This window comes from Neolamprologus multifasciatus, chromosome 11 (assembly GCF_963576455.1).
Source record: "Neolamprologus multifasciatus chromosome 11, fNeoMul1.2, whole genome shotgun sequence".
NCBI lineage: Eukaryota > Metazoa > Chordata > Actinopteri > Cichliformes > Cichlidae > Neolamprologus > Neolamprologus multifasciatus.
In genome coordinates, this window is record NC_140449.1 from 3,179,118 (window position 1) to 3,249,693 (window position 70,576).

General features: G+C 42.9%; 5 protein-coding genes across 7 annotated transcripts; 2 read left to right on the forward strand and 3 right to left on the reverse strand.

Annotated features, from left to right (window-relative positions):
* Window positions 1-367: 367 nt before the first annotated feature.
* cnih4 (cornichon family member 4) lies at window positions 368-4,435 on the reverse strand. The gene is made up of 5 exons (XM_085176771.1): window positions 4,302-4,435; window positions 3,734-3,802; window positions 3,438-3,550; window positions 1,378-1,518; window positions 368-1,298 (listed from the first exon to the last, which is right to left on the reverse strand). The coding sequence occupies exons 1-5, from the start codon at window positions 4,368-4,370 to the stop codon at window positions 1,271-1,273; spliced, it is 420 nt and encodes a 139-aa protein (XP_085032897.1). The 5' UTR covers window positions 4,371-4,435; the 3' UTR covers window positions 368-1,270.
* A 5,222-nt stretch (window positions 4,436-9,657) lies between these two features.
* On the reverse strand, window positions 9,658-22,746 carry kpna5 (karyopherin alpha 5 (importin alpha 6)). 3 transcript variants are annotated; one of them, XM_085176715.1, is made up of 14 exons: window positions 22,632-22,746; window positions 17,628-17,761; window positions 17,087-17,188; window positions 16,907-17,006; window positions 16,420-16,514; window positions 15,656-15,787; window positions 15,343-15,431; window positions 15,175-15,274; window positions 14,883-15,046; window positions 13,107-13,185; window positions 12,895-13,020; window positions 12,680-12,807; window positions 12,103-12,281; window positions 9,658-11,275 (listed from the first exon to the last, which is right to left on the reverse strand). In XM_085176715.1, exons 2-14 carry the CDS (start codon window positions 17,754-17,756, stop codon window positions 11,088-11,090), a joined length of 1,611 nt encoding a protein of 536 aa, XP_085032841.1. In that variant the 5' UTR covers window positions 17,757-17,761; window positions 22,632-22,746; the 3' UTR covers window positions 9,658-11,087. The 3 variants fall into 3 exon arrangements, with proteins under 3 accessions (XP_085032841.1, XP_085032839.1, XP_085032840.1); XM_085176713.1 differs by having other exon boundaries at window positions 22,585-22,719; XM_085176714.1 differs by having other exon boundaries at window positions 22,406-22,693.
* A 3,625-nt stretch (window positions 22,747-26,371) lies between these two features.
* On the reverse strand, window positions 26,372-31,794 carry rwdd1 (RWD domain containing 1). The gene is made up of 7 exons (XM_085176750.1): window positions 31,585-31,794; window positions 30,709-30,774; window positions 29,943-30,073; window positions 28,753-28,896; window positions 28,540-28,672; window positions 28,393-28,455; window positions 26,372-26,802 (listed from the first exon to the last, which is right to left on the reverse strand). Exons 1-7 carry the CDS (start codon window positions 31,655-31,657, stop codon window positions 26,690-26,692), a joined length of 723 nt encoding a protein of 240 aa, XP_085032876.1. The 5' UTR covers window positions 31,658-31,794; the 3' UTR covers window positions 26,372-26,689.
* A 1,069-nt stretch (window positions 31,795-32,863) lies between these two features.
* Window positions 32,864-44,684, forward strand: rrp15 (ribosomal RNA processing 15 homolog). The gene is made up of 5 exons (XM_085176764.1): window positions 32,864-33,168; window positions 38,754-38,998; window positions 39,278-39,375; window positions 39,450-39,639; window positions 39,718-44,684. Exons 1-5 carry the CDS (start codon window positions 33,135-33,137, stop codon window positions 39,853-39,855), a joined length of 705 nt encoding a protein of 234 aa, XP_085032890.1. The 5' UTR covers window positions 32,864-33,134; the 3' UTR covers window positions 39,856-44,684.
* Window positions 44,685-61,010: 16,326 nt separating this feature from the next.
* LOC146507613 (uncharacterized) lies at window positions 61,011-63,259 on the forward strand. The gene is made up of 4 exons (XM_085178179.1): window positions 61,011-61,572; window positions 61,714-61,965; window positions 62,542-62,631; window positions 62,802-63,259. The coding sequence occupies exons 1-4, from the start codon at window positions 61,443-61,445 to the stop codon at window positions 63,059-63,061; spliced, it is 732 nt and encodes a 243-aa protein (XP_085034305.1). The 5' UTR covers window positions 61,011-61,442; the 3' UTR covers window positions 63,062-63,259.
* Window positions 63,260-70,576: the final 7,317 nt, after the last annotated feature.

Below are 70,576 nucleotides of genomic sequence, written 5' to 3' on the forward strand. Positions count from 1 at the left end.
AGTGTAACGGAACGAAAACATTTATTCAGGTTCCTGTTGGTACAGCACACGACTGCAACGGGTGAAGAGACTGTGTGTGTGTGTGTGTGTGTGTGTGGTTGGTCCTGTATGCAGAATAAGTCTCAGAGCTGGATCAGTTATCTCAACTGCACCTCAGTGCGATCACACAGCTGAGGTCAACGTTGGAAAACTGTCAGTAAATCTGTTTGTTGGAAAGTGTTGAAATCAAAGAGCAGCAGCTGAGTGCACGTACGCAAACTACACAATAAAATACACAACGTCAGCCACTTTCATTGATCTCTATTGGTGCAGACAATAAGAGAAACTCTGAGTTACAAAACACTGACAAAAACCTCTGAACCTGACGGAGAGTTTGAGATATTTATTGGGTTGATTTGACAGACGTAGTTCAATGTTTACTTTAAAAAAAGGATTATGTTGACACAACAAGAACTTTCAAACATTTCCCCGAAGAATAAAACTTTGCCAATCAAAGAATCAGAATCCCGACTGCCTCTTAACTCAGTGCACTCACGACGCTGCTGAGGATCGACTGCAGCAACAGCATCACAGAAACATCTTATTAGTTGTTGGAGGTCACCAAGCACAGCATGCACCATAAAGGACCACGTTAACTGTGAACCTGATTGAATCACCAGCTGGGAAAAAGTCATTACGTGTGGCACAAACAGTACAATTTGTTAGTGTTATAGTTATTACAGGGGTCGCATCACATCGGTGCACAAGAGCGACCAGCGAGGAGAGAAGAAGAATGCCCGAGCACACTGGAAGGAGCCATAACTGAGGCTGCTACAGCATCCTCGCAGGGCCTGCGCTGTCAGCTTGATTTAACTCTTCTCCCAACCTTTGACCCAAGGTCCTTACAGCAACCTTCAATACTTTGTGTAAAGCACCAGAATAATAAGCACTCGTGATGAGGCTGAAAGTAGTGATTACTAGGAGGGATTGGGCTCATCGTGATTGGTAAAGAAACACTGCAGATGTCTAACAGCTGTTGAGGTTGTAATGACTTCGTGTTAAACAGAGAGGTTCAAAAATAAATGTGATTGTTTTTCACAGCAGAGACGAGCTTTCTGTTGGAGACTATGAAGGTGTCTTGTTGAGAGGTTAAATATTAACCATATCGATGTGGCAAAGTCAAACTCTGGAATTCAATACAAAAAAAGTAATCGTTGTTCTGAGACATGCATACAGTACAGGAGCACAGGATGTGAGGGGACGCAGCTGAAGTCCGCGGCCTGCTCCGCGCTCAGTCGTTGATCAAAGCCAGGATCATGCTGGAAAACAAAAGTGGGATATGTGAGTGCAAACAGCTGAGCCGGCCCTGGACGTGTGAGCAAAGTGTGCTTGTGTCACCTGTACAGATAGATGAAGAAGCAGAGCAGGTGGTAGCCCAGTTTAATCATGGCCTCCTTCATGTGAGACTTGAGCAGACCTCGGTTGTGGATCTCTGTTGGGTCAAACACTCCCATGTTCCCCATCGGAACCTTCAAGTACCTGCAGGGTGAAATGGATCAAGATGATTCACCCGGCAGACTCTGAGCACCAGTACGACTGCTCCAGCTGATCGTTTGTGACTGAAAGGTTAGTCGCTGGTTATGTTAAGGTGTCAGGATAACTCTGCTCTCTGATAGAACATGAGAAGCAAGAGCGTCTGCCGCTCGCTGGATGAAACGATTCATTTGTCGCTCTTTGTGTAAAAGTTTAAATAACGGTGCAGTACATTCTCTCCAAACCTTTATTTTGGTAACCAACTGCAGCTCCTCAGCTTTCTAGATGTTCAAAGTCCACGAGAGTCTGAGAGCAAAGTGCTCGGATGGTCATTAAGATAAGATTCAACACATTGTACACTGCAGCACAGTACCTGTAATACCTACAGCATGTTCTAATCGCTCTAATAGGATATTATGGTCGACAGTATCAAACGCTGCACTGAGGTCAAGAAGGACAAGCACAGAGATGAGTCCACTGTCAGAGGCCATAAGAAGATCATTTGTAACCTTCACTAAAGCTGTTTCTGTGCTGTGATGAACTCTGAAACCTGACTGAAACTCTTCAAATAAACCATTCCTCTGCAGATGATCTGTTAGCTGTTTGACAACTACTCTTTCAAGGATGTTTGATATGAAAGGAAGGTTGGAGATTGGCCTATAATTAGCTAAGACTGCTGGGTCTAGAGATGGCTTTTTGAGTAAAGGTTTAACTGCAGCCAGCTTGAAGGCCTGTGGTACATAGCCGATTATTAGAGATAGGTTGATCATTAACGGCAGGACTTCTTTGCTCTGACTTTTGTCAGGTCTGTGTAGGTTCTCAGGTCATGCCAGTCTTAAGCTTGGAAAGCTCGACTCCTTTAAGAAACAAGTGCTTAAAGTTTTACATGTTTTGTGCCAGTACAGAACATGACATCATCTGATTGGTTAGTTGCTGCTAATGGACTTGCATTAGTTTATTCGCCAACTAGTGACAGAACCAACAACGAGGAGTTTAATGTTAACAAATATAAGGATGTTCTGTCCACTTTCACTCTGTGTTCAGCAGGAAGTGCTTCAGGAAACATCCACCTGTTAGCTGTAATGTTCGGTTTTATACCGTGGGGTTAAATGAGAGGTGTGTAGAGGAGCCTGTTTGAGTCTGGATGTAGCGAGCGGTGCAGTCATGTGATCAGCTCTATTTCAATCGCCTCCCAAGCAAAGCAGTAAAACAACAGGTTCCTACGTGCACACCACAAACACAAGTATGTATCTTGTTGAAGCACAGGAAGAGACACTTTCTGAGACTGTATGAAATGACAACGATTGCATTGCTTCGCCTGGAGCTCATACGGCTTGGTGCATCAGCCTAGCGAGGAACATACCAGTGTCACAGTGCAGCTGGTTGGTCTGGTGACTCAAACAGGCTCTCCTCCACACAGGTCTCATTTATAAAGTGCTTTACAGAACTGGACATTACAGCTAACACTTCCTGTTTCAGTGCACACTGCTGTACCTAGGGACAATACAACAGTGATGCCCACAGACTCATTTTGAGTTTTGGTGTCCTTCTGTTCCCCTCAGCTGTTGTTTTGGTCACTAGTTTGCTAACAAATGAATGTTAGCAGCATTAGCACCAACCAGCCAACCTGGTGACATCATGTTCTGTACCGACACTAGATGGCACTAAACATGTTTTAAAGCACTTATTTCTTAAATCCAGCTACACAGACAGTCATGTTAGCCTGTATACATGTAGTGTTTCAGGTCCACTTTAAATATTGGGATTTTTACCTTCAGAACCCAAGAAGCCTCTTGGATGAGGGCCCTATCATTGCTGTTTTATTTTTCCAACCACGTGACATAAAAGGAACAACTACAAAAGAGAAAGGATCGCCCACATGCACGTGTGGTGGACCAACAGATGCTGAGACTGGATGGGCATACCTGTAAATGTTCCAGGCTGCTACAGGCAGGTTGAGGAGGAGGATGAACCAGTGCATCGAGACCAGCATGAGCATGGTGGAGAGACACTGGGCAACCATCTCTGGAATCACCCACTAAACATCAAACAAACACCAAACAAACATTTGAATGACAGATTAGAAATCTGAGTGTGAAAATGATCTCTTTACTGTCGGTTACAAAAAGAAAAGGAGCCATGATTATTTCATAAACGATGGTAAAAGATCAACTGCATCATCAACCATATCTATGAAATCAATAAGACAAAGGAGACTTACTTTGTTTAGCTTGGAACAGCAGGCTCGAGCATTGATGTAGTCACATTCTAGGTCAGACAAGGTTATAATCTATATTTCAAGTTAAGGTACAACGTGCTGTGTTGCATTCAGGGCCTCGACCGTGGCTCCTTCGATTATCCTTTAAAATATATACATACATATTAAGGATGTGCTGGACTGGCTTAATTTTTCATCGCCGATCGGTCCAGCAACAGTAGACCCACGCACCGCACCGCTGCGTGGCGTTGCGGTGCGCTGCGTGGGTCACCCAGCGCTGCGTGGGACTGAAATATAAAAGCCGACAGTGTGAAATTAAACTATCAGTACAGAGATATTTGGAGATAGCGGCTCTTCGTGACTCCTAACTCAAAACACTCTACAAACTTTCAAACACTTATTCCGTCACACTAGCCCGACTACAACGCTCAAAACAAGGCGGCTAACAAGCTAGCTGGCTGCTATTAAATTAGCTTTTTATACAGAGAAGACTTCAGCAAAGCTCTCGGACAGAAAACCGCTTTGACGCAGACGATCACCGTTGTCCGACTCACTGAATCGAAAAGGATACGAAGTAAACGGAGAGGAAAATCAGCGCACAACAATCCACAAGAGACAAAATAAACACTGCCGCTTCCATGTTCCCTTTTCCGCAAGTACAGTTTTTGTTTCCGGACAGTTGACGCGTTTGTGCTGCCCGGAGTTGTGGCAGTGTTAATGCAGCGCTGCCACCTAGCGGCCTGGAGTGGACATGGTTGACTCAACACAACCATGGATCCAGACAAACTGTAACAGTGGGTTTTTCTGTCAAGACTGACTTAAAATAACGACGTAACATAACATAAAAACCAAAAAACGAACCTTTAGGAACTCCTGGCTGGCTCTGTATTTAACAAGACACAGTAAACAAATAGCAAAAATATTCTAAGGCAGCTTCAGCAGAACAGATGCTCGGTGTGCTGTTGGTTATGGGGAAATAGAGGCTGCAGGGGGAATACGAGAATGCTAAAGCCTGGAGGCAGAAGCAAGAGGGAATTTTCTTTTATCCTAATCCAAAGGGAGTTTGGATTAGGATAAAATAACCTTTATTTGAAGAGTTTCAGTCAGGTTTCAGAGCTCATCACAGCACAGAAACAGCTTTAGTGAAGGTTACAAATGATCTTCTTATGGCCTCTGACAGTGGACTCATCTCTGTGCTTGTCCTGCTAGACCTTAGTGCAGCATTCGATACTGTTGACCATAATATCCTGTTAGAGCGATTAGAACATGCTGTAGGTATTACAGGTACTGTGCTGCAGTGGTTTGTATCATATCTATCTAATAGACTCCAATTTGTGCATGTAAATGGAGAGTCCTCTTCACACACTGAGGTTGATTGTGGAGTTCCACAGGGTTCAGTGCTAGGACCAATTCTGTTTACATTATACATGCTTCCCTTAGGCAGCATCATTAGAAGACATAGCATACATTTACACTGCTATGCAGATGACACCCAGCTCTATCTGTCCATGAAGCCAGATAACACACACCAATTAGTTAAACTGCAGGAATGTCTTAAAGACATAAAGACTTGGATGGCCACTAACTTTCTGCTTCTTAACTCAGATAAAACTGAGGTCATTGTACTCGGCGCTGAAAAGCTTAGAAATATGGTATCTAACCAGATTCTTACTCTGGATGGCATTACCTTGGCCTCCAGTAACACTGTGAGGAACCTTGGAGTCATTTTTGACCAGGATATGTCCTTCAACGCACATATTAAACAAATATGTAAGACTGCGTTCTTCCATTTGCGCAACATCTCTAAAATTAGAAATATCCTGTCTCAGAGTGACGCTGAAAAACTAGTTCATGCATTTATTACTTCCAGGCTGGACGACTGCAATTCATTATTATCAGGATGTCCAAAAAACTCACTGAAAAGCCTTCAGCTAATCCAAAATGCTGCAGCAAGAGTACTGACAGGGACTAGAAAGAGAGAGCATATTTCTCCTGTTTTGGCTTCCCTTCATTGGCTTCCTGTTAAATCCAGAATTGAATTCAAAATCCTGCTCCTCACATACAAGGTCTTAAATAATCAGGCCCCATCTTATCTTAATGACCTTGTAGTACCATATCACCCTATTAGAGCACTTCGCTCTCACTCTGCAGGCCTACTTGTTGTTCCTAGAGTATTTAAAAGTAGAATGGGAGGCAGAGCCTTCAGTTTTCAGGCCCCTCTTCTGTGGAACCAGCTTCCAGTTTGGATTCAGGAGACAGACACTATCTCTACTTTCAAGATTAGGCTTAAAACTTTCCTTTTTGCTAAAGCATATAGTTAGGGCTGGACCAGGTGACCCTGAATCCTCCCTTAGTTATGCTGCAATAGATGCATTGAGTTTTTCCTTTCCAGTCACCTTTCTCGCTCACTATGTATTAACAGACCTCTCTGTATTGAATCATACCTGTTATTAACCTCTGTCTCTCTTCCACAGCATGTCTTTATCCTGTCTTCCTTCTCTCACCCCAACCAATCACAGCAGATGGCCCCGCCCCTCCCTGAGCCTGGTTCTGCCGGAGGTTTCTTCCTGTTTTTCCTTCCCACTGTCGCCAAAGTGCTGCTCATAGGGGGTCATATGATTGTTGGGTTTTTCTCTGTATCTATGAAGCACCTTGAGGCGACTTTTGTTGTGATTTGGCGCTATATAAATAAAACTGAATTGAATTGAATTGTATTAGTCCCACACGTGGGAAATTTGTTTTGACACAGCAGGAAGTGGACAGTGCAAAAGTTATACAGCAAAATTAGAATACAATAAGAATAAAATACTGTACACAACTGTACAGAATAGAATAAAATACTATATACAGTAGAATAAAATAGAATAAAATATACAATAGGATAAAAATAGAATACAAATTTTATATACAACTGAGTAAAAATACAACTTTGTCAGAAAAGAGTTTTGATCTTCAGTGGAAGAAGGAAAAACTTTTTAAGAGCCAATAACGAGGAAACACCCTCAGGACAGTGTGATGGTCAGGACTCTTACATGCTATTGGTGTTTTATATTTTTTGTTATTAGCCTGCAAAGTGGACATGCTACTGGAATGGATACCAGGAAACCAGGAGTTCCAGTTCCAGGAGATATTTTGTTTGGAGGAATTTTTCCCATTGACAAAGACGTGGATACAAAGAACAAAACCTTTGCTCGACACCTGCAGTCTTCTGTCAGGTAAGGTCTTAGTGTCAAGATGTTTCTCATCAGCTTCACAATTCTCGACTGCGTTGAGCTTCCACTGAGCGGTAATTTGCCTCCTAAATGTTAGTTTCACTATCTTCTAAGCCCATAACAGAATTCCATAATTAATATAATTCCTGTACAAAAAATAAATGGTACAGAAAAATATATACCAATGCATACTGTGTCCAAGCACAAAAGCTGGATCTTGGGACGTTTATACATTTTGACGGACATGAAATCTTATGATCGAAATGTGAAGTTAACAAAAGCATCAGAGGGTCAAATCTAGAAACACAGAAAACAGCAGCAAGTCTCAGTTCATTCAGACCTTTATGCTACAAACTGTGAGCCACCTCTGCTGGCACCTTATGATTCAGACTAACACACTGCAGATGCTACATCCATTAGTCCATCGATCTCCTGCTCCTTCCTTCCCTCACCCGTGGGAAAGGCCTGGGAACATGCTAACTGTCATTGCAGCCACAATATTTGGTCGTAAACCACCTTTGCATGAGCTCAATGAAGCCAAAATCATCAACTGCATCATCTAAAAACAGAAGAGCTGCGATCTTCAGACCACAGGATTTGATTATTGTCCTCTCTATGACTTCAAAGTCCATCACCTATGAACAACAACAGAGATACACCGACCCCGAGGACACCTGAGGCTTTGAACATGTGAACATGATGATATGTCTATTTTAATAAAATCATTTTCGATTAATAAACCTTTCTTGTTTAAACACATGACATCACATTGTTGATACTAATAACCCCCCATTATATATAACAATGTACAGCACAGTCTTACAGTAGGGCAGTGGTTCCCAAACTTTTTTGCTGGGCCACTGCACGGGTATTTTTGAACATGCAGCTGTTTCGTCCACGTAAACGTTGTTTCAAATCACCGAAAACTGAGATGTTTTTAAAACTCATTTTTTGCGTTTACGTGTGGACGAGGAATACAGAGTTTATCACACAGCGTCAAAGGTATGTGTCTTTTTTCACGTCACGCCTCGTTATTGTTTACATGAGATGAATTGCAGAATGGCAGATAGAGACAAAATACTGTTAATCTGACTGTCTGCAGGTTTTACACGCAGTTACTGTCCCTCCATTTACAAAGGCAGAGGCGTCATGGTGTGATTATTTTACTGTAGTTGTTTTTCCTGTGTAATAATGTTCAACATTGCTGTCAACACATTTTTCAAAAAATGTCTCTCTGTGCAAAATGGGTTTAAAAACATAAACAGCTGTGGGATCCTGTTTGTCTGTGATTTAAACAGCCCAGCGCTGCTCCTGACGCAGGGAAACCAACCCTGCAGGGAGACCTACCTCTGCACTTGTGCAGGTGAAACCAAAGGGAAGATTTGCTTCACCATATTTTCTAGTCTTTGTTTTAGAATGAAGTTGGTTTGGAAACATATTCAGCGATGCTTCATCTCCTGCTTTGCGGTTCTGTAGGTGCCCGTGCTAGCAGTGTCCAAGCGTTTTGTTTTTTTTCCCGCTTTTCATCCCGTGACCCCCTGCCATGGCTCTGCTCCCCCCCTAGGGGGCGGGCCCCACACTTTGTGAAGGTCTGTCATAGAGAAACATTAGAGCTGAGTGCAAGTCAAAAAGCACCCGACTAGCTAACGAGTATTAGCTTAGCATGCTAACTAAAAATGCTACTCGTGAATAAAGTTACTACCCATGCATCAAAATGCCTGTAACTTTCAGGATACATGCTAGTACTGCTAACAATCAAAATACATGTTAGCAATTACCACTGTAAGAGTGTTTTTATTAATACACATACAGAATTGACAACAGCATCGCCCACAAGCACCTACCACCAGCTTGGGAGTATTTTCCTTTGCTGAGGCATGGTTGTGCAGCAATTTGGAACCTTAACCTTTGCGTTTGTGTGGGCGCCCCATCGAAAAACCTGTCCATGATGTTAGCAGTGTCCAAGCATTTGTCCCCCCCTGAAATGGCTCTGCACCCCCCTAGGGGGCAGGCCCCACACTTTGGGAACCTCTGTAGTAGGTGAGGTCCTGCCTCCACCTGATTATGTAATTTACCAGAGGACAGATGCTTTTATATAAACTATAACTTCTATAATTGCAGTGTTTGTGTTTAGAGCTGGGAGCAGAACTGCTGATGATTTATTATCAGCAGTTACACCCAGTCACACCCATTCTCACAAGCACTTTATCTATACTTAGTGCTTTTTCTAACTACATTCACGCACATTCACACTCCGATGGATGCATCGGAGAGCAACTTGGGGTGAGTATCTTGCCCAAGGATACTTGGCATGCAGACTGGCATGCAGACTGGAGGAGCCTGGGATCGAACCTCCAACCTTCCGATCAGTAGGTGACCTGCTCTACCTCCTGAGCTACAGCCACCCTAAACCACCCAAACACAGCACACGTCCTGCCAGTGGTTCAGCTCCTTATAAAACACTGAATAAGGTGCTGAAGCAGTGACGAAGCTTCGGACGTCCTCGATCACGTGACTGCTCAGCCCACGCCTCGGCCCAGTGTTTCTGAAGCTGTGCGACTCTTTGATGCGTGCCGGAGCTTCAGCTTCAAACAAGCCGTCACAGGTCAGAGGTCACAGCGAGGCTTTGAAACAATCTGACTCCATCTCCACAGGAACACCTGCTGTTTGTCAAACAGGAGAACTTTCCTCCAGAAAACTCACAGCTCACATCGTTTTTATCCAATGGATACATTTAATTATTATTTTTTTTACATCATATAGCTGCAGCCTCACACATGATCAGTGACTACAACAGCCTCCACCATCAGGTGTGTGTCAGGAACCACACAGGCTGCATATTATAGCATCACACTGTTGTACATCGGCTGTTGACAATTAAATACATGAACACGAGCGACGAGAACACAGCAAATTAACTTCCAAACAGGAAACAAACCCAAAAACTACAAAAAGAAAAACAGAGAAAGCAGAAATATTAGAAAACTATATGATTGAATGTGCTTGATGTAAATTCTGCATTACAAATAGTTTTACTTCACATAAATATAGACTGATTCTGCGTCCAGTTGATGTCACTGCACTCAAATCGACACGTATCAAAAGTGTTCGGGGGCGGAGCTCGAAGAAGGAGAGAAGCCGCCGCTTCCTCCTTAAGACCTCGACCACAACAAAACATGAAAAAATAAAGTGGAAATATTCAAAGTTCAAAATGAAACTGTCAAAACTGCATATCAAGCAGAAAAAATATTGCATATAACCTATTCCCACAGCCACTTAAATATCGTCTTTGCACTTTCTTACATGTATATATAATATACAAACCCTCCAGGTCGCTCAGGAAATCCCATCACAGCAGGCAGAAATAATTTAGACAGAAAACCGGAAAACTGAACAACCTCACGGGAAGAGTTTTGCACACAGCATCGTGTCACAGACATTACTGCCACGTCCTGATAACTTGCGGATCAACTGAAAGAACATTTGAAATTAGCAGCAATGAAAAGCGAACACTGTCACAGATCCAGGAAGCTGCTGTCAGTGAGGAAAGAAGCTCCGACTCTTCTGTTTCTAACGTGCTCAGCAGCCCTCTGTTCTTCAAGTCCTTTAGAAAGCAAAGGTGGATGTGGTGCTGCTGCAGACGGCAGCGCTGGGACATACAGTAGTGTTGTTCTACGGGTGAATCTGAACATCTCGGATCCGGATTTCCTTTCAGATTTCCACACCGATGGAAAAATGAAGCAAAGCTCGGTGTTCTTTCCTCTCTTCTTTCTGGAGACTGAAGAGGTAGTTTCACATTCACAAAGGGATATGGATGATGGCTTGGAGACATAAATATCAACACTTCGAATGATTAAAAAAACACCACTGAAAGCTCAACGTTGTGATTTTGCACTAAATTTGAAAACAAGGTTTCAAAACCTTTTAACTTGAGTCGGCTCTCGATGGCAGAGACGTTTTATCGACGGTACGGACACAGGTAAAGCTCAGCTCTCTATTTAGGTCTCCAGAGCAGCCGAACGTTTGATCTCTATTTTCACAATCAGGCGTAGTACACGTGAAGATGCTGCACAGCAGAGAAGAGACGGGTCTGCTGCAGAGACGCTCCAAGTCCAACAGGACCGAACTGAGGAAGTGCAGTGGGATTAAAGCTGGAAACCCTCCATGGGTCCTTCCTGTTGCTGGAAGACAAACTGGCCTTGATTCTGATCCACCTGTGGAGCCAGACTGGCGTCCTCCTCCTCCACACCGAAGTAGTGTTCGATCAGGTCAAAGGCCTTCTGGTAGATCTCCTGGTTCTCGTGGCTCTGCAAGAACTCAATCTTGTCCAATCCTGAAAGAAGGGAAGCAAACGCACAAATCTCACATTTCTGACACACGACAGAAGTTTCAACACTGAGTGACAGAAAACTCCTGTGAACATGTTACAGCAAGCATTTCTAATCAAAGTGTTTCCATCCCTGTCTCTGTGCCAAAGTACGGCAGGCCAGATACTGAGTTCCTCTCCACTGCATCCAGCAGTGTGTGTGCGTGTGGCAAAGTGCTTCTACGCAGTGTACCAGGGGCACGGAGAAAAGTTGTCGTACCATAGGCACCAGGAGTATGTGTGTGTGTGTGTGTGTGTAGTAAAAAACCTTGGGGGTCCGCAAGCAGATTAGAAACACGCTACACAAGAAGCAGTCCGTTTATCTTCTTCATTCATTTTAATCATCGATGCAGAAATGCTGCTAATTTAAATTTCTTGTAAGTGATCAGAAATGATTTCACTCCAGAGATGTGGACAGAGGCGGGACAGAGGGTCTGACCTCCAACCTTTGATGTTAAAAATGACCTGAGACTGTAGTCAGGGAGGATGGAGGCTGTGTGTGTGTGAGACAAAAACACCAACATGCTAAAAAAGCTTGTGATACTTAAAACGTCCAAGCGTTGCCTTCTCCCCTCACACACATACTTCCTAAACAAAGCTTTCACTTTTATTTGACACTTTTTTAAAACTTGGACGTTCTTGGAAACACAAAGAGGCGCCATGAAAGAAACAACCACCGAGCTGCAGTGAACACACGGTGGGTGTGGAACCAAACGCGAGACAAAAGGACGTTTCCACTTTTCTGAGAGTGAAAAAAGCTCATGACTGTTGTGTTGGTGGTTTCCCAGCATTACCGTAAGCTTCCTCAATCAGAGCGCAGTACGGATTGATGCCGGTTCCGTTCTGTTTGGCTTCCTGTTCTCCCAGTCTGAGGATGTTCTCCAAACCGTTCAGGGACACCTGAACAATCTTAGAGTCCATCACCGTCAGCAGGTCGCACATAGGTTTGATGGCATTCAGGGACACCAGATACCTGTCACAGAGAGCACAGACGTCAGTCCTCAGCAGGATTTCACTTTGTTTAGAAAGTACGACTGAGTTTTGGATTTCCACCAATTCCTGTTGTGCAAATGTGCAGAGAATTCCCAGCACAGTGAAATCTGACAGAAACCAAATATATGAACATGTGAAATATTTCAGATCAGTTTGAATGAGTCACATTAACATCCGTGTGGTGTTTGTAGGAAAGCTCAGAGTGGTGCATCTGAAGCAGCGCTCAGCTAACATTGGTGGAGTTTAATGACTCATCACATGGTGAAACTACTCGCACTGAACTGTGACTCAAGCTTTGTATTTGTGGGAAACCAGAACTACGTAAGGAGGAATCGTCACATCTGTGTTTTTAAGACGAGGCACGTCTGGTAAACACACTTTATCTGTGAGGGCGTGCCCCCGGAGGTGGCGTTTGTGATCGCCCACGCAGCCTCCTTTCTTGTGCGGAACTCGGCCTTCTGAAGGATCTCGATCAGTACTGGAAAGATGTTGGCGTCAATGACGTTCTGACAAAAACAGAAAAATGTGGTCAGCAGCAAAGAACGGCAGCTCTTCATCTCGCCACGACAAACGCAGACGACGCAGCAGAATACCTGAATCTGAGCTCTGTTTCCTGCTGTGATGTTGGACACGGTCCAGCACGCCTCCTTCTTGATGGACTCCTTAGGGCTGCTGAGAAGGTGGAGCAAACACGGCAGCGCTGAACAGTTCAAGATTACCTGAGACGAAAGCAGAGGAGCCAAAGATCTTAATGAGTCAGCGAGAAAAGGCCGAGCAGCACCGATGAAAGAAGCAGAGGCTGTACCTGAGTCTGGATGTCATCTCCTGTTACGATGTTTCCCACTGCACGCAAGGCGGGAGAAACAACCTTGTAGTCACTGTGCCTGGAAACAGGAGGCACACGGTGAGACGTGCAGAGCGTGGACGGGTCAGAAACGACAGATTCTCTGTGCAACAATGTTACGCCATAAAATAAAAGTTTGATGCTTCAAATGGTCCAGGGAACGAAATCAGAGAAAGCTGATCGTGTTCTACTGGACGCTGCGTCTCCCAAAGGAAACAGATGAACAGAACCGACGCTCTCAGACAACAAAACATCAGAAAAGAATCTATGACTCTGGAAGTCTCATACCACCAATGAAAGCTGGAGCTTAGATACTGTGCATGAATAGGCTCATTGCAGGGCAAACTAATACCGTCGACTGTTAATCCAACATTTCTGTTCAACCCTGAAAGCCTCACATGCTGAGCCCTTCTTTTTAAATCCAACATCAGTTTTTATTCACCAGAGCACTTTGTTTATTAATGTTTCAGTTTTCTTCTTTTGGCTGCCTTTAACCCTTTAAGACCTACCATAGAACCAAGTCCGCCAGAGCTTATATTATATTCTTACATGCTGTGGAGCCATTTTTGGGAGCATTTCAAGCTGCTATACATCAATACAACCATTACAGCCCAGATTTTAATAATATGTCTGCATTAAGTGCATAGTAATTACATAAATTGCAAAAAAGTGCAATAAACTACAAAAAAATTGAAAATCGTTTTTGTTTTTTAACATATATTTATAGTTAGAGAAATTTAAGAGGCTTATCCCTCAAAACTGTAAATACAAAAAAGTTGCACAAAATAGTTTCCCACCACAGGAAATTTATTTTGAGCGTCTTCATAGTTTTATTTTTGAAATACACAAATTTTTATACACTGCAGGAAAAACGAAAATAAATATTATAATGCAGATTTGCAAAAAAGCAGTGCTTTTTATGCAGTTTTTGCAAAGCTATATGTGGAAGGAAACTGTGACCGAGGACAAGCTGATGGCATAAGATGTAAGTACAACTCCTCCGGTTTCATATGCAAAAAAATTATTGCGCTAGCTCACGTGGTTGCAGAGCTACTGGGATTTAAAAATAGTTACACAAAACGGAGCGTGCTGCTCTGACCGGCTTTAAAGGGTTAAGTGTCACCACCCTCGATCTGACCTGATCTCAGTCTAAGCCGATACCGTTCAACATGCCCCCTTTACTATATAAAGGAATATTCCTCTCAGGCTACACCGACCTGGATAAACTTGAAAACAGCGTTTTGGTCTCCACGTCCACACTGTTGTTTTCATCCACACTGAAAACGCTCATGCTCGCGTGCTGATCATTCAGTCTGCGTCATTTTCGTCTGCCGTTTATTTACTTTGTGGCACTTCAGTGTGTTGATTGGGTAATACAGTATCAGTAATGAAAATGAACGAATGGGCTGGTGTGGAGCGTCCCTTCAATTAACCCAACTGGGCAGATGGCCAGTGTTCTCCATGACTGACGGAAGAATGATTTCAGCTGTCTCCCAGAAAATTGTGAAGGACCATGTCCAGCCAGTTCGTAACTCCGCTACACTCATGACATTTAAATCCACTCCAACGTTATGTTTTGGCTCAACAGCCGTTCAATTCTGCAAAGAACAGAGGGCTGAAACTGCTTCACAGCTACGTGGGACACTCAAAGCTTGTCACAGCACAATCAGCTCTTACATTTAAGGAGCAATTTTCATTTAAAAACAACAAGAACCAAAGAGTATGTCAGTGTCGTACATGAGCAGCTCGACGAGCCTGCGGCAGACCCCGGAGTCGATGACCGTCTGGATCTTTTCATTGGGGCCGTCAGACAGGTAGGAGAGAGCCCAGCACGCATCGGCCAGCACATCTGGATCACTGCTGAACAGCAGCCTGGACAAAACGTTGAGACAAGGAGACACCTGACAAATAACACAGACAAGGGGACGATTTAATATTGGAGCCAGATGATCAGGACAGGAAATCTGACTTTAAGGAGGAGGAAGGCAAATGAGCTCCAGTATTCAGTGACTCAATAACAGTGACTGACCTTTGCAAAGTCTGGTGGTGGGTTCTTCCCCCTGCACAGGTTGGACAGAGCCCACACTGCGTTGCGGGTTGTTGTGAGACGGTTGGATTTAGCGAGCAGCCTGCACAGAGCAGAGCAGCTGTTAGCGCAGCTCTGACAGACAAACGCAGACAGACAATAAACACTTACTGCTGTAAAGATGGGAGGATGCCACAGTTGAGGACGTAGTCTCTGCACTCAGCATTGTCGCCCGCTATGTTCCCCAGAGCCCACACTGCCTGAAACACAGCCGACATGCTTCAACTACGTTACAGCCCAACAGACACGAAAACACTGACAGCAGTTTACACACATTCAGGTTTGTGCCTCTCAAAAGTCCTGAAACTGTTAGAAAAACTCAACATCCACGATACAGACGGCAACTCCCTGGATGCTCTTCTATTTCAGGCTAGTTACCTGCAGATTACCTGTAACTAAGCAGGTGTTATCGTGTGACTCTCACCTGTTCCTGCACATCCTCGTACTCCGAGTTCAGCAGTTCAATGAAAATGGGAACAGCTCCTGTTTCAATCACAACCTTGGTGTGCAGGAAGGTCCCAGAGGCGATGTTGGTCAGTGCCCAGGCTGCTTCGAACTGTTACGAGCACACCGCGTACAATAAGACGACAACAACAACAGTTTTACCCAATACAACTGCAAGTTCAATGCTCACACTAGCTGTGTAACTCCGACCAGTCATTTCAACATTCTAGCTCAGGGGTGGGCAATCTCAGTCCACGAGAGCCGGTGTCCTGCAGGGTTTAGAGCTCACCTTGGGTCAACACACCTGAATCACATGATTAGTTCGTTACCAGCCCTCTGGAGAACTTCAGGACATGTTGAGGAGCTAATTTAGCCGTTTAAATCTGCTGTGTTGATTCAAGGACACATCTAAAACCTGCAGGGACACCGGCCCTCGTGGACTGAGATTGCCCACCCCTGTTCTAGCTGTTATTATTATTAAATACATATAAATATGATTCATAATAAAGCAACATGTAAATTGCTGCCCTGTGAAACACCATGTCTCGCTTTGAGATTAATAACAAATTCATCAAAGGACAAAGTTAAACAATAAATGAAATACAAGCAATAATCTGACTGCAGAAGTCTGCTGAGGTTTGGAGACGTCGTGGTGAACACGTGACACAGGAACACGTCTGTTATCTGACAGCGAGACATTCAGATGTCCTGATGCTCTCAGGTTGATGTGCACAGGTCTCTGACCTGCAGTGTGCAGTTTTCACTCCGCTGCAGAAAATCCACAAACCGAGTCACAACACCAGGAGTAGAAATGACTTCATCTATGGGGGGGCTGGGCTCTGTGCAAAAGACACAAGTGAACACTGAGCACAAACCTGCTAAAGGCTTAAAGGCATTTCACAGACAGAACAACAGGCTCAGAAAACCTATTAAATTTGTGTTCTGCAGAAAAACACGTCAAAGAACGAGATTTCTTTTTCAGGTCATTGTGTTTCTCTCTTGGTTTAATCTCTGTTGTGTAAGCAGTACAGGTGTGGTGCAACACTGATAATGATTACTTTAGTATTTGGATACTGAGGCAGCGCTGCGCCTGTAGAAACGAGGCGTTACAGACGCTGCACACAGAGCCAGGTGAGAGCAGAATAAAATAACTTTGCAGCTTCTCTGTTATTTCTCTTTTAGTAACCGGCTACAGAAACATGAATCTTCATTAAACGTCACAGAGACACACCTTTGGAAAGCAACTTTCTGAATTTCTGTGTAGCAATTAGTTGATGGTCGGGGTCTTCAGAAAAGATCATCTGAATCATATCTGCTGTTATGACTCCATCCTGCACAAACGCATCAGACAGAGTTCATGTTTAGTTCAGACAACAGCACAGCAAACCTACAGGGAGAGGCGGTTACTTACACCTGTGATGGGTACTGTGGAGCTGATGTCCGGATCCTGGATCGGACATTCCTGCATGGAGTCATCAGCTGAAGGTATGCAGACATTTCTTCTCTTGAACAGCTGCAGTCATACAGACAAAGTCAAACGACACATTAAATAAATGCACAGACGCACAAATGCACGGCTGCAGGAGACAGTGGTGATCAGAGCAGAGCAGCCTGAATATTGTAAAGAAGTCCAGACTGACAATGGAGACGAGAAGAATCAGGAGCAAAGAGAGAAACACAAACCAGTCAAAAAACAAAAGCTCAGCAAAATCAATGTTCAGCAAACACACAGACAGAGTGAGTAAGAAGCCACATGGACACAACTCTTTAATGGGAGCTTGAGCCCCAGTTGCTGAGTGCAGTTAGCTGGTAGCAAAGGCAGAGGAGAGCAGAACTCACACCCTGATAGGAAAAACACAGCAGGTCCTAACAGGACCACAACAGTCCCACACACGTGCTGAACTCTGTTAAGCTTAATTCTATTTTATACACTAAACGTTAGCAAAGATCACCTGCTCCTCTCTTTTTTGTTTGCGTAGCTGAATTCCTTCCTCTTCTCTCCTTCGACGCATTTCCTGAGGATTCAGCGCTTTGTTCTTATAGCTCTTCATCCTGTAGTTGTCTTTCCCTGGACTCGCCATTGTGTCTGAGGATTTAAGCAGATTGATGCAGTCACCACCACGCTGAAGCCTCAGTACATTTTAGTTTACAACATACGAAATGACATCAACCAGCAGAGTGTACGCGGGAGAAATAGAATGGGGAACGGTACGTAAGAAAACTTGTTGCAGCTTGAAGCTCCCAGTTAGCACACTGGCCTCCATGGAAGACGTTTGGAACCACCTGGACTCTTCCTAGAGGTGGCCGCCCTGCCAATCTGAGCAGTCACGGTACAAGGGCCTTAGTCAGGCAGGGGACAGAGACCTGATGGTCACGCTGACAGAGCTCCAGCAGAACCTTGCAAAGGAGGTTTCTGCAGCACTACAAGAATTAGGCCTGCATGGTAAAGTCACCCGACAGAAGTGACTCTTACTTTCAGTAAGACGTGAAAGTCACCTGGAGTTTGCCAAAAAAGCACCTGAAGGACTTGAGAAAATTCTCTGGTCTGATCAAACAAAGACTGAACTTGAATGTCAAACCAGGAACCAGCTAAGCACAGAGTGGCTGTGGGACCATCTGTGGTTGTCCAGGCTGCTAACAACACACCTGGAATACTTTCCCAGTGCACTACATTCTCTTATGTCCATTCAATCATTTCAGCAATCGGCCTTCACAAATCTGCTGACATTTGTGAGTCCTTATAGTAATGCTATGATTATTATTTCTATATACAGAGTCAATGATTGTTATTCTCTCTCTCAATACATTCAAAGGTGCTTGAAAAAAAAGGAGCTGGTAAAGCACAGCAGGAGTTGATGGCACTGACAGATTATGCTTCACTAGTTTGTTAAACGGGCAATTCACCGCCTTGAAGGGACGACTGATGGGACAAGTGAGTGAGTTTGTGTCTGTAAACCTTTAAAAGACCAAGCGTGTCTGCAATGAAGGAAAGCAAACATATTAGCATTCTCAGGTTTGCCCTGTGCTTTGATGCAACACTTTTGTGCTGCTGAAAACAAGACGTGATGGTGTAGATGGTAATTATTATTATTAATAATATCAATAATTCAGCGTCCAACCTAACAACCCTCGGGTAGGGGCGGGCGATATATCGAATATACTCGATTATGGCTGCCACAAATTTTATTATTAGATTATTTTGATAGTCGACTAATCAGATCATCATCCATTGGACGTAAAATGTACAGCTTATTGCATCAGCATGCATCTGCTCACCTTACAGCTTTAAGCTTTAAAAATAAAGACAAGGTGATAGTTTATTAAATTTTAATGAAATTTGCAGATTGTTTCAGTGAAGTTTAATAAACTCCTTGCTATCTAAAATATAACAGGACACCGGAGTAAATTCTCAAGCATCTCACACTTCTGATAATCAGCTGTCTGCTTGACGTTTATTCAGCTGTGTAAAAACTATAACTTTAATCTCAGCCAAACCGATTTACTCAGGAACAAATAAAGTATTAAAAAAAAAGCCAAACAATAACATGTTTAAGTTATCTAAGTGACTTATATATCATGTTTAACCTGAGTAGCGAAAGACGGCGGTGGGTTTGTAAACGATTAGCCGGGAGTCCGGTGTTCTCAGCGGCTCTAGTTAGCCTAGCCCCCGGCTAGCTATCGAGCTAGTGGCTAACAGACGTCTCCGAAAACGTCGGAGCGCTTTTGAAAATATGTGGTGTCTTGATAAACTGAGCAGATATTTGAGGTTTACACAGCTACATTCTCGCCTGAAAATATGTTAAACGTTTATTTTGTGACCCAGAAAGAATAATAAGAGTAATATTAAAACTAACTAGCTGCCGCCATTGTTGGAAACTGAGCTGGGCTGCGCCATGAATTGACTATGTGCACGTTAGCATATGCTACTTCTGGTGCGGAAACTCCTGTGGGGAGCTTTGTTTCCGGTGTCCTATTCGCGCCCTGTTTACGGTCCAAAACAAGTTAAGCAAATAAATAAATAAAGCGGCGATTTACATTTCTATAGATGTCTCGGGCATTTACCCAATATATCTGTAAATGATGTTCATCGACTTGTCAATATTTTTCCCCCACGCCTCAGGGGAAAAGAGAAAATGGATTCAAATGTTATATTTCTCAGCTGTCCCTCGTTTATCGCGGGTGTTATGTTCTAAAAATAACCAGCGATAGGTGAAATCAAGTAGCCAATTTTATTTTTTGACGGTGCAAAACGTTTCGTGGACATCGTGGACATACAGCACTGCACTTCAGAGTCACACTGCTAGCGATAGATGCAGCGATTCTGTATTGTACAGGAGAGACGGAGGAGATCGTCTGCAGCGATCAGGACGCAGGACGTAAAAAAGCATGCAAACTTGCACTAAAAAATCTGCGAAACAGCGAGGTGAAAGGTGAACCGCGTTATAGCGAGGGACCGCTGTAATTTTGAAGGTAAGTCACAACATACCCTTCGTAAATACTAATGTATAGAAACCGTTACCAGCAATCATTAATTTTTTGTGTGGCTTTTTTCACGGTTTGTTAACATGCTGTGTAGGTGTGTACTTGACTAGCTGATATCGACATAACGGGAAACATCTGGTTTGACTATTGTTCACCTGTAGTTTGAATGCTGAACATTTGCCTGTTTAAATCATGAGACCAGTCACTATACAGAGATGTGCTTCTGAATGTGGACGATGTGTCTTCTGCTGCAGTTCTGCTTGTGTTTAGTGATGTAAACAACTGATCGATCTAAACTCTTTAAACATCAAAATTGATCATTAGATTTTTATGACACAACAGTGGTGAGTGTTCCCACCTTCTGCTCTTTGTAACTTAACGCGATCGTTCCGTTTTCGAGTTTTGGACATCAATTTTGGAGTATATCTTCGCAGTAGCGATTGACCGCAAAGTAAAGCTACCGGAAATGTACAACCCCACATCCGGTCTCAAACCAGGAAGTTAGCATTTTCTCGTGCACAGGGTCAATTCTGGGACACAGCTTCTTCTTCTTCTTCAGGGTTTAACGGCAGCTGGCATCCTTGTACATGCAGTGCTGCCATCTTCTGTTTCAGTCCGTCATTACACTCTTAAATCCTACTACTTATTCCTGCGTCTTTTGTGATCTTACAAAGCTTCAAACGACACGTCGACTATTAAATCAGTCGTAATCGTGACTAGTCGACTAATCGTGGCAGCCCTATACTCGATGTATCCTGAGTTTTTCCATGTTAAATGGTTGCATCGTAAAAGCTGCCTGCATGTAATTCACTGTGAGGTTGTTTTCCTACCACAGGCTGCAAATGCATCATTTATTCACACCTGCCAACTGGAAACATTTCTACCGGCTGGAATGCACCGAGCAGGCGTGTTTCTATACTACCGGACAGGGACAATTACCACGACAGCAGAAGTCTCAGATGAGCGAAGGAATGAGACTCGCTGTCGTTTGGATGTCGAACAAAATGCAGTATTTTTCAAAACATGCCATAAAACTATGCCACAAAAGGTAGCAGTACCACAAAAGTCAAAATGAAGACTGTGGTAAGCTCCCCGCACACCAAAGAACACGTTAAACACACCAGCTGTGATACCTGTGACTGCTCTCGGTCGGTGGCTTTTATGGTCACTATCTAGACTTTTGTCTCTGTGGGCTGGACATCATCATCTAAAGGTCGAAGGTCACTCTTTCAAGGATGCCAATGTTCACATTTTGGACAGAGAACACAGATGATTGGAAAGAGGAGTGAAAGAAGCATCGGTGTCCACTGTGAACGGCCATCTTTGAACAGAGGGCGGGGCTTACGACACCAACTGTCCGAAAACAAGCTTTTATTTTAATATGTTTAAATATTAACCCAATGCCACTTTCAATCTGAAAAAATGTTACGAAAGCCTCGGAATGAATGCCGCCCTTTAGACTCAAACCCCCCGTTTGCTGCAGGTATCGCTTCCGTCCGAGCTGTGTAACTTAAGTTAACATTTCATCAGCATAATTCAGAGCCATGCATTCAACGAAGTTGAGTCAATTTTATAATCAATTCATCAATTAATCGTTGCAGTACTACTTTCAACCCTTTATTATTTAACTTAATTTCAAAATTAGAGCGCACTATTTTTTTTTATTATTGTAGCCACAGAAAATAGTACAATAGAAGCAATTCAACAGCAATTAAAGAACAATAGTCCAAGTCTCCCACAGAATGTGCTAGAAACGGTACATCACTGCAACACAACGAACCACACCTCCAAAGTAAAGCTGTTTAGAACAATAGCTTCACCTTCGGAACCTCGTTTCCATCTAAATCGACACCAAGTTTGAATCGTTTCAGGAATATTCAGCAAGTCGGAGAAGACATGCAGCACAACCTGGAAAACCGTGGAGTATTTAAGGTCACAGCAATCTCCACCTCCAAGTGAGTTCTCCTACCCGAGATCTTACGAGGACCTCCACAGATGATGAGCGCTAACGTTCACCTTCTTCTAAACTGAAGCGTTGTAAAGCGATAACCGCTCCTAAACTAGGATATTTCTTTATCAAGGAAGTGGACACGACCCGCTTTCCCGGTCACGAAGGAGGTCATGCCTAACTGCTTAAATCCCTCCACTCCTGAGAGTACAGGCACACATTTAGCAGAAAACATGACCACTGAATACCCACGTTATCCGATTTCGTAACACGTCGTCTTACTAGCTTGCAGGAACTAACCTCACTCCGTGAAACAGAACAAAACGGATTTTGGCCAACTTATTCCTGGTTAGACCCTAAATTAGCTTCCCGGATAACTCGATAGCTAATGCTAACTTGTGGTCAACATCTCTGCTGTAAATTTAATGCAGCGGTTTTACTAACTCTACCCTTATTACATAACCTTCCCCGATTCTTACCCAGTAAAGATCTGATGTAGCTGAAAACACGTACGGCTGTGAAATACCTGCAACTTCGACTACTCCCTCGGCTTCTTAATCCAAAATGGCGTCAAACTAAAACTTTCCCAGCAAACCCCGCGCGTCAACAACACCTCCGTTTCCGTCCACCGGTATAGTACGGAAAGCCGAAAGAGCCAAATCCGCCCCCTTTTCCCCATGGACGACCTAGCGCTCCACAAACATGAAGCCAAAACGTCTCTTTCGCCCCCTGGTGTCTGATGCGGTCATAGATCGCCGGATGGGACAAGAGAGTTCTTCTCATTTTTCCCAAATATGCTTTTCTGCCATTATTAGTCATTCTCATCACGCTGATTTGTGTTCAGGGGTCTTCTTCCCATTCGCTTTGATTCTGATTGTTAACTTGATACTATAAGAATCAGAGTACTGTTAAAGAATTACCTGGAAATTAAACGTTGTACTTGAGACAAGACTGAGGATGATATAAAACTGAAGATTTAAACCGTTTTAGATCCATGAGCACTCTACAGCTCATTAGATTTAGAAACACAGCAGCAGCAGGTTTCATACGAGTGTAATTTGTTCTCTTCATTTGATAACAGGATCAAAATTTCACATTAGAATCGTTATACTTTATTAATCCCCAAGGAAATGATGTGGTTACAGCTGCGCCAAGACAACAAGAACAGCAACGGACTGAACTAAATCAAATAATACATTATGTAACAACATTACAAAATAGAAGAAATAGCTCAAATATAAATACCCAGAATATTACCGAGATTAAATACATATGATGATATTATTATCATCAACATTCACCCTGGAAAAGCACTAATGAGAAGACCATCAGGACCAAGCTGCATCTCCTGGATGCATCATCACAGCGCAGGGATCAAGCAGGACTCGTAGTCTTCACCAGCACCTCCTTCAGTCCTATAGAAAGCTATACAGTAAAAATGTATATACATTACAATGTCATTACTCAGATGTGACTGACTCTGAATTACTTTATGGTAAATAACACTATTGACAAGACCCAGTGTGAAAGAATTCCTTGCTAAAGTGTTTATATCATCATCAAGTGACGACCTTTGACCTTACATCAGGTGGTATTGAATGCTGTCAGAGAAAATCTGATGTCCTCTTTCTGCAGCTGACTACAGTGTTTCAAACAGAAGCTGTGCAGATCTGAGTCTATGTGACAGCATGGGTGACCGATCATTTTGACTTTTTGTCTTTAACTTTAGTATAACCAGGACGATCACCTCACCTCGTCACCAGCTGATGATCCCAACATGGTTTCTCTGTAGTCTTTAATAGATCCACACCCAAAGACCTGGGAAAGCACTGCAGACACCCATCTGACTGAACTGAGAGGGACAGCTACATCAAATGGTAAACATTATGAACATGTACTGAGAGAAGCAATGAGAAAAATGAAGAAATTGGTTACTGAGAACAGTCGTCTTCATCTTTCAGCTGCTCCTTTAAGGGGTTGCCATACTGGATCACCTGCCTCCATCATTAGCATCATCTTCCGTCACATATGTCCTCTGTTTGTCCCCTTACATTCAAAAACTCTTCCTCTTTTCCTTCCACCTGGTAGCGTCAGCTTCAACATCCTCTGTGTAATATGTCCACTTGTAGACTTTCCTTGTTGCCATCCTTCTGTCACCAAAAAACACTCATCTCCATACAAACTGTATGCCAAAGTATCCATAGGCAAGAGACTAAACCCCGTGCTCCCAATGCATTCATTGTAGTGTGAATGTGTAAGTAAATGCTGTGAATGAGACCTAGAATAAAATACTTGGGGTCAAGTACACCAGAAACGTACTATATAGGAACCTTGTCATACAGCACACAGTGCAGCACCTTCAGTCTTCATCAACACTGTCAAAGGAAACATCACATATGGAGGGAAACCATGTTGCTGCTCACTGATCACCTCTGTGTTTGATAACTTAACAACCAAAGAGTCCAAATTCTGATCCATCAGTCCATAAGACCTTCTTCCAGTCTGCAGTAGTCCAGTGGTGGAGTTTATGGCCCAGACAAGCCTCTTTGTCTTACTGTGATGTTGCTGCAGCTCGTCCTGTCAAACCTGCAGCAGGAAGTCTTCTCTTCTTACTACGACCACGATTAAGCTGCTTGAAGCTGTTGTCCTGTGAGCCGCCATCACACTGTAAGAGATTCAGTCGTGTCTTTGGGTCTGCAGACCTCTTCCTGTCACAGTTGTTTCTGAGCCTTTGGATGATGAAGGAAACTGGACTCACTGACACCTTGACTTTCTTTGCAGTTTCTCTGTAGGACAGACCTACATTTATGTTTATGGTCTGTCTCTCTTCCATTGTTAATCGCCTTGTTCTCACCATTTCTGTACCAACACACTACTGTCTGCAGTACAATAATGTTCAACTGATGCTCACGAGGGTCTGGTACCACAGTGTGCCCAACACACAGAGGGGCTGTACCTGCAGGAGTTAGTAGCACTAACTTGAGTCTCAATTGCAGCAGAGCAGCTTTAAATTGTTAACCCATGTTGTCCCTGAAAAATACCTTTTTGTTTAATTCTGAAATGTACATTATTTTTCACTTTTGGGTAACCATCTTTTATTTTAACTTGTTTGTTCTATTTCAAGATATTTAGTGGACTTAAACTTGAATTGCAATAAATAACTGGAAAAATTGGGCTGTTCCAAACCTTTTGATCGGTAGTGTGTGTGTGTGTGTATATATATATATATGCATGCAGAAAGGCTCCGTCCCAGGACCTTATCCATTGAAGCAACAATGCTAACCACTGCTACACATCTTAGACTCACTTCTAAATTTAATTATTTGAAGGAAAACTGATGTAACAAAGGCTACGTTCACGCTGCAGGCGAAAGCGCATCAAATCCGATTTTTTTGACCCTCTGCGACCATCTATCCAATCATGGTGTGACAGTGTGAACGGCACAAATCCGATATTTTCAAATCCGATCTGGGTCACTTTCATATGTGGTGCTGACTCCGATACATATCAGATGTTTTAGAAATCTGCTGTTTGATGGTCATGTCGCATTAAATCCGTCTTTTACGTCACCGACACAAGACAGACGCCAATTATCAGCGCCAGAGAAGACATCGCGAACGCTTCCTGTCCATCCAGTGAAACTGTTGGGAACAACGTTGGAGAAACGTGAACATTTTATTTGTACTGTATAATCTGCAGATTCTGACAGAAATCTGCAACTATCCTTTGAAGCAGCGCTCCTCTAAAACAGCAATAAGGATCATTATTAGGTTATTTACATTATTATGTAAATAACACAATAACTTAAAGCAGAAATTGGGAAACATGAAGTCTGAAGTCTTTATATTAAGACCATCAGTCAAACAATACTGTTGCTCTGGGTCTAAACAGAGCGCGTTGTGTGTGACGTCTTCTTTTGTGCATGCGGCGCTTTGAGCGTTCACACTAGAGCGCGTTTGCTGTCACATTTTATTTGTAGTGTGAACGAGCAGACAAAAAAATCAGATTTGATCAAAAAATCTGAATTGAGCATCAAGACCTGCAGAGTGAACGCAGCCAAACTGCTAAACATGTCCAACTTTCCCAGTGTTACCGCCATCAAATTCAAACTTGGAGTTAGTCAGCCCAACTACTAAATTCTTACTTTGGTCACGTAAATAACTGCTCACCTGATTTATTGTCACAAATGTTTTTACTGCACATCGCAAAATATTCTAGTTTCTCTGGAAAAGCGGTCACATGTAATAGAGTATAGTTACTTCAACCTCAGCAAAGCAAGACTTTTATTCTCTGGCCACACCTGACAGGTTAGTGCCTTCAACTGGACAGAAAACTGCTGATACTGGGATGAGCTTAAAGACGAAGCCCCAGAGGGAACACACATTTTTATCAGACTTAATCGAGACAGTTGAAATAAACACCAACTGTTGAGTGTTTTTAAACAATTTCCTCTCCTTTCATTCGGAGTTTTGTAAAATAAAAAAAGCAGACATGTCCTTAATGGCCAGAAGACGGCGTCCAGGACGAGCAGCATGTTCCTCTGATCATGCTTGAAGCCTTTGATTCCACCGTCCTGCTCTGCCTTTAGTCTTCATCACTACCCATCTCTATAGGGTCAAAATCTGGGTCATCTTCATCCAAATCCAAGTCCTCAATGTCCTGGAATAGAGACTCGTCCACTTCAACATTGTTTCCAGCTGCATAAGAAGAAAGCCACGGGGTTAGAGGAAACTTCATAGGAAAAAGATTATTCCTACTAAATGCTGTTCTCTGGAGCTGTTGACTGAGCCAACAGACCCAGAAATCAGATCTTCTCCCAGCTAATCAGGATATATCACTTAGAAAGTCACATTTTTTCTCTCTTTCACGTGTCTGCCTGCTGCCAATCCATATCCATGCACATCCAATCCCGTTTCTCCCTAGCTACACAAACACAATTCCATCCATTTTCTGCCACTTATCCAGGTTCGGGTCACCGGGGTCTGAAGCCCAGACTTCCATCACCCCGGCTCTTCAGCTCATCTGGGCAGACAATGAGTTGTTCTCAAGACAAGTCCTGGGTCTGCATGAGTGCACCCACCAAGTAGGACACGCCCAGAATACTTCACCCAGGAGGTTGGGGGGAGGCTCCTCGCTGTGGCTAGCGGCTCTACTCTCAGCTGAGCTCCTCAGTCTATCGCTAAGGGAGAGCCTTCAAAGGAAGCTTACTTCTGCCACTTGTATCTGCAAATGTGTTGTCTTGGTCACGAGGCTGAGCTCATGAGCACAGGTGAGGAAGGAAGGAAGATCGCAGGAAATAAACTTTGCTTTTAAGCTCTCCTCAATCACGTTCCCCTCTGCCCTCACTTGTAAACGAGACCCCGACATACTCCTCCACCCGGGGTAGTAACTCGTCCCTGACAGAGTTTGACTCCACCCTCTCAAGCTGAGAAGGTCTCGGAAACGGAGGTGCCGATTTTGAATCCAACTGCTTCACACTCAGCAGCAAACCGAGGTCACCACCTGATGAAGCCAACAGAACCACAACATTCAAAAAGCAAAGCCACCAACACAGAGACCCTCCACTACCTGCTACACCCAGATACCGTCCATAACAGAATCTGTGACAAAGGGCAGCATCCACCAGAAACTAGTCCGACTTCCTGCCGACAATATGGCCGTCGCTACACGTACCTAACGCCCTGTAACGACAGACGAGACACCTCACACTCCCGAAGGATAAACCAGTCAACTGACACCACTGGGATCTACAGCAATGACATCAGAATGTCACTTGGACTGGAGAAACGTACTCGGATGGTAACAAAGAAATGTTGGTCGGGAAACTGCAGATACTGAGTACAGCGATAAGTATCTTTTAATCCCACGAGAAAATGGAAACCGTAAAGAGGAACCTCGGAAAACTGCAACCACCAAATACCTGCAGAGAATAAGGCGAGCCCCGAGGATCGGCTGAACGGGAAGAACGAGATCTGAGCAATCAACACTGCTGGGATAATAGGACGGCCGAAGGAAAAGGTGGAAGCCACTGAGACGAGGCAAGAAAGTGAGGGTTTGACCCCAGACACGGCACACTGAGAGGAAGGAAGGAGGTCAGCGACTACCGAGTGTCGAAACCACCATCCCGAAAGAAACAACAAGGATCCATCAGCCCATCACAAAGATGGCCGCGACTGATCATGTGACTACTGATTACCTGCAAACACAGACGTCCACACAGGTGTTGTTTAGATTCCACTGTCCTATAAATGACTTTACTCCTCATAACACTCAGAAACAGTCCTTACCATCTTCGAGGAACTGAATGTCAGACGTGTCCAGGTTGTGGTCTCTCTCAAACAGCTGTTTACCTGGTGACAGACGCACAGTCTTCAGTCTGGACACGTATGTCATCATCTTTACAGTATTTGCTGTCTTTGAGTAACATTGTGTACCTGTCAGTTTGGGTTTTCCTGCCTGCTCCTCCTCTTTCTGTCTTTTTCTCCTCAGTTCAGCCATTTCCAGCTCAAACTTGGCTTTCCATGCCAGGAAGTTTTCAATGGTTACCACTGTTCCCTGGAAAGCCACCTGTTGAAAGAAACTACTGTTATAATAAAACCTTGGTTGATTACGTGCACTCAAGCAGAGTGAATGGTCATAAATTCTACCTTCTCTGCTTCCTGGGCCTCTTTCTCTTTCCTCCGCTTTTCCTCTTCTTGCCTATTTTTCATCACATCAACAATTGTGTTAAGTTTCTCTTGAACAGCTGTAACCAGGGTGAAGATCATCACCATGCCCAGGTTTTCTTCTGCCTGTGAACACAAACATACAAAGCCACATTTCACCAACTGTCCAAGAACAGTTCAACACTTTTTTTTTGCAATAAGGAGATGGAGAGAGGTCTGATGTCGCCTACATTTAGATTATTATTATTGCTGTGTAGTTTAAGGAGCTTGGAAAGCTTGGAGATGTTTCACCTGTGAAGCTTCTTCAGTTCACATAAAACATACAAAATTGAAAGTAAAGTAACTTTTGTCATTAAGTGCCGAACCCTCCCGCTGCTGCTGCTGATATCTTTGTTTGGACACAGCTTCTCATTCAATGTTTTTCTTTATTTTTAGTACTTTGGACATTGTAGATACAACATGAACACATCACATGGTGATGGAGTGCTGCACCGTGGCCTGGCCTCCACAGTCACCTGACCTACACCCAATGGAGATGGTTTGGGATGAGATGGAGCGCAGAGTGAAGGCAAAGGGCCAACAAGTGCTCAGCATCTCTGAACTCCTTCAAGGCTGTTGGGAAACTGTTTTATGGTGTTTCACACTTTTTGTTTACTACATAATTCCACATGTGTTCAATCATAGCTTTGATGCCTTCAGTGTGAATCTACAATGTAAAAAACCATCACACGAGAAGGTCCAAACGTCTGACATGGCCAGCATAAAGCATCAGTCTGATAAAAATAATACATATATCCTTTTAAACGCTTTGTAAACATTTAAAGTTGTCTCCATCTCGCTACATGTCTGACATGCATCACTGCACAGTTCAATGAACATACGCTGTTCTTGTGTTATTAATATGCACCCATATTTCATCACACTGTTACTGTAGTGGTGCCCATGGAGCAGCTGTACGAATGTTTGAAGATTCAGGGTTTCTTATATTTCTTCACAGATTCCTCTTAATGAGGTTTGAGCTTCATCGACATCACACATGTAGACACACAACAGTGAAGCTGTCATCCGAGGCACTGGGCTTATGTCTAAGCATCTGGAAAGATCTAGAAGCCACTAATTAGCCCTCAACCAGCACCAGAGCCACGACTGCTCAGATAAATCCAATGACAGACCTGCTGTTGTAATAGTGTGAGGATATCTTCTGTGTCGCTCTCCTCCAAGTTCTCCTGGGAATAGATTTCCCACAGCGGGGGCTCGTCCGGGTACTTGTCTACATACGTAAACTTTAAAGTTGTTTCCACAGCTGCAAAAAGACAACAGACAACTTTACAAGTGAAAAAGTTCTTTTTATTATTTAACTAAAGATAAAACTTTCATTTATTCGCTACATGTAAAGTCAAACAGGGTGGATACGTGTATCCACCCAGCTTAGTGCCTGCATAGTGAGGTTTTCACTAGTGGACGAGAGGATTGCTTTCATTCTGGTCAAGTGAAGGGTCTTGTTATTCATGCTCATCAATCAACCATGCAGCCTACCCAGCCTTCCTGGAGGCCCTGAGTGGGGTGCGTTAAAGTGGCCTTTGCTGTGTTACTAAGACAATAACATAACTGATCCTGCGACCATGCAGGGGAGCATCCTCAGAAGCAAAGCAGTATCACTGGGACCAGTTCCTTCCACTGCTGTCAGAGGGTCGTCACAGATGGGCTCGACGGTCATGGATTTCACACCAGAGGTTTTACAATACTGTCCTATTATCGTGATCCACTTCAAATGCTAAGTTGCTTTTAAATATATGCTATAAATGTACACATGCATATATACACACACACATTCTGTAATGGAAAGCAATGAGCAGTTCAGTTTAAAACACCTGACATAATAACAGCTGCAGTGCTACCAACACACCGTTTTCCAACCACATTCATCAGTTTACTTACTTTCCCCGTTCTCCCCGGCATCAGACGTGACCGTGATGGTGAAGCTGGTTGGATCTTCTGAGAGCACTGCAAGTACACGTTCATTAGTAACATCACTATTACCATGATTTCATAACTGGGTAACTAAGGCATATTTCACTATTTTACCAACCAGAAATAATAAAGATTTGTATACCAATAACAATAAAGACTTCAGGCAAGCTTTTCCCAACACCTACCGAGTGCTAATAGAAATAGTATTTTAACCTTTGACATCAATATGAGTCCTTTCACAAATACAAGAACACCAGCAAGCTAATCCCAAAAAGTTGATGCTCCTCATTTGGACGTTTTCAGCAGGAGAAACGTTTCATCCAGGTGACTCCTTCAGTCTCAGCTGACTGCAGGTTTCCAACCTCATAAACACAACATTTGTACAATGACTGAAACCTGCACAGCTGATTAACGATGGGCTGGGAGGTCAGTTCTGCAAATTCTCATGACCACTGATCAACAACCATTGATGAGAGTCATTCACAGAGAGATGGGGGGTGGCTGCAATCACAGCATTGTAAGATGGACACAGCTGTACCCTTAGGTCCCCTCCTCGATTCAGAGATGGTCTTTCCTTTTTCACGTGAAGGTTTCAGTCATTGTACAAATGTCCTGTTTATAAGGTTGGAAACCTGCCGTCAGCTGAGACTGAAGGAGTCCCCTGGATGAAACGTTTCTCCCGCTGAAAACGTCCAGATGAACAGAATCAACTTTCTGGGATTTCCTTACCCGGATCACTGAGCATGCATCAAGACCAGCAAGCAAGTAACGTGTACTTGCTAGCTATGAGCTAGCTACTACTTTCGTGCTACAATCCTACTTAACGTTACGTGCCATTCAGACCTGTAAAGGAGTCTGGGTAGATGGACTCTATGGCTTCGAGTTCATTCCGCTGCTCTTCGGCGTAGTCCGTCATGTTTGTGAAGCTGCAGGTTATCTGGAAGTTCGTAAAATCATCACCAATGCGTTCGCTGTGCTGCGTACTCAGCTGAAACAGTCGATCGACGATCTCGACGAGCCGCCTTTTCTTCTTCTTCTTTTCGGGTTTAGCGGGGTTTGCAAACCAGCGTTGAACGTACATTACCGCCACCTCCTGGACGTGTGTAGATCACACGCTCGACACGAGAAAAAGAGAAAAACTTGCGTCCGTGTGATTTTTCTTTATGAATGAGATATAGCCCTATAAGCTATATAAGAACCAGTCAAATTACCAAATCTTATTTCGCACTTTTGTTGGTATTTATTTATTTATTTAGTTTCTCCTCTTGTAAAGGTGTGAATGCCAAGATTAGGTCTCTTTTTCAAGAGTCACTTGTCTCCATTCCTCCTTCCATTTCTTTCTGGTCTATTTTTTAGGACATTGGCTGGAAGAAAGTTTGGTGTTTGCCAAAAAAATTCCTCCTTACTAACAAAGTGAAGGCAATTTCATTTAAGCTAATTCATAGATTCTACCCTGTTAAATGCTTCCCTCAAAAATGTAAGAGGGATATAGACACTCTTTGCTCCTTCTGTAAGAGTCCCAGAGTCCTGCTCACATCTATTCTGGTCTTGTCTACGTAGATTTTGTGGAAAGATATCGCTGGTTTCATCTCTAAGAACATCTTAGCAAATTTTGTGCTTTTTTTTTTTTTTTTTTTTTTTTTTTACCAAAATGTGTTATTTGGTTACACTGACTTTAGTAGGAAAGACTTGAATGATTTTTACCTCATTAATCTGATTTTACTTTTCGCCAAATACCATACCCATAAGTTCTCAAGCAAGGAACCTCACTTTCTCACTTTTAGGAAAGAAATTAAACTCTATGTGAATACAATTTGCTCCTCTCACAACAAAAAAGCTTTTAAAACCGTAAATATTTGTAATGTAATAATGTAATAATTGTGTGTTTAATGTCCCCGTTTAATTATTCAATGTCACTGTATCTCTCGCTTGTTTTTCTTTTATTTATTTTTTATTCCTTTTTCTTATTTTCCCCGTTTAATTTTGATATGTATCTTACCTGTTTAATTTTCCATTGTATTATAATTTTGCAGTACATTGTCTCCTCCGTGTATTATATTTGTTGTTCCTGTTCCTCTTGAAATAAAGATGGAGAGAGAAAAGTCTGAACTGGGACACAGCCCGAGCTACACTTTCTACCGGGTTAACTTTGGCACAGCACGGAACCCTGTTCCAGATCGTTCCGGCCCGCTTTAACCTCTAATGGCCCGAATAAGCCATTTCATTACTGTTGCAGACAGAACAAACGTCGCAGTGTTTTTTCTCTGGGTTTTATTGGCGAGTACATGACGAAGCTTTTTTCCTCATACGTGTGGAACAAATCGGAATTCCTGGACGGAACCTTTGACGGGCGGTTAGTTGTACTCTACGGAAACGACGTAGTGTAACACACAATGTCTCTGGTGGAAGCACACGCGTTGGACTCCGGTGAGTTTTGTAATACAAGTTTTTATTATTGCTGCTAATTGTAGCCGCACGGCCTCGATAGATTCTCACACAGCGCGATCAACAGTACTAAACTCTCTGCTGTTATTGTTAATACAACAGCAGAGGCCGAGATATGAATGATCTGCTCTGGTTACAGGATGGATTTAAAGTTCGTCTGTTCGTCTGTTCACTTGGTAGAAAATGAGCGAAACTTTTCTCCTGTAACCCGCTCTTTGAATACGAGCGACCCAAGTATCGTACTAAGTGTAAATAGTGTAACAAATCACGCGTGAATCACACACGAACACCACATTTGCTTCGGTATTCAGACAACAACGATCATCTGTAACAGGGGCGTCGCTAGCATCACTGAGGACTTGGCCCAGCCCTGAAATCTTTTGGGTTTCTGCTTGAGAAGAACATGAAGAACAATTTGAGTTCTTCTTGTTTGTTACAGTTTTATTTGACAGTACAGAGTTTTTACCAGCCTCAGAGTAGGGGTGGGCGATATAAACGATATACGATAGAAACGATATAAATTTGGCCAACGATAGAGATTTTGACTATATAGCTCTATCGCGATGATGTAATCAAGCTGCGCCTGTTTGGGTCGAAAGCATAGCAGCGGCTAAAACCATTATCATCTGCAAATTATGGCAGGCGACAGTCACAGCAAAGAGATGAAGCGCTTTTGAAATATGGGGAAAGCCAAAACTGCGCTTCCTCCACTTCCGTAACATTGATTCATTAATGTTGAATTCTCTCGCAGCTGTTCTGTTCCCATGTTGTTGCAGTATATTAATAACTAACCTCGTATAGTGGATGAATGATCTCAGTTGTTCTCCTGACTGAAGTTTGGCCCGTGTACAGCATCCTGCTATGTGATTGCATTTGTCCCTGACCTCCAGAATCCCTCACGTTAACTTTTATCGAGTGGAAAAAAGTTAGCGTTCATCCTCCAGCTTCACTGTGCTAATGTTATGCTAACATAGCTGTGTCGCTAGCAATCACGTAGCACAACATTATACACCAGGTAGTCCAACTTCAGTAACCCTGCAAACGTCACTGCTGTTTAGTTTCTGTCTTCATTTATGTTGAAAGTGACAGCAGAGCTGTACGTTTGAATTAGTTTCAAAAATCTCTCAGTCAGAACATGGTATGAAATGTTTAGGTGGAAACTAGCGAGCTAACTTCCTGCTAACTTCTAACTCCGTAAAATTTAATAAATTCTGTTTTCATGGATGTTAAACTTAATTGCAGCAACGCTTCATTAAAGATGAAAGAATTTAGACAGTTTTTAACTCTCAGTGTTCGTTTGACTTTGGGACCTGAAGGGACGGGGTTTAGGACCCAGATTACTCCGCGAAGCTCCTCACTACGGCAGCTGTAATGCTCTGACAATCCATCCAAACATTTTTTTAACATATTTCTGCACACCAAAGTCGGTTCGAGGTCAGTAAGCACAACCAGAATTCATACATAAGGCGCACTCTCAATTTTTGAGAAAATTAAAGGATTTTAAGCTTTATAGTGTGGAAAATACGTTACACAGAAGAAAATAATATATTGTGATATATATCGTTACCGCGCGTGCTTCAAGTTATATCGTGATATGAATTTTAGGCCATATCGCCCAGCCCTACCTCAGAGCTTTTATTGCACCACGATTGCTGCGTTTGAACTGTATGCCCTCTTCCTGATGCTCACCTCTTCTTCGTCTTTCCTGCTGTCGTGGTGTCCCATCATTTTGCATCTCTTCTCCTTTGCTCGCTCCTCCTGTTCTCTTTCCTGACCTGGTTATAAAAAGAATGCAGTCAGCATGTGCCGATCAAACGCCACCATCATCTAGTTTGATGTGATTATTAAGGCATCAACTTATTTTATACACACTGACTCAACCTCAAATATCAGACTGCAGAAAAGCAAAATTACTCGTGCACTCTGCCAAGACACACGAGCTAAACAGCAAAGTCAGTGGTGAATGTGAACTATAGGCCAACATTTAATTCAGCTGCAGACTCAGTTTCCACACAGTGACGTCTGTCTTCAGTCACATCACTTCCTCTTTTGTCATTTTATGTTTTCTTCTTCATTTTGCAGGATTTCATTTTTCACTCTGTTAAAATCTACATCTGATTTATTTCAAGCGTTTCTGTGAAGTATCTTCAAATGTCCACTAGCTTTCTTTGATCCTCGGTAAACATGCAACATAAAAAGGTCAGAGGTCACTCTGCTGTGTTATGGCACAAACGTGCGTATCTGTGAAGAGCACAGGAGTCAAACATGTGCACGAATAAACAGAAATTACACCAAATAAACTCAAGTCAAGGGTTAATTTTTCAGTTCATGAAATTTTTAAAACATCCCCTGCGTTTCCATGGTTACTCACTGTCATGTGTAAACCCTGCAGGATGACATCACTCTGAGCTGCTGTGGTCACAGCGTCTCAGATTTCCTCCTGATGTTCTTATAAACGCTGCTGTAATGCTCATGCTGGAGTCCCATGCATCGTTAAACCCCGTTGGTCAGACCAATCAGGTGCTCGTACGAGTTTGGACCTGTTGAGGGATGCTCAGGTGTAATTGGTTCACACAGATGTGACTGTTTCAGGTGTGACTTTAATAAACAATTCTTTAAAGAGATCCATAGCTCATCACAAACCATCTGTGGCTCGAGCCCTGACACACCTGTGGAGCTTCGAGTAGCTGAAAAGTCATTATTTGTTTATTATTGTTTACAGTAGTTGGACGCATGAGTCTTTGAGGCGTCCGTATATATTTGAACATAACTATAATGTTGGTCATGATGCATGAGTTCACCTTTTAAAGTGAAATCGTGGTTTGTAGAGTGTTACCTGTGCTGCTGCTCTAAGCTGTCACAGTTGTGGATTAGTCATGTTAATGTTCATTTTTGTGCTTTTCATGAAGTTTTTGTAGTTTGATCTTTACAGACTATCAGAATAATAATAATACTGTTCATCAAACCATGAACCTCGCTGTGCTTCTCTCTCTAACTATGCTGGCTGCTCATGTCGACTGTGATTGTTAGTCACTGGGGCTACGTCCACACGTACACGGGTATTTTTGAAAACGGAGATTTTCCGTTTTCGTTTTAAAAAATAATCCCGTCCACACGTAAAGACAGAAATGAAGGAAAACGCTGCTAGGAACATGCCAAAGCAACAGGTGGCGCTATATTCCTAACCGTGCAGAAATGTTGGCCAATCAGAAGTCTAGAAGCCTCGGTGGGAAAAAGTAAACAAAGATGGGGCATAGAAGCAGAACCGAGTGGTATGTGTGGAGGGACAGTAACTGTGTGTGTATATGTAAGCATTTAAACACTGCAGAGACAATTAACAGTAACAGTATTGTAGAAATTCATTTCACCGAAACAATAACGTGGCGCACAGTGTGACGTCAAAAAAGGCGCACACCTTTGACGCTGCGTTTTCTGCGTTTTTCTCGTCCACACCTAAATGCAAAAACGGAGTTTTTAAAAATCTCAGTTTTCAGTGACCGAAAACGCCGTTTACGTGTGGACGAAAGGTGCAAACGCATAGAAAAATCTGCGTTTTCAAAAATACCCGGGTACGTGTGGACAAAGCCTGAATGTTCTATCAGTTGTTCCATTAATTAATCGAGAAATCAGGTAAGAAATACTTTTGTGTTACTAGTGATCAATAATATATATCCAAAGGGGGGAAAGTGCTGGTCTTCCAAAATGAACTGTTTAAAACATCTGTCCAAAAAACAAAAAACCCCAAACCCTCAGCCTGCAATGATATAATGACATTATTTAAAGAAAATATTCATTAAAGGAAAAATAAAATAATCTCAAATACAGTAATGTTAAATCAAATAAAGTTTATGAGGAAAAATAAAGAGCTCAAAGTCCAGGATGTCCTCGATGTCGTCCATCAGGACTTGTTAGGATCGCTCGAATGAGCCAAAAGATACAGACCACAAATCAGACGTAACTGAACAGGAGGACGTTCATGTGCAGGTGAATGAATGAGTTTGTATCTGTGTGCCTTTAAAGGCGTATATTAGGGGTGGGGGAAAAATGGATACTGTGTAGCATGGTGATATTTTGTTTGCTAATAATGTATGGATACAGGGACAGCAGAAATCGATATTTTGTTACAAAAAGGTTTTTGTGCTCTGACTTCAGAGCATGTTGATCCTTTTTCTGAGCAAGAATCCTGACATTCCTTCACTGTCCAAATGTGTTTAACTTGTTTTTGGCAGCAATAAACATGACAGTTTACTTATTTTAATTTAAGACATGTTTTATTTTAATTAAGTTTAAAACTTTTTTATTTAATGTAAAATTATATTTTGTTTTAATTTACTTTCAAATTCTTCAGTTGCTGAAGGGGCTGCATAGTTTTCATATATTTCATAGTTCAGAATAGCTATAATTGTACCAGATGGTTGATTCAGTTAAGTTGGACTAGACTGTAATACAAACCGTTCAGTTTGTCAACAATAAAACTGAAATGAGAGAAAGACTGAGTGTGAGACTTTGATATTAGAGAAAATGAATATTGATAAAGTTTACCTTTATGTACAGAATCTGAATATCGCAAAATATTTTGAAAAATTGCAATAATATCGTATCGTGCGTTAAGTATTGTGATAATATCGTATCGTGGGATGTATGGGGATTCCCACCTCTAGCGTCTATGGTGAAAACAAGCACATCAGCATCCTGAAGTCTGCCCCACAGCTGTGATGGTGCATTTCTGTTGGTCTGGGGGTAAAGAGCTTTTATTTTTATATATTGAAATATTAATCTCATTTATTTAGCAAATTTAAAGTGAAAACATATAATGTGACAGAGGTGCTGAAATAAAGATGGTGTAGTTCACCCCTGTTAGACTCACCCTGTTGTTCCAGGATCACTGTGATTGAAACGCTGCATCAGTTACACATTTCACATGTAAGCGAGCCTCACTGTAGATTTCTGCTGTTCCTGTTTCTTCACTCTGAGTTTATCCATCAGGTGCTTTGATAGCCGACTCTCTCCGGCTGTTTCCAGTAAAGGTTTAAATATCGATCGCAGTAACGAGCGCCGCCGTTTCTGGATGCTTCACTCTCTGCACTTCTTGGTATCTTTATGTAGACACAGTCATCACCACTGCAGCTGTTACAGTTAAAGGTTCTTAGATGGCGTTTCTCCACACTCGGCACAACTTCCCTCATTCCTCCATTCACACATTTATTAGTACAGTTTTTATCCCCAAGCATCTGAATCTCAATAAACTTTATTGAAAATCTTCTTGTGTACAATCAACATTTAAATGTGATTTCAAATGTTTGCATCCAAAAAGTAAAATAAATCAACTTTTCTCCACCGTCTTTACTCCCATCATCACCCGTCTGCATGTGGTAGGACTGTGTTTATGTGTTTCTGCCAGTGGGTAAGGTCTTGTTGTCCCTGTGGTGGAGTAAACACGTCTGTAACCTTTGGATGAAATCAGACGCTCGCTTCATCAGGACAGGATCAACTTTCTGGGATTGTCGGGATATTTTAGCATGAATCAGAGTTTGTAGTTCACTGCATCATTTCTTTGTGTGAATCAGGTGACAGCATGGCTCTTTGGTCTGAAGGCAAGGTTGAGCAGAGTGATTCTGAAGGTGAAAGAGTGAATGATGAAGAGAAAGAAGAGGATGAAAATGAGCATAATGAAGATGCCGGCACTGGATGGGCCGAAGCCATGGCAAAGATCCTCGGGAAGAAAACCACGAGCGGCATCCTGGAGAAGAACAAGGAGCTGGAAAAGATGAAGGCGGCAGAGAGACGGGAGCAGCTCGAGAGGAAGAAACAGGTGAGCTCCGAGTCCCAGGTTCAGATGATGAAGACACTCGTCACTCACACAGCACAGTTTCCACATTTGTTTATCACTGTCGACATGAAATGACAATGTTCGACTTATAATAACAAGTTATAATAAGTATGCAAGTTTATTTTCATGTTTTGTCTCTAAAGATGACCATAAGTATAAACTAGTCATTCATTCATTTCCTCCTTGTTGTTGAACACTTTCAAAAAAGCAACATTTTTATTTCTACGCCTTGAAAACCCAAAGATTGTTTGTCCCTCACAGGCTGACGAGAAGAAAGCGTGGGAGCAGATGTGCAGGGAGAAACCTGACATAGTGACGGACCGCGAGACTGAGAAAGCCTTACAGAGAATTGCTACAAGGTGACCACTCTGTTTGCTTTGTTTGACGTATGTGTAGCCGAGCATCTGTTCTAATGTAGTCCTCCTTCACTCAGAGGGGTGGTTCAGCTGTTCAACGCTGTGAGGAAACACCAGAAAACTGTGCAGGAGAAGGTGAAGGATGCTGGTGGATCCGACAGGAAGAAGGCAAAGATCCTCTGTTCTGTCTCAAAGAAAGACTTCATCGATGTGCTGAGGAGGGAAGACGGAGGTGTCCGAGCAACGGGCAAGACGGAGAAGGATGCTGTGAGTTGACAGATGTTTGTTTCGTTCTGTAGCTGTCAGTGTGTTTATCCTGATGTTTCTGTGTGTGCTCGTGCAAAGGTCGCTGCTGTGGAGAAGCCTGCCTGGACTGTTCTCAGAGATGACTTCATGATGGGAGCCACAATGAAAGACTGGGACAAAAGCAGTGACCAGGACGAGCCACAGGAGGGAAACAGTGAGGCGGCGACTCAGATCTGACGTCAGCCGTGCACACGGAAAGACTCAAAGACTGTGGGAAAAACGAACAGGACACCCTGAACTGAAAAGACGAGCTTTAGCGTCAGTACACGCACACGTGCACGCATACGTGCACCGCTGCGTTGGAGATCTACAGTTTTATATTTGTTGCTAAAGATATTTTGACAGCTGACTGTGAAACATACTGAATGTGGACGTAGCAGAGAACATGTGAAACTACACATTTCTTCACAGATTCATTCAAACTGTTTGTTTTTTTGTTGACATTGGAGAAATGGATCCTTCATGTTAAGTTTTCTATTCAACAATAAATGTGTTCATGCTGGTGTATACGACACGCTCACAGGTGGAACAGCCATGGCAGTTACATCAGCTGCTTTCAGACTGATTTTAGTACACAAGTCGAGCAGTGGCATCTCAGTGTGGCTACAAGCAGGGGGTGTGGCTACAAGCAGGGGGTGTGGCTACAAGCAGGGGGTGTGGCAACTAGGGCTGGGTTTTTATAATCGATTTTTTAATATAAATTTATTTTGCCCGAAATGCCAGAATCTCAGGTGAAATCTCACAAACCAAACAGCTAAGACAGTAACTGAGAGCAGGAACACGGATTCTGCACAAAGACGTAAACACACAGCGCGACCCGCGGATCAGAATCAGATGTCGCCTTTCTCACAGTCGGAGCTGAAAGCCGACAGCTCGCTGATTCTGATGTTTCGGCGGGTCAAGCTTTGTGTTCACGCCCTTTATGCGCTGATTCTAAAGCTGTTAGTTTGATGTCTCTCCAAACAATATTGACTGAACCAGCAGCAAAAGAAGATCCAAACTTCACATAAACATCGTCATGAATTCACTCTGACTTTTACTGTTTTGCTTTGACCACAATGCACAGCTCTCTCTCTCTCTCTCTCTCTCTCTCTGTACTGTTTTCTGCGTCTACCGTTGTTTACAGGCTGTCAGCCGACGTTTTTTTTCCCTTTTACTTACTTCCGAAAAGAAAACCTAATTTCTGCCGTTCAACAGGCTTCTGAACAAATTTAAACTTTTTAAAATTATGCAAAATGCAAAACGCCGTGTCTGTAATAAAACCGCTGTAACGTCAGAGGTAATGTTCATGTGTTGATTAATGGTTTTCTTTCATTTTTGATGTACTGCAGAAAATGTTTATAAAATCCAGAACAGGAAAATCACCTTCATGTTTTTCTGTTTTATCTTCAGCTACTTTGACACAAAGGCCTCTGCTGTGACGCTCACACCTTTGATAAAGTCTTTCGTGTGTCAGCTTCCTTTTTACAGATACAAAAATATGTAAATGTACTGATCTGAATTATAATATTTCTGACTGTCAAAATTTCCCAGATTCAAATTGAATTGAATCGAATTGAATCGAATTAAATCGAATCGTGGATCAAATCGATTCGGGACCTTGGGAATCGGAATTGAATCGATTCTAGAAATCAGTGACGATACCCAGCCCTAGTGGCAACTGCCAAGCAGGGGGTGTGACAGCCGTAAAACTCAGAAACCAGTCTTACTTGTTATCATCTATCGTCCACCTGGGCCTCACACAGAGGTTCTGTCTGATTTCTCAGACTTTTTATCTGATTTAGTTCTGAGCTCAGATAAAATAATTATTGTGGGTGATTTTAACATCCATGTTGATGCTAAAAATGACAGCCTCAACATGGCATTTAATCTGTTATTAGACTCAATTTCTTCTCTCAAAACGTAAAAGAACCCACCCACCACTTTAATCACACTCTAGATCTTGTTTTAACATATGGCAAAGAAACTGAACATTTAACAGTGTTTCCTGAAAACCCTCTCCTGTCTGATCATTTCCTGATAACACAATAATTGATTACACAGCAGTGGAGAGTAGACGTTTATCACAGTAGATGTCTTTCTGAAAGCGCTGTAACTAAGTTTAAGAATATAATCCAGCCACTGTTATCATCGTCAATGCCCTGTACCAACACAGAGCAGAGCAGCTATCTGAATGCTACCCCAACAGAGGTCTAAAAAATTATATATTTTAAAATAAAATAATTAAACATACAAACCTAAAATGGGTTTAGCTACATTCTGGAGCGTGTTTCTGGATTGCAGTAGCTAGGCAGCTGATTGGAGACAATAACAGCCAATCAGAATGTTTGCATCCAAGTCTGTGATTGGTTGGTTTTGTGGCACATTTGTAACAGTGTTGAGCCTGCAGGGAGCAGAGATGTTGTTAGTGGGAGGGGCTGTTATTCTGTGTGTGTAGATAATCGCAAACACTGAAACACATTTGTTGCACGCAGCAATGAATTTTGTTCGCTCAAAATATTTTTCTCCTCAACACGCAACATTTGCACTTGCAGATTTATTTATTTACTTTTACGTGCGCTCAGAATAGAGGCACTAAAATGACGCCATAGATCTGAGGTGATTCTGAGGATCACCACGACCTTGCAAGGAATAGATTACGACTAATTTGATCTACGATGAGATAATATATTCGTCAGTGTGGTGTTTTGAAATTTGGTTCCAAGGTCAGCTTTGTCCTCGGGCAGTGAAGGTCCCACCTAGGTACGTATGTCACCCACGGGACATAATTATTAGAAGCAGCCTGCTTCACACCGACCCCCCCTCCTCAAGGGAGAATAAAATAAAACATTTTTTTAAAAATGCAATTTAATGAATTATAAAAGAAACAAATATGGAAACTAAGGCAGGGACCATACAGAAGGAAAACGGAGCAGCTGGAGAATCTGAGGATGTGGGAAGGATGGGAGGGAGCAAAGCAGCACAGACTGGGCTGATGCAGTGGTTCCCAAAGTGTGTGTTGGGGGGGGGAACGCGTAATGGACGGGGCTCCCACACAAACGCTGCACAACGCTGGTGCCCGGGTACGTCTCCCCTGCGTCGGGAGCTCGTGCTGGGCTGATAATGACACTCTCCCTCTTTCCACCCGAGGCTGCTCCACACTCCTCCGCTATTCCCGCCACCCTCCCTGACCACTCCCCTCCACTTTATGCCACCCTGGTGGACCATCTTGTTGTCTGCTGGGGAGGTGGCAGCACGGAGAGGGAACTCCAGTCTAATTTCATTCATAAAGCACTTTAAATAGACTTTAGACCAAAGTGCTGCACAAGTTAACAACAACCGAATAACAGAAAACGGCAAAAATAACTAAACAGCAGTCAGCCTGCACACAGATGCTGTCACATACATGTTGTCATTCCAACTGCACCTCATGTGTGCAGAATAGAAATCTTGGTATATTTTACTGTAAACTGTATCTGTTTTTACACTTTTTCTAATTTATTTTGGCTTCACTGTTTCTTGCTGTCCCTCGTGCTGCTGTGATGTGGATCAAATGAAGCAAAGTTGTTGTAGTTGAAATTATTCTTTTAAACTTATTCAAATATTATTTAGTTAAATAACTCCATTTAAATGACTACAACACTGCTTGTCTCCTACACTTGAATATCTTGGTGTTTCCCACATGCTTGAGGATCTGGATGCTTCTCACCTTGAGCTGATACACTCAATGGCATTGCTCTACTCTCAGATCTTAAATACAGATTCTGAATCAAAAGTAAGTTTGATGTTCTTTATTGTTATAGTTGCAGTGGTCCTACAAACACAGTTAACATTGGACCAAACGTTGTCACTGCTCTGTATGCATTTGTTTATAAGCCAGGTAACATCACTCTGGAGCGTAAGTGGCATTTGTGACTGCAGATGGTCTGAGGTTGTCTTTTTGTCTGAGGTGATTGTGTTTGGTCCTAGCAGACCTTCTAACCCTCTGCTATTGACTCGGGACCCCTGGCAGAGTATTTTAAACCTGTTGTCACTAACCTGGGTTTTAAGATGGACGCTAACATTAGGGCTACCGTCCAGTTTTTATAATTTAAGGCGTTTGGCAAAGGTAAGACTATTTCATCCAGGCCGCGTTTTGCAACAGTAATGCATCCTGTTATTTCATCTCGTTTGGATTACTGTAATGTCTGTATTTTGGAGTTAGTCGGTGTCTTCTCTCTCGTCTGCAGCTGGTCCAAAATGCTGCTGCATGACTTTTAACCAGAACTGGTAAAAGAGAGCACATAACTCCCATCCTCGCCTCACTCCATCCTGTTCATCTTAGAGTTCATTTTAAAACTCTGTTTGTTTTTGCTCCACCTTACCTCTCTGAGCTTCTGCATCCTTACTCAGACCCCAGGTCTCTCAGGTCAGCTGACCAGCTGCTCCTGGAGGTACTCAGAGGGGGCGGGGCCTTCTCCGCCCCAGCACATTAGAGAGGCCCCTTCACTGTCCACTTTTAAAACACGTCTTAAAACCCATTTTTACTCCTTGACATGTGACACAGTCTGACCCTGATTTTATTGTTTTCAATTTAATTCTAATTATCATTTTATATTATTGTGGCCACCAGGTGGCTCCACTCACGCCCAAGTGGAAGGGAAGTGCAGGGGTGGAGATTTTGGCGCTTTCTGTATGTGAAGTTCTGCTGGCTCAGTAAGTTGGAGTGAGACACTGAGACCTCCCCTGTAGTTTTTACATACCTCCACACTATTTTATTTCTTGGTATTTGTGCTAATTTTATTATTTTAAATGTCATTTTAATTATCATCTTATTTTTATCTTTATTTTTTAACTTATTCATTGTATCACGTTTAGCATGTCAAGTGTTCAGCACTCTGTGCTCAGCTGGGAGTTGTTCCATATAAATAAATGGCTTGCTTCATACAAGAAGTGGTTAAGTTTGTAGCACTGTGAGCTGTCCATTGTGTTCAGTGACAGACTGAGCCATTCATCCTACACTGCACAGGACTTTCTGAAATCAGTTACCACTTAGCTTCAGACGGCTGGGATTGTTTTTGGTCTCAGTTGACGGCTTGGAAAGTCTCCACTGCTCAAACACTTATCTGTTATTGGGAGATGAGGTTGGGGTCTATTTGCACAATATATGCTTCTGTTCGTCAAGCACTGGAGGTAGAATGAAGAACATGAACGTGGAAGAGAGAGCAAAATTTTTCCATTAAGACTGCAGCGTCTACCAAGAAAGGAATGAGGAGATTAAATCAAATTCACTAGGTAATTAAAACAAGTGCCTCCTCCCAGGTGAGCCATAATCGATGCTGCAACTCAAATATGAATCCTGAAGAGCAGCATGTTTAAGAATCACATCAGAGTGTGAATATTAGAGAGAACGCAGCAGAATAAAGGAAAAAGTCCTTGTATGAATGAGTGTAGCAGAGATGGGCAGTAACGTGAAACGTAATCCGATTACCTTTTTCAAGTAACGAGTAAAGTAAGGGATTACTATTGCAAAAACGGTAATTAGATTACCGTTACTTTCCCGTAGGGACGCTGCGTTACTGCGTTACTAAAACCGTGATTTTTTGCGAGAATGTCTCATGACAGTGACGTAAGCGAGTGCGACGTTCGTGACAACAGCTGTGTGCAGATCAACAATGGATCATATATCGAGTGCAGAGAGAGTATGAGCGTGCAGCGTTTAAAGCGTGGAAGTACTGACCTTACTTTGAGTTTGATTCCATAAAAAGTGACAAAAACATTAGTGTCCGTTGTGCGTGGGAAGAAAACTTCTTTTTACAGCGAAAAAAACCCTAAACTTCCAACAAGTACCGAGTAGCTACAACGTAATGGGAAACTCACAGAGAAACTCGCGGATTCTTCCACTGACCGCTGCACACCTGCACCAGGGTAAACCTCCGCCTACATAAAAAAAACAACAACAAAAAAAAAACAATAATCGCTTAAAAAAAAAAAAAAAAATTGTAATTCTAAATAAATTCTAATTTAAAAAGTGCAGGACTTCAACAACGTCAGCGTGTCCAGAAATCCAGTCGTGAAGATTCGTCAGCCAACATTAAACTGCAACTGTCTGATAAAGCTGTGCTTTTGATTTTGACTCCATCGCATGCGATGAGAGCACCAATGCCACAGACGACAGCACGAGCCCTTTAAAAATATATTCCACAGTACCCGTGTGTTAATGTGCAGGAACACATGCTTCAAATATCAATAATGCGCATCAATTCTGTCACTACTCTGCTTTTGCACACCACTTTCTTATCTGAGTTTTTCTTGTTAACACACAGAATACACACCGCTGTGCACAGCGCACGCAAAGTCAGCTGTTCTCATCTGATGCAGATCTGCTCCTTGATCAAGTGACATTTGTCTGGATTTTTACCCACTTTCCCATTTTTACCCACAGTGGCACCGCGGCTGGATGGCCCGATTTACATACCCAGCGCAGCTGATACTCACCCCGGCAGCCTACGTCTACTGCAGCATAACTAAGGGAGGATTCAGGGTCACCTGGTCCAGCCCTAACTATATGCTTTAGCAAAAAGGAAAGTTTGAAGCCTAATCTTAAAAGTAGAGATAGTGTCTGTCTCCCGAATCCAAACTGGAAGCTGGTTCCACAGAAGAGGGGCCTGAAAACTGAAGGCTCTCCCTCCCATTCTACTTTTAAATACTCTAGGAACAACAAGTAGGCCTGCAGAGCGAGAGCGAAGTGCTCTAATAGGGTGATATGGTACTACAAGGTCATTAAGATAGATGGGGCCTGATTATTTAAGACCTTGTATGTGAGGAGCAGGATTTTGAATTCTGGATTTAACAGGAAGCCAAAACAGGAGAAATATGCTCTCTCTTTCTAGTCCCTGTCAGGACTCTTGCTGCAGCATTTTGGATTAACTGAAGGCTATAAGACCACACAGCTGTGAGATGTGGTCATGTTTTCAGCTGTTGTCAGCAGTTCTATACAGCGATTTTATAGTAGGAATTATCCTGACAAAGCGCCTCTGTGTCTTAAAATGCCATTTTTATTGTTGAATTATCGACTTTCATGAGGTGCAACTTCGAAGTTCTGTATTTAAAAGCAGGAGCTTTGATAAATCATCATATTGGCATTAAGACTGTCACAATACGAGTTATCATAGTTATATTACAACATCTGAAGAAAAATATGCTTTTAAAAATGTCTGAGACATGAATTTAAACATAATTTTTTTTTAAAGTATATTAATAAAACTAGTTTAAGTATCAGGCTTAATAAGACAGGCTGATGATTTATATCAAAGCATGTGTAAATATTTAGACAACAGTGTACATTTGTGAGCTAAAACTGTAATAAAAAGAAACTTAGAACAGTATTCAAGGGTGACTTTGATATGTGTGGAGGCCCATTCACTGCAGTATCCACAGCTACATGATGGACTGATTCTGTCTTTGGTTACATCATATCGTATATTATTAGCTGTGTGTGACATGAAGGGCCCACACGTACACACTGTTAGGTACTCGTGTTTTATTTGCCGCTCACTCTGTGCAGCTTTTGATCCTGGTGCAGACTTCCCCTCCGGTCCCAGCTGAGAACTGAAATAGCAGCTCGATCACTTAAATCAGTGATGGTTTGTTAGGATGAGGTAAACAACGAGAGGTTGACCCCCCCTCGCCTACCTGCTGGGACAAAATGGCCCCAAGCCCTCTGCTTGACGCATCTGTCTGCAGAATAAAAGGAGTAAAAAAATCAGGAGTGTGGAGTAGAGACCCCACAGAGAGCCTTCTTCAGCACTGCTCGGTCCACTGGACTAGAGGTGGGGCCCTCTTTCAGATGAGATCATTTCTGCAAAGTTCAGCACAAACCTAGTCAATAACCAGTGAACCCCAAGAACTGTCTCACCTCTCTTTTGTTCTTGGAGAACACAACAGCCATCACATCCTGCCTGTGTCCCGACTGCACCTGCCCGCCTCCCAAGTGGTACCCAGATGCTGTATCTCCCTCAGTCCAACTGCAAACCTCTTGGAGTTAGCTGCAAGCCACACCTGCCTCGGGGACTCCAGGACCGTGGCCACCGCGGACACATGTTCTGCCCAGGTGTCACTACGGATGATGATGTCATCCAGGTAGGCAGCAGCATATGTTGCACAGAGTCTACAAGGCTCTGGAAAGTGGCTGGACTTCAGCACACTGTATGGAGTTGAGAACTTGGACTCTGCAGGCAGGGAATCTGCCCTGGGTTCAATCCAGTCCCCAAGCGAGCAGTGCCTAACGTGTCCAGGACCCCATCAAGCTGGGGCATGGTATAGGCATCAAACTGTGACACTTCATTCACCTTGCAGTAATCAACACAGAACAGTATGGACCCATCTTTCTTTAACATCACGCACTGTGCACCTCTATTACTCCTATTTTCAGCATCTCAGCTGGTTTTGTTTGAATATTTGGGGCGACTGTGGCTCAGGGGGTTGGGAAGCGTATCTGTAACCGGAAGGTCGCCAGTTCGATCCCCGGGCTCTCTGTCCTGGTCGTAACTGTTTCTAAAAGTAACCGATAGGACAGAGAACGCACTGTCATGCCAGGGCATGATTCAAAATGGTGAGTTTGTACAGCCAAGAAGTGGGGAGTACACATCTGCAAACTGCTGTTGGACTGCAGCAACATCTGGTCCACCGGCTGGTGCAGTGGACCCACTCTGCCTTTCCTGCCTGGAGTCTCTCCAGAAACCACCTGACAATGATCAGATGCACCAGCTGAGCCCCCCCTTATTTGTGCCCCCCTGTAGCCACATGGCTGCCACGTTGTTCAGATGCCTAACATAGGTGAAGGGCCGATCCTCCAGCCCCATTCAGCCCTCCTGGAAGTGTTGCAGTGCTCCTCAGGTACAACAACCAGGTGGTCCATAATTGCCTGGTGGACAGTGGCAGTCCTAGCCTGTTCGGCGCCCTGGGCGAATACTCCCTCTGTTTTCGTGTTTGTTGATTTGTTTTTATTCTGTTTTATTTTGCGAGTTGGTTATTAGATGCTGCTCCAGCCGGTCAGAAAATCCCCCGCCGCCCCGCCCTCTCCTCTCTGCGCCGCAAGCAGCAGGCGCACCTTGCAAAGAAGGGCACCCTTACTCCCAGCAAACGGGCGATAGAAAACCGATCGTTGCCTATGCCATTCCCAATATGTGCTGGCTGACGTCGGGGCAGCATGAGTACGAGCATTTTTTTTTTCCGCCGATGCCCGTGATGCCGCCCCCCACCACGATGCCGCCCCGGGCAACCGCCCGTGTCACCCGTATCTAAAACCGCTACTGCTGGTGGACATCCTCAAAATGGCCCCTCACCACCACTGTCAGGCTCAGGGCTGCTGCCTGGGGTTCCTCGACAGTAGAAGCAGTAGCTGCAGCGTCGAATCTTCTTCAGGCCACTGGCACACCTCCCCATGGACCGGAAGAAACCTCCAGGAATGCCTGGGGTCATCTCCCTCCCCCACCTGGTGGAGCATCAACCTCGAGGGCGCAGCGGCGGTGCCGGGAGAAAGGCAGACCAAGTGACCAGGTCCTCCAGCACTCTTGTCTGATGCTTGGCCTGATCCTGTAGCCACTGGAGCTGATCGTGATGCACCGCTGCCTGCTTAAGATGTTTAGAACATTATTGTAATGATGGTGGTTGAGTTAAAGAAGGAGACAATAAAAAGGAAAGTTCCAAGTGGCCTGAAATATTTATTTACACTTGGGTCTCATCTCTCCCATCATACAGAGTAAGACAAAAGACAGCCTGTCTACATTCAGATTTATACCTGCTGTTGTTCTGTACATCTGATACCACATGTGTTTATCTCTAAGAGCCTTTTTGCTGGAAGCCTTCTGACCTACAGAACTAGATGTTGACCCTGCAAACTGCCCAAAGATAGAAGATTTTTATATGATCATTAGTATGACACAGCTGTGTTTAAGCCTGTAAGCAGACTTGGAGTAGAGCTGCTGCTGCTCCACATTGAAAGGACCCAGTTAAAATTGTTCAGGCATCTGACAAGGATGCCTCCTGGACGTGTCCCTGGTCAGGTATTCCAGGAAAGTCCTACTGGGAGGAGAACATCTTCGTGTCCCCCTGGATGAGCTGGAGGTGTTGGCTGGGGTTAGGTAAGCCTGTGCTTCTCTGTTCAGACTGCAACCCAAACCCAGATAAGCAGCAGAAAAGGGATGGATAATCTGAAACAGTGTTTTGGGTACAGATGTTCATTATCTGTGGTCTTGGAGCTTCAGCAACAAGCTAGAAGTGAACATTAAGGGAATAAGGCAAGTGATTTCAAATGTAATATACAGCAACTGTATTTGTGAGATTTCACTCAGAGATGGAGAAAAATGTAAGACAGACAGGATAGGAGAGAAAGAAGAGGTTATATTTAAAGGTAAGGAGTGCTGAGGGGCATTTGATAAACTGGGAAGTTAAAGCTTACAACAGGTCATCTGCTAATCAGAAGGTTGTTGGCTTGGTCCAGTATCCTTGGGCTAAACACTAACTCAAGGTAGCTCTCGAATCCCTTGGAGTGTAAGTGTGTGTGAATGTTAGCTTGGAAGCACTTAGCCTCGGGAGCCCCAAAGAACCCAAAAGAGGTTCCTGCTTGAAAATGAGTATTTCTCTGCAATTACAACTCTGTGAAAACAATCACATGCTGATACTTACATAACTGAGCTCGTGTTACAGCCCATGAAATACAATCTGCCCCCTTCGCCCCTGGTACTGGGAGCACTGGTGTTCTGTACCTGAATAAAACTAAAGGCTTTCTTATAAGGTTAATGACATGTCGACCAAATATTTCACGCCCAAATAATTACTGAGAGTTACTCCAAAAACTTCATGGCTCCCCATTAAAATGTTTATTTATTTGTTTATATAAAAATCAGCCAATGTGTATTTTAACACATCTAAAATTCAATGTGATGCAATGATCCTGCGTAACAACATAAAAGGTTAAGTAAAAAATATATTGCACTCTAAATACAGCAGATCTGAAACAGCAAACACATAAGTGCTCTGTTGCAGTATGACGAGTGCAGGTGTAAACTTATAACTATAGAAAAATATAGTGCCTTTGCAGACTGATAAAGAAACAGAGATTACTGAAAATGACAAATACTTGAATGTTGCTTTCTTACAGGCATTTAGTGCCACCTAAAGGCAGTAACTGACAAGTGAGACAACAAAGCAGTTACATGATTTACATCTCACCACAACAAGCTGGTACAGAAAGGAAGAAGCTGAACTTTAAAATCAAAGGTAGGTAACCAGGCTGAAGATCTCTATTTTCTTTTTCTGCAATCATGATGGGCTGATCTTTTCCTCTGTTATAGACGCTTTTTTCAGGCTTGCTACTTCTATTGTCGTTCACCTCCAGCAATGGTTTCTGTGGGAAAATCCCAGTAGATCAGCAGTTTCTGAAATACTCAGATCAGCCGATTTTGCACCTGCAGCCGTGCCACGTTCAAAGTCACTTAAATCACCTTTTCTTCCCTCCGTTCTGATACTCAGTTTGAACTTTTGTGGGTCATCTTGCCTAAATGCATTGATTTCCAGCCATGTGACTGGCTGATTAGATATTTGTGTCAATGAGCAGTTGAGCAAGCAACCTAACACAGTGTGTGTTACTGCCATTTCTGTCTTTATTTAAAGACATTTATCTAGTAACACTACTTTAACTGCAGTGAGCACAGGACACATCCCTGCAGACGACTTGCTGCTGTTTTAATTATGGAAATATTAGTTGGTTCTGATGATAAGTTGAATTTATTTGCCACAGACAGTGACTAAAGCTAATTTACGCCTGACCCCATGGATCCTGAAGGGAACCTTACATACTTGCATACTTTTATACTTCAGTTAATGGTTTTAGTGTCCGCCCCGGTATCAGGGGCGAAAAGGAGGCGATCACGTTTAATCGGTTATAACACGGGGTGAGAAATATAAGTCCAGACGTGTGGTATCCACAGAAACCTCTGAATCTCAGCTAAAATGTCATATAAACCATTTCTACAACCACCAAACACACCGAAAACAAGCCACGATTAAACGAGCAGTTACGTAAATGCGCGTTAGTCCGCTAAACAAACAAAACCGAACAAGAAATTCTTCAAACTTCATGTAACAGGTGTTCTGAGAAACCATCCTACTCTGACAAAGTGTCCTACCCGTCTTATAGTTTGACGTTGACTTGTGACTAACCCTATCCCCTAACCATAACCTTAAGAACCACAACCTTGGGTGAAAGAAAAAGAAGTTAATTTGGGTTTGGTGTTGTGTGCATGTGCCGCGTCTGCGCAGAAACATTGGGTAGGATGTTTTTGAGGTAATGGATTCCCAGAACACCGGCTAAAGATTGGCTGGTTAGCTTTCAGGGCTATTACTGACTCCACACACCAAGTTTCACCACACTCTGACCAAAATTCACTGAATGAGCCAGAAAAGAAGACCACAAAAACACACAGCGGCGCAAATGCGCTAAGACAGAAATTGGCTTACCGTCCCGATTTCCTCTGTTATTTTCGCTGGTAGCCGGTAGCCACGTGATTAACAGTAGTTACCACGCCTACCTAGCCGCATCAGAGCCGTTTCCCGTCAACAACCTCCATTTTAGACCCACTTACAGACACTTGACTGGACAGACGCCACATGCAGTAAATTTGGGCCCACATGGGTTTTGGCATTGGTTGAAGTAACGTGAACGTGGCATTGTTACTGTGATTCTATTGGCTCAAACGATTAAAAAGAGGTGTCAGTCATGCAAATTGACCAAAAGAAACCAAAGTTACAGCCCCTCGGAGTTTAAAGGGCCAGAGACCAATCAAACGCTCTATGCGCGCTGCAGAAAAGGGCCATTACCATGTAAATGCGTGGTTAATTCTCAAAAAAAAAAAAAAAAAAAAAAAAAAAAAAAAAAATATATATATATATATATATATATATGTATATATGTATATATATATGTATATGTATATGTATGTATGTGTATGTATGTGTATATATGTGTATATATGTGTATATATGTATGTGTATATATGTATATGTATATATATATATATTCCTCCCTCCCACCTTCTTCCCTTTCAGAATGTCTATCCGAGTTAAAATCCTGGTTTAGCTCTAATTTTCTAAAGCTCAATGAGGATAAAACTGAGATCCTCCTTATTGGCACCAAATCCAACCTTTTGAAGGCAAACCATTTCTCACTCACCATCGATAACTCCACAGTTTTCCCTTCTCCTCAGGTTAAGAGCCTTGGTGTCATCCTAGACAGTTCACTTTCCTATAAATCTCACATCAATAATCTCACCTGTTCTGCCTACTTCCATCTACGTAACATTAACAGATTGCTTCCTTCTCTTTCCACCCAGTATACGTCCATTCTTGTCCATAGTCTTGTTACCTCCCGTATTGACTACTGCAGTTCTCTTCTGCATGGTCTCCCCCAAAAATCCCTCCATAAGTTTCAACTGGTTCAGAACTCTGCTGCTCGCATTATCACCAGAACCCCTCCTACCAGCACATCACCTGTTCTTCAGGAACTTCACTGGCTCCCTGTGAAATTCCGGATAATATTCAAACTTCTTCTGCTCACCTTCAAGGCCATTCATAACGTTGCTCCTCCTTACCTTTCTGACCTGTTAACCACTACCTGTTCTGCCCGTTCCCTTCGATCTTCTTCTTCTATCCAGCTTGCTGTACCTTCCTTCCGCCTCACCACCCTGGGAAGCAGAGCTTTCAGCTGCTCTGCTCCCAGGCTGTGGAGTTCTCTGCCCCCAGAAATAAGAAACATTGGTTCTCCCCCAGTTTAAATCCCAACTCAAAACTCATCTGTTCAAATCTGCATATTCACTGTGAATCCACTGTTTGTTAATTTTATCTTGTGCTTTTGTTTTATTGTTCTTATTCTGCAAGTGTTTTATCCTATTGTAAAGTGTCCTTGGGTGACTTGAAAGGCGCTCATAAATAAAATTTATTATTATTATTATTATTATTAAATAATATGAAAGGATGTGATGCTGCAGGTTGGCTTTCATTCTTTGACCAGTTTGTACGCATCTTCTCACAGGAGTGAGCCAAGCATGGCTGTAGCCTACACTTTACTTGCTTATGTAACAGAGTTAGAAAATAGCTTAATGAATTTCCTCAAAATTGATGTGCTTTGTAAATAGTTGGAGCCACCTGGTGGACAAACACAGCAACTGCAACTGTTAAGGTTCCAAATTGCTGCACAGCGCACAGGGGGTGCAGAGCCATTTCAGGGGGGGACAAATGCTTGGACACTGCTAACATCATGGACAGGTTTTTTGATGGGGCGCCCACACAAACGCAAAGGTTAAGGTTCCAAATTGCTGCACAGCCATGCCTCAGCAAAGGAAAATACTCCCAAGCTGGTGGTAGGTGCTTGTGAGCGATGCTGCTGTCAATTCTGTATGTGTATTAATAAAAACACTCTTACAGTGGTAATTGCTAACATGTATTTTGATTGTTAGCAGTACTAGCATGTATCCTGAAAGTTACAGGCATTTTGATGCATGGGTAGTAACTTTATTCACAAGTAGCATTTTTAGTTAGCATGCTAAGCTGATACTCGTTAGCTAGTCGGGTGCTTTTTGACTTGCACTCAGCTCTAATGTTTCTCTATGAGATTGTAATTGTTCTAATTCTTGTTAACAGAACTGAATGTTGCAGTTGCTTTTCACTCTGTTGATGACGACTGTGTGTTGTTTTTTTTGTACCAGGTAGGCGCTGTTAAGTATACGTTTTAATTGATGCTGTTGTATAGAAAAAAAATTATAAACAATGATGATTGTTTTATAATAGAAAAGCTGTTTTTATATGTTATTGTTGTTGTTGGTTAGGAAAAAGCAGATATGTCTCTTATCACTCATTTACCACAAAGAGAAAAATAAATAAATAATACTGGCACTATATGATCACAGGTTTGGTTTCAGCTAGAACTTTTAAAGAAAGACTTTGTTGATGTTGTGTTGTATAAATATATCTTAGTCATTTGTTAAGTGTTATGTTGGAAAGTGTTATATGTGTTATATGGAAAATACTCCCAAGCTGGTGAACTGAATGTTGCAGTTGCTTTGCACACTGTTAATGACGACTGTGTGCTGTTTTCTTTATACCAGTTGCTAGAATAAAGAGGGAGCCCAGAGTAAGGGCAAGTCCAGCGTCGCAGTGCTTTCTACATGGGCATATCGCACCACTTGCACCATAGACTCACAGAACAGCAGCAGCTACACTTACATAAAAAAAGGATTAGCATAATGTAGTGCAAAATGCATAAAGTGTTTTCTTTTAACTCAAGAACATGAAACTTGCATCAAGTGTTTCCATGGTGACCAATCTAGAATTTGGCGTTTGTAATTCTGCATCAGATTTTAAAAATAGTTAATCTGTGCTAGAGAAACCATCAGAGACAGATTGGTGCTGGTGCTGTGCGTCATGGTGAAGACAGAGCTGAGTGTAAAAGCAAAGCTCTTAATTTACCGCTCGATCTACGTCCCTACCCTCACTTATGGTCACGAGCTGTGTTGGGGAATAATGGGATACATGTACCAGTGTTACGTATTTAAAATACAAAATATGAGTAACTGTATTCTGTTACAGTTACCGTTTAAAAAGGTGGTATTCAGAATACAGTTACTTTGTTGAAATAAATGGATTACATGGCGGTACTTCCCTGTTTCATATGTTCAGCTATGTCCTCTCTATTTTTGGTAATTCCACGCCGGTGGAAACCCAAACAAAACAGGCATTAAGAGGCTCAAATATCTGTGTCTCAATCTCGCGGCCCATGCGGCCTGCATAATGACGTGAAGAAATATTTTCTAAAAAATTATTCAAAAAATGATTTAATATGAAGGCAACAGCAGAGTGTTACAGGCATCGCCCTAAAGCATGTAGCATCATGGGCAGTGTAGTCCGTGCTGCAGGGAGAATGGACTGCCATACCCGTTATGTGTCTGTGAGCGAGGGAGGGAGAAAAAGGAAAAGTACGAGCTGTCATCGAGCAGAAACGGGAGCTGGAAGCATGTAAATATAATAATAACCACTGCAGCCAAGAAGAGAGCCTGACGAGCCCAGTTGTAAGTAAGCTATTAAGACTCGACTGTACACCGTGTTCGTGTTTTCCTCTGAAACAATAAGTTCTGTTGGAGCAGCCTTTCAACGCCTCTCTCTGTCTCTGCTAGCAAAGTTGACCCAGACAACAAAGTAAAGCTAGTTTTCGGCTACGAGCCGACACGAACCCACCGTATTAGCCAGAGGTCCCTTTACTACGGTTCGGAGCCGCGGACCTTCAGTAACAGTAATAAATCACAGCAATAGTACATTCATGTAGTTGTAAACAGCATGATAATATATTAAGTAATCCAAAGTATTCAGAATACGTTACTCTCATTGAGTAACGAAACAGAATACGTTACGGAATACATTTTGGGGCATGTAATCTGTAATCTGTAGTGGAATACATTTAAAAGTAACAATTTTGCAGTATAGTAAAAAGCTGTCCAGGAAACTTAGAACGAGACTAATCCGATTCAAATTGCTACACCAAATTTACTGGTTGCCACACAGACTGTACAGGGTGAACCTCATACAGTCCCCTGAATGCTGGAGATGTCAGACTGGGGTGGAGCTGTCCTAAAACCCAAATCTTTTGGACTGAGATACAGGATTTTATCAAATCAACTACACGACGGGATATTCCTTTTTCATCAAGACTATTCGTTTTGGGGAACCCATCACTCCTTAAACATGCGTTATGATTGACAGACTGCATTGATGCTGGGGCGTAAACTCAGGCCCCTTTCATCCCACCTGTCTCTGTATGGCATGTTCAACCAGGGAGACTCGCTGCACTAGAACGACTCTCATACAGGCTTCTGAATAAAGTGGAGAGCTTCCACCTGGAGTGGGATCCATATCTGTCCAGAATAAAAGGATCAGACTAGAATTTAGAGTGGGACAGACACTGACAAAGCACTCTCAGGGATGACAGAGTGTGGCATGGAGTAAAACCCATGTAGTCAAAGGCTGGCTGTGTTTTTTGTTTTGTTTGTTTGTTTGTTTGTTTATCTCTTGTTTTGTTTGTCTCATTTTGGTTTAGTATTCTCTACTGCTCTGCCGTTCTGCTGATGCTTTTTTATGTGATGTAATCTGTGTCTTCAGTGGACTGTAGTGTTCTAAAAATACAATAACACAAAAAAAATCTTTTAATCTGCCAGGGTTATCAGCAGGGTTTAAACATGTACTCATTATTAACTAATTACATTACTACGGCTTTTTCCTAGCAATGGTGTCTCATAATCATCGCTGTCAGGGCAGTCCTCGCGGTCGACCAGCCCGTGTGTCTGTTATGTTTTGCTGTCATGTGTATTGTCTTGGCTCCTCCCCCCTGTTTCCTTCTTTATGAGTATATGTGTTTACAGGCCGGGAAGGTTCGCCGCGCTGAAGCCACTGATCATCATCGTTAGTGGCTCCTTACTTAACTGTGTGGCTGAGCTTCAGTCCACGCTGGTTAGTACAGCTACGGCTCTGAGGTGAAGACTAATCGCTCCATCTTACCTCGTGGGGATCTGGGAAAGAAGTGTGTCACAGGAGCAGTGTTGGAGTTTTCACGATTCACACCACAGATACGAGCGCTGTGTGGGATTTAGGAGGACCACCGTGAAAGCCACAGTAGATCACTTTGTTGATCACTAGTTTTGCTGTAAATAAACTCACTGTCTGTTTTTGGAAAGTCCTGCATTTGGTCCAGTGTTTGTCCTGAATGTGACGAAGCTGAGTGAAAGCTTGTCTGTATTTCAGTGCCTCTAGCAAAACGTCCAGCAATTAGTTTTACATATTTACAAATCAAACATACACACATACGCCCCCCCCCCACCACCACTACCACCAACAAACACACCAAGTGAGATTTGGTGTGCTTGTTGGTGATGGTTCGTCTCTTCGTAAAGCCATTCTCTAGAGAGAGACACCAGTAGGAGAGCAACAGGGCCAATAATACACAACAGTTTGTTTTACTGACACAAACGATGGACAGATTCAGTGTTTTGTTCAAGAGTTAATAAAGTGATGATGTTGGTTTCTTTGTATTACTGTAGGATCTTTACCTTACAAAATAAAGCACCTTGAGGCAGCTGTTGTTGTGATTTGGCGTTACAGCGGTCCCTCGTTTATCGCAGGAGTGACGTTCTAAAAATAACACACCATAGGTGAAATCCGCAAAGTAGCCAACTTTATTTTTTACGATGATTATAGATGTTTAAGGCAGTAAAACCCCTCACTACACACTTTCTACACTTTTCTCAGACAGGCACGAACTTTTTCACACTTTTCTCTCTTGTTTAAACTCTCAAAGTTCAAACCTTCATAAAATAAGTCCAGTGTTATAGCATGAAACCAAAGCTCAAAGCCTGTTTTCAGGTGCAGAACATGGGAATAGAGCAGCTGCTGGAGGAAAAGAATGAGCTGAGGAAAGTTTGACTATCTGACTGTTTGGTTTCACTTAATGCGCCTTACAATGCGGTGTGCTTTAGGGTCCAAAAAATACGGTAACTTCTACCTTCCTGTAGCGTGTCCAGAAGTCCAACTTTTTGTGCGATGGTTAGCATCTTCCTCTGCCACTGCAGGAGCCTCTGACGGTGCAAAACGTCTCATTGTTGTGTTTGTTGGGGAGAAAACTTACAAACATACAGCACTTCAGAGTCACGCTGCTAGAGATCGAAGATTCATGTAAATTTGACAAGCTGAACACATTCTGAGCTGGACCGGAGACACGAGATTGATTGACAATGGTCCACAGCCAATCAGGACGCAGAACACAATGCACTGTAAAAAAATATAAATCTGCGAAACAGTGAGACTGTGAAAAGTGAACCGCATAATAGTGAGGGACAACTGTATATAAATAAAAATGATTTGAAAGTTTCTGTCATCAGAGAAGATGATGACATATTGCATGTCTCCTTACACCACCTCTCACCATCGGAGATTCTTGTCTCTGTATTCTGCTGTCAGTCTCTCACCTCCTGTGGAGGCGTTCCCACATGAAAGTATCCTTTCACGGTCCACTCTAGGACAGTCAGCAAACTTAAGATACCTGGGTGTCTCTGGAGATTCTCCTGATTCCCCTGAAGCCCACAGTGACTGTTTCACAGGAAAAGAGAAGGACAGGCTGGTACCTGAAGCAGAGAAAGGTCAGTGAAATGAGGAGCAGGAAGTGATGACATGCATATCAATGTTACTCCTGCAAGGTAAACAGTGACTCACAATTACTCGGCCAACTTTTAATTAAGATTATAATTGCGTGACTATTGCCCCTGACAGGGATGATTGAGGCGGGGAGTCGATGCTCTGATTAGGGCGCTTCCTGTCCTGTGTCAGGAATAATGACATGACACACAGGGAGAGGCTGCAGCTGATTTTTTATTTTAATTCTTTGTTTAAGCTTTGTTGATTGCACTTTGGAAAACACACACACACACACACACGATTCAGCAAGAACATAACAGGACAAGAGGGTATACTTTCTTTACTGTTATATTTGGGATTTGTGAGTATTTGTGATGTAAAAGTTAAATAATAATAATAATGGATTGCATTTATATAGCGCTTTTCTAAGCACCCAAAGCACTTTATAATTCCACTATTCATTCACTCTCACATTCACACACTGGTGGAGGCAGCTACAGGTGTAGCCACAGCTGTCCTGGGGCAGACTGACAGAAGCGAGGCTGCCATATCACGCCATCGGCCCCTCTGGCCAACACCAGTAGGCGGTAGGTGAAGTGTCTTGCCCAAAGACACAACGACCAGGACAGAGAGAGCTGTGGGATCGAACCGGCAACCCCTTGAACCATGGTCGCCCCGTAAATTATATCATCTCCCTTTTTCTTTCTAGAGCCTTTCCCTAAAACTAACCAATAAGCCACCCTGTAGCTCTCATTCATCCTCGACCGTTTTGCAGTATGAAATTCCCCTACATCTCTGAATTGCTGCCCAAATGTCCCGTTTGTGATTATTGATCACAAAAAACACAGCTTAGTGTTGCCTGCCCTGCACTGCACTGTTGGCCAGTGCTGCACATTATTCCTGCACCTGGAGGTGTTGAGCTACAACAGGGAAGCCCTCTGTGGCTCGGCTGCAGGGGAGAAGCGGAGCAACAGGTTCAGGGAAGGCTGGTGTTCGCGGCCAGCAAGCATCATCTAATCACACCTTCCCTATTTCAGTAGGGGGGCCGGAGAGGAGGGGGGAGCTGCTGGAGCAGAGAGCCAGTGCACAGTGAAAAAAAAGTATAATTCCTGTTTATTTCATTTTTGAGTTTCCAGACCTCTTCCATATATTCCTTTTATTATTTTGGCAGTTTTCATTAAGATCAGATATATGAGAAAAGATTGTATGAATATAATCTGGATCATCATTATTAGGAGTATACAAAGTGACAGTTGTACAAGTATTGTTTAAAATAGTTTCCTGAATTCCAATAGATCAACCTTCTGTGTTCAGAGCAGAGCCTCTAATGTCCTAAGAAAGTGAATTTTGTCGTGTATGTTTATGCAGCGTCTGATCTGGGTGTGTGTCTGTGTAGCATGAGGTTTCTGAACACATATGAAAGTGTTGCTCGTGTCACTGCGCTGTGAGAAGTTGGGTTGTAAATATGGGGGTGCTAATGAGGCATAAGTGCAACAAACCCCCAAATCTTATGACAGAGAAACAAACAGGACAGATGTTACAGAGAGCGTCTGTGTGTGTGAGAGCAAGTGATGTGTGCGTATGAGTGAAAAAGAGATAAGAGATGGAGAATGAGAGAAAGAGAGAGACATGATTCTGTGTCTCATCATTTTTGTCTACTTTCCATTCAGAAGAGCCGTGGATGGTGGTGGGATCAGCTGTCCGTCGATGTAAAGCTCATCATGACAAAAGGGGCTCATTTCCCCTTCTGTCTTTGTTGTTTCAGAACAGGAAATGATACTTCACATCTGTTGTTTATTTCACTATGAAACTGGTCGCTCATACCAAACGATCTTCCTCTTAATTCACGCCCTTTGCTTTTGACAAGTTTCTGCTGGAAATGTTTGAATTTAGCATTGATGGAGCGTGGTCATGTTCCAGAGCGGGTCCAGAGACGGTGTGACGGTTTAGGTCGTTAGAGCGAAGTTTCTAATCAGCATGTTCGGGTTATCTGACGGACTTTCTGGGATTCCTGAGAAAATCAAGCTGTCTCACATACTTCTTGTTTGTATGTCACGAATGGTTTCTTTTGTTTGCCACATTTGTAAGAAAAATGCATTTGCAACTACATTTCTACACACGATCAGAGTCATATGATTGTTGGTTTTCCTCTGTGTCAATTAGTGATGTGTTGGTCGCGAACGAAACGGCTCTTACGGTGTGTTCACACCGAACGCGATGGACGCGAATAGAGCGTCAGGTTTACATGTAAAGTCAATGGAAAAGCGCGATGACGCGCGATTGTGGGTCCCGCGAAAATTCGGAAGCAGATTTGCGTCGCGAAAACGCCAAAACGCGTGAAACGCGCGTCAGTGTAGCGCGTCTGGCGCGTTTGACTCGCGAATAAAACCACGCGCGTGAGTTTTTGTGTTGCATTTTGTGCATACGCGCGTTTCGCGTCTACCGCTCGAGTTGGAAAAATCTGAACTCCAGCGTCAAATCGCGCCGCGACAACCAATCAGGAGCCTGGTGACGTGGCTCTGACCTAGGTCAAAGGGGCAGATCCAGCCAAAGCCCTTCATTCTTCATTCAGTATGGAGGAAAAGCTAATCAGTGCCGTGGCTAATCACCCAGAGCTATATGATGCTAGCTACTACTTCTACCGAGACAGGAATAAAAAGGACCTAGCTTGGAGACACATAAGTGAGGAGATCGGGCAACCTGGTAAGTTCATTCCTTCTTCTTTTTAATTTTCAGACTGACCCGATGAACCCGCGCAAAAGCTAGCAAGCCCGCCTACTGTCCCGCTATTTTCCCACTGATGTACAAATACCTTTCCGCTAACAAGATAATGCGTTTATTCAGAGGACATCTGCAGGAGAAAGTGGAAGAGCCTCAGGGACACTTATAATAAGGAGAAGAAGACAGAGAAGGAGAAGAGGAGTGGGTCTGCAGCAGGATCGGGGAGAAAATGGAAGTTCTTCGCGGTCATGGGGTTTCTGGACCCCTTCCTCACCCTGCGGGAGACTAGCGGAAATATGGTGCGGACCGTGGAGAACTTCTCCCCCGAGGACCAGGGACAGCCCGAAGAGCCAGCAGGGGAGTGTCAGTCAGAAGGTATGTTTACATAGAGTTAATGTAGGCAGTTAATTTATGCGTGTTGTCATACAGGAACATATTTTGTTTATTAATAAACAGTATACAGTAGTCCCGCTGTTCATCCGTCACTGCCTCGCCTTTTCACTGATTTTTTTTATGGCACCGTACAGCTTTCAACAATGCGCATTGCATTCTGCAGCCCAAATGACAAATCTCCTCCATGTCGTGTCTCCTGCGCTTGCCAAACTTATCATGTTTGGTTTTGATAACCATCACGTCCAATAGAAAAAAACAGCACAAAAACACTCATAACTATGACCCTCATTCGGAAATACACACCTGCACCGGGAGCAAAAAAGGCGCACAAAAGTGGCGCCGCAGACGGAGAAAAAGTGCGGCATAATACTTTTACGTTTTAAAATCGACAAAGGTTTTCACTTTGAGAATCAACTTGTGAGAACTGTGACTACTGCTCATGTGCTGCAATAAATGAGAGACCACTGTATATAATAATAAGTATATAAGTATATAATAATATTATATTCTCTATGACTATTGTCTTCAACCTGTTAACATTTAATATTGTCTTCATAGAGTCAAGTAATCATGCAGCAGAGTCCTCCCCTGTCTCTTCTCCTGGCTCCCCAGTCCCTGGTCCCTCAGCTCCTGCTGCTGCACCCACAGGTATGAACATCAAGCACTGACAGCTTTTTACTTGCTTGAATTCCCTTGTGATCACCTTTACTAAATATCTACAACCAATCTGTTTATATCATGTTTTTTTCAATTTTGAAAATGAAAATCTAATAGCAGCCTTCTCATTACTTTGTGTTGTTTTGTGCTGTGTTTTACAGGCCCACAGAGGAGGACAGCTCGAAGGCGGGCGAGGGACGGGTCCCAGGACGGTCCATCGGCGGTGGAGCTGGCCATCCTGGAGTCCCTAAAGAGGCCACGCCCGTCTCCAACTGAACATTTCCTCCTCGGCCTTGTTCCTGCTCTGGAGAGCATGCCGCCTCAGACACGAGAATTCGTGAAATTTCAAATTTATAAATTAGTTTTTGAAAACAGCACAGCTGTATTAAATTTGGAAACATTGGACCCTAATGATCAGTAGTTTTCTGATGAGGCAGCAGCTCTCCAGGGCAGAAACAATGTTCTTATTTTTCTCCTCCTTCTCCCTGAGGCTCTTCCACTCCAAGCTGGGTCCTTTTTATTCCTGTCTCTCTGTAAATAGTTAAATTTCATATATTTATGATAAATGTTTTTGTTAATGAATTTATATTTTTTCAAATAAACATTTATAATGACAAAATGTCTCTGTTCTACTACACAGCAAATATTGGCACCCGACTTGACACAAGTAGAATTTATTTCATATTATACTAATGACAAAACATACTAATACAGTGGGATGCAAAAGTTTGGGCAACATTGTGAAAAGTAATTATTTTCTTGTACAAATCATTGGTTGTCACAATAAAAATAGTCAAATATATCATATAGGAGACACACACAGTGATATTTGAGAAGTGAAATGCAGTTTACAGAAAGTGTGCAATAACTGTTTAAATCAAGCAGGTGCATAAATTGGCAACACAAAAAAAGAGAAATGAAATAAATATTTAGTGTATATCAATGTGTGTGTCTCCTATATGATATATGTAAGTGACATTTTTCATTGTAACAGTGATTCATACAGGAAAATAATGACTATTAATAAGGTTGCCCAAACTTTTGCACCACACTGTATATAGGAACATAGTGAAGACAAGTTATTTAAGAGAGTAAAAAGAGGTTAGTTTATTTTGGAGTAGAGCTCCATTTATTAAGAAAAATTTCAAAAGACAGGAACACTCTTTAGAGGTTTGTGGGTGGCTCTTAAAAGAGCCGTTGTGGGGAAGTCACTCGGACTTCAAACAGGCTACTCCTTTGGTTGCCAAGACACAGCTCCCTCCACCGAGAAGTGAGCCATGAATTTCTCCCTCACCAGGACAGCCTCTCTGGAGGAGTTGTTTGCTGGCAAGGAACCTGGACAAAATTGTTTAAAATGAGTATTATGTGTACTGCAGTTACAAAATACATTATTGAAATTCCAAAATTACAAATTGCAAAACATAAATCTTACATAAAACCTTTTGTAATTATAAGGATAATTACATGATATATATTAGATATAATCTAAAACAGTCTGCGGGGATTATATACAAATATTCAACTATCCCAGAATTAAACCAGGTCTAAATAAAAAGGAGTGAGTATCACTACAAAGGTTAACTCAGTGGTCCTAATGCTACAGTTTGATATCAGAAAATAATGACTATTAATAAGGTTGCCCAAACTTTTGCACCACACTGTATATAGGAACATAGTGAAGACAAGTTACTTAAGAGAGTAAAAAGAGGTTAGTTTATTTTGGAGTAGAGCTCCATTTATTAAGAAAAAATTAAAAGGACAGGAACACTCTTTAGAGGTTTGTGGGTGGCTCTTAAAAGAGCCGTTGTGGGGAAGTCACTCGGACTTCAAACAGGCTACTCCTTTGGTTGCCAAGGCACAGCTCCCTCCGCCGAGAAGTGAGCCATGAATTTCTCCCTCACCAGGACAGCCTCTCTGGAGGAGTTGTTTGCTGCCATACGACCCAGGCCTTGCAACGGCTCCACCACAGCAGGTGCCACACCCCTCACAGCAGGTGCCCCTCTCTCGTCCACACAGCGCAGAAAATTGTGGAGAACACACGTCGCCTTCACACACTTCTCCGCAATTTCAGGACGGAGCTCCATGGAGCGCCGATACAACCTCCACTGTGAGGAGAGGATACCGAAGGCACCCTCCACTATCATCCTGGCCCTGGAAAGGCGGTAGTTAAAGATCCTCTTCTCTAAAGGGAGGAGGCATCCAGGGAAAGGCCTCATGAGCTCACGCCGCAGCGGGAACGCTTCATCAGCCACAAAGACATGGGGCTGGGCTCCACGGTGTTCTCCACCGGGTAGAGGCTGGTCAGGAGGCAGATGGAGAGTCCCAGCCCGAAGAGCCTGACCAAAGGTGGAGTTGGCCAGAATACCACCATCGCTGGTCCTCCTGTACCCCCCAACATCAATGACGCGGAAGCGATGCTCTGCATCCACAACCGCAAGGAGAACAATGGAAAAAGTTCCCTTGTAGTTGTGGAACATGGATCCTGAGTTGGGGGGTGCCTTCGTCTGGACGTGCTTCCCATCCAGAGCTCCACAGCAGAGAGGGAAGTTCCAGCGTTCCTGGAATCCCTCTGCGATGGACCGCCAGTCTTGAGTTGAAGGCACAGCCATGAAATCGTCCACTAGACAGTCCCAGATGGCCGTCGCTACCTGGGGGATGATCTGGCTCACAGTGGACACACCAACTCGAAAACTGAACGCAATGGTCCTGAAGGAGTCCCCGGTGGCAAGGAACCTGGACAAAATTGTTTACAATGAGTATTATGTGTACTGCAGTTACAAAATACATTATTGAAATTACAAAATTACAAATTACAAAACATAAATCTTACATAAAACATTTTGTAATTATAAGGATAATTACATGATATATATTAGATATAATCTAAAACAGTCTGCGGTGATTATATACAAATATTCAACTATCCCAGAATTAAACCAGGTCTAAATAAAAAGGAGTGAGTATCACTACAAAGGTTAACTCAGTGGTCCTAATGCTACAGTTTGATATCAGCAAACACCGAGCTCATACATTGATATGACACCACAGCCATGCTATCATTCAAACACTGATAACAGCATAAATCGAATTAAATCGGGACTTGATGAGACCTTCTGAGTATCACTAGAAATATTATAAACAGTCGTCTCCGTACCACAGTTTGCTATCAGTAAAAACCGAGAGCATTCACTGTTAGCATAGCACATCCATGTTAGCAGTGTATAAATGGATAGTTTAGCATATATTAGCACAGGTATCAATAAAGGACTACCATATTAAATACTTTTACTAACCTCAGGCAGATGGACAGGCGCTCTGCAGGTGGGATTGAGCGCCTGTAGTTGGTGTCTAGGCGGGCGATTCTGGGACCGACGCGGGAAAGCAGGTCCTCAAACTGGCCGAGTGAAAGACGGTGATATCGCTGAAATCGGCCGTCATCCAGGCGCAGCTCCTGGAGCAAATGGTGAAACTCACCAAACTGCTCACGCCTCTGGAGGACCTGATGGACCCAGGTACGGCGAGGGCGTCTTGTACGCAGCTGCTCTGCTCTCCACAGTACATAGAGAAGGGAGACTCTCTCTTCAAGCGCTAACTCGACAGCTGCCATCTTGCAAAGATACCTGTCTGGCACAACTTCCTCCCACATCCCTCCCACATTTCCGGTTCACGCGCGTCAAAATATGATATTTTGACGCGCGATGGATTTTTCTTGGACACGCGTTGAGGCGCGAATGTGCATGCGTCAAATTAGGGGCGTTTTTGTTCGCGTCCATCGCGTTCGGTGTGAACACACCGTTAGAGCCGACTCTTTGACGTGAACGACGCGAGCCGTGAGGTTTTTTCTTTCTCTCACCCTCTCTCTCGCACTTTTTTCCCGCTTCACTCCGCACGTGAGCCTTGTGCTTTGTGCTGGGCAGAGGGGGGAGGGGCGGTAGTTACACTTAGTAGCACAGAGAGAGAAAGAGAGCCAGGGACAACAACGTCACATTAGAAAGGTATATAGTTGCAGATGATAAAGGATTCAGAAAGTTTATTCATGCAGGCCCATATGACAGAGAATGTGCATCTTCTTTTTGTTTTCATATTTTAATTTATATTTAATTGTGTTGTGGTTTGCAGTGTTTTGTGTTGTTTCACTTTAAATTTGTAAAAGGAAAAAGCTGAAAATTTAAATAGTTAAAAGTTGAAATGTAAATAGCTGATTTTTGTATTATATGATTTATTTATTACATTTAATGTGGAGTGAATAAATAAAAGTATATTTACGGTGGCCCCTACAGACAAAACATGTAAAAACTCAAAACATGTAAAAACACAACAGAAGTGCTCCAGGATGCTAGGGGGCAGTGTTGAGCTTTTGTTACCTAGTGGCTACACAAGCCAGCAAGTACCAACGACTGGATTTGGTGTGTGGTAGTAACAGGTAAATGGACATTTTTTAAAATTATTTGAATATATATGAGTGCCTGTGTATAAATACACAAACAATACACACTTGCTTTCATGCTTTCAATTGTGTAATTTAAGTGATCTAGGTAGCTCTGTTTTGGAAGTTCAGTTCATGCTAGAAATGTGTTTTGGAGTTTGTACGTGCTTTGTCTCTAGGGGCCACCGCATATATTTATATATAAACATATATAAATAAAACCACTTTTTTTACGTTAGTAATTCCTTTTGTGCATAATTTTATATTATTGTTAATAATAAATTAATTAAAGCAACAAAACAACCTGAAGAGCCAAAAGAGCCGGTTCTCTAAAAAGAGCCGGAAATCCCATCACTAGTATCTATTGTAGGGTCTACCTTACAATATTAAGCGCCTTGAGGCAACTGTTGCTGTGATTTGGGGCTGAATAAATAAAGTTGAATTGAATTGAACTTCAAATGTTAATGAGTCAAATCAAATTTGATCCTTAAGTAACTATGAGGTTTGTTCTGTACTGTTCTTTGGTGTTTTTCCTAATCAGATGGTGCAGAGAGAGTGATGGAGGACTGCCATCCACAACCTAACACCATCACTCAGCTCTCCCTCCAATCTCCCATCCTGCCTCGCCATCTGTCTCCTTGACCCTGCAGCAATTGGGCAGTGGGGGTGAAAATTGTGTCTTGTCATTGAATTTAAAAAACAAAACCACACACACACACAGACACACACTACAGAAGTTGAAGGTTCAGCAAAATGAAGCAGCAAATGTTGGAATGAGTCTTCGAGGGAGAAAAATGATAAATAAAGGTCACTTACGTTTTTACCATTTGTTCACTGCGGGCTACAAATGACCAAAATGACCAAAATAAACTGTGCAATACATTTTAAGGAATACGTTTCAAAAATATGCTTGATGGAGCAAATATGATACAAAAGAAAATATATAAACTATTATTATTATTTAATTTTTTAGGTTTAATAAACACTCCATCCATCCATCCATCCATCTTCATCCGCTTTATCCGAGGCCGGGTCGCGGGGGCAGCAGCCTAAGCAAAGAGGCCCAGACCTCCCTCTCCCCAGCCACCTCCTCCAGCTTATCCCGGGGAACACCAAGGCGTTCCCAGGCCAGCCGAGAGATATAATCTCTCCAGCGTGTCCTGGATCTGCTCGGGGCCTCCTCCTGGTGGGACATGCCTGGAACACCTCACCCAGGAGGCGCCCAGGAGGCATCCTTGTCAGATGCCCGAACCACCTCAGCTGGCTCCTTTCGATGTGGAGCAGCAGCGGCTCTACTCTGAGCCCCTCCCGGATGGCCGAACTTCTCACCCTATCTCTAAGGGAGAGGCCAGCCACCCTTCGGAGGAAGCTCATTTCTGCCGCTTGTATCCGCGATCTCGTTCTTTCAGTCACTAACCACAGCTCGTGGCCATAGGTGAGGGTAGGGACGTAGATCGACCGGTAAACTGAGAGCTTCGCTTTTACACTCAGCTCCCTCTTCACCATGACGGACCGGACACTCCATTCAAACATATTTAAATCAGTATGATATGAAGCTCTGCGTAAAAATAGATGATTTGTGTAATTTTTGGTTCAACACAGTTTCCATGAAGCATGATTTTAGACAGCAAACCGTTGGTTTATGGACACCTTCATTTTTTATGTTCTAAGGTTAAACTTCTTTGCTAGTTTCTTTTAATTCTCAGTTTTATTTTTCATTCTATTTAACTTTTATGTTTTTTCTTTATTTTATTGATAAAGCAATAACATTTTTAAATTTGCGCCATTATTAAATGTATTAAATGCTTTTCCCTGACCATGCCTGTACAGATTTTTCCCAACTTTCAGTTGCCTCTAACTGCACGTGGAGTGACTTCCAGTTGTAGTTTCTGCTTTTTTGCTCATTTCCCGACTGCCTTACTTCAGTTCGTTTCTTCTTCACCCACCAAGAGTGAGCAACAGCGACCAGTTAGTCGATAAATGGAGTCCATATTTTGTTAGAGATCCAAGTTCAGCCAGTTCGCTGCTATGTTGGGTATTAATTTGTTCCACCCATCACAACCAGCATAGCTTTTCTTCCCCTTACACAGCGTATCCCACATTAGTACTAAATCTTGGTCCTGTGGATAAAAAATGGTGCTTGTGCCACATTACATTATGCAGCTAAAAAAAGGTCCACAGTTTTCCTCTGAGAGCACAGGAGACGAAGGGCATCACCGAGGCCTGTCAGGCCCCTTTAAAACAAATGTATTTAATTCAGTCACACATTGGTTTTAATGATGAGACTGATTAATATGATTAACAGCAGGCCTGTACAGTATTGAATGCAAATACAAACAGATATAGATGGATGAAGGTGCTCACTGAAGCACAGGACAGGGATCAAGGACTCATAATTTCAGGCTGGGGAGCGTCGGGGAGAGAGGGTTATGCTTATTAACCTTTCTGAAATAGCTCATGCACCGAGTCTTTATTGATGACCCAGTTATAAAGTCAGTGATTTCTTTAGCAAGCTGAAATCAAAGGTTAAGCTATTCAGTTTAATTGCTCTACAAGGTCATTTATTGACACCCTTAAGCTTTAAGCACTATGGTGGAAAAAAGGAATGATGAAGAAGAGGAGAGGAGGAAGGTAGCCAGACATCTGATGTTGTTTTACAGCCCCAAACTTTCTAAAGGGCTTATGCATAACTCACAGGCTCGGTGCTGACAGAGCTGACAGAATTAGATTTCTCATTAATAAAATCAAAGGATATTTGGGATTATTGAACAGTTTGATGAATTTAACATGAATCATACTACTATATATTTTACTACGGCCAGTCACCAGATCTAAACCAAGCAGCACACATGGATTGTTTTAAATGAATATTTAGACAGATTCAGAATAGTGCAGCAAGGGTACAAGATGCTTAAAGGATAAATGATATGCAGTGATGTGACCTGTACTCCCAGGACTCCTGACCATCTCCACTGCCGTGTTGTTGATGAGGAGTGGGGTGTAACTGGTACTGCTGGTGTGTAACTTCTCTACTTGAGCACTCAGAGCACTTTACACAACTTGCCTCATTCACCCTTTCACACTTATTCATAAAAGCACGTTTTCTATGCTCAAGTGCTCTCCATCTAACATTCACACACATTCATGCTACAGTGGATGCATTGGAGTGCCACTTGTGGATATCGGGCATGCAGACTGGATATGAAATGCAGCTGTCGCCTTAAGTCAACGGTGAGCTCTTTGGTTTTTCAGCATTCAGTTGTTATCTATGCACCAGTCCAGCTGGTTCACCTCGTCTCTTTAGGCCCACTCACTGTCGTCTTGGCCCACGACTGTTGTGTCAAAATTATGATTAGTAGTAGACTTGGCACAGCAGACATGGGTCTTTAGAGTGTTCAGGGAGATGATGTGGGAGAGACACCAAAACAAACTGGTGTCTGTCAGTGAGGAAGTCTAGTAGCCATTAACACATAGGGGTCCCAATGCCCAGGTAAACCAGTTTGCTTACCA

What these genes read in the sequence shown, in the direction of transcription:
- cnih4 (XM_085176771.1), bottom strand. Translation starts at nt 4,370, where the DNA reads ATGGAAGCGGCAGTGTTTATTTTGTCTCTTGTGGATTGTTGTGCGCTG. An exon ending in GCTGTTCCAAGCTAAACAAA is followed by an intron (nt 3,551 to 3,733) that starts GTAAGTCTCCTT and finishes TTTGATGTTTAG; the next exon opens with TGGGTGATTCCAGAGATGGT. An exon ending in GCAGCCTGGAACATTTACAG is followed by an intron (nt 1,519 to 3,437) that starts GTATGCCCATCC and finishes TTCACCCTGCAG; the next exon opens with GTACTTGAAGGTTCCGATGG.
- kpna5 (XM_085176715.1), bottom strand. Translation starts at nt 17,756, where the DNA reads ATGGCGAGTCCAGGGAAAGACAACTACAGGATGAAGAGCTATAAGAAC. An exon ending in CCACAGTACCCATCACAGGT is followed by an intron (nt 17,007 to 17,086) that starts GTAAGTAACCGC and finishes GCGTTTGTGCAG; the next exon opens with GATGGAGTCATAACAGCAGA. An exon ending in ATCCTCCCATCTTTACAGCA is followed by an intron (nt 15,275 to 15,342) that starts GTAAGTGTTTAT and finishes TGCTCTGTGCAG; the next exon opens with GCTGCTCGCTAAATCCAACC.
- rwdd1 (XM_085176750.1), bottom strand. Translation starts at nt 31,657, where the DNA reads ATGACGGACTACGCCGAAGAGCAGCGGAATGAACTCGAAGCCATAGAG. An exon ending in CTACCCAGACTCCTTTACAG is followed by an intron (nt 30,775 to 31,584) that starts GTCTGAATGGCA and finishes GTGTACTTGCAG; the next exon opens with TGCTCTCAGAAGATCCAACC. An exon ending in TGCCGGGGAGAACGGGGAAA is followed by an intron (nt 30,074 to 30,708) that starts GTAAGTAAACTG and finishes GTCTTTTTGCAG; the next exon opens with CTGTGGAAACAACTTTAAAG.
- rrp15 (XM_085176764.1), top strand. Translation starts at nt 33,135, where the DNA reads ATGTCTCTGGTGGAAGCACACGCGTTGGACTCCG. An exon ending in AGCTCGAGAGGAAGAAACAG is followed by an intron (nt 38,999 to 39,277) that starts GTGAGCTCCGAG and finishes TGTCCCTCACAG; the next exon opens with GCTGACGAGAAGAAAGCGTG. An exon ending in GCAAGACGGAGAAGGATGCT is followed by an intron (nt 39,640 to 39,717) that starts GTGAGTTGACAG and finishes GCTCGTGCAAAG; the next exon opens with GTCGCTGCTGTGGAGAAGCC.
- LOC146507613 (XM_085178179.1), top strand. Translation starts at nt 61,443, where the DNA reads ATGGAGGAAAAGCTAATCAGTGCCGTGGCTAATCACCCAGAGCTATAT. An exon ending in TGAGGAGATCGGGCAACCTG is followed by an intron (nt 61,573 to 61,713) that starts GTAAGTTCATTC and finishes GCGTTTATTCAG; the next exon opens with AGGACATCTGCAGGAGAAAG. An exon ending in TCCTGCTGCTGCACCCACAG is followed by an intron (nt 62,632 to 62,801) that starts GTATGAACATCA and finishes TGTGTTTTACAG; the next exon opens with GCCCACAGAGGAGGACAGCT.